Source organism: Alnus glutinosa, chromosome 1 (assembly GCF_958979055.1).
Source record: "Alnus glutinosa chromosome 1, dhAlnGlut1.1, whole genome shotgun sequence".
Lineage (NCBI taxonomy): Eukaryota > Viridiplantae > Streptophyta > Magnoliopsida > Fagales > Betulaceae > Alnus > Alnus glutinosa.
Genome location: NC_084886.1, coordinates 14,135,460 through 14,192,416, shown reverse-complemented (window position 1 = coordinate 14,192,416; position 56,957 = coordinate 14,135,460). Strand labels below are relative to the sequence as shown.

Genomic DNA, 56,957 nt, shown 5'->3' with positions numbered 1-56,957 from the left:
CCTACTAACATAATAAAACATAGACTTATCAACTCAAGGAGATATACTCAACGTGATGTTATTCAACCAAGCTAAGAGATAAATAAACAAACTAAGTCTCAAACACTTTGACTACTCGACTAAGAAAGATTACTAAAACATAAAACAACTCAAACACTTAAACCATTCAAACTAAACAAAAGAAAACAATATGATAAGAACTCAACAATAAAGCAACGTAGAAGACTCTAACAACTCGGGTGATGACTCGTGCTCCTCCATCTCATAACCTAAAAAAATGAGGTCGAAAAAACGCAAGGTCAAGAAGTATAAAAAGGTGAATTTTATAAAACGTAGTGTAAAATTGGTCATAGCTTTGTTCATATATAGATTTAAAAGTGTAAAATTTTGATAGGATGAAAATTGAAGGATAAAATTGGTCGTAGCTTTGTCCATAGATATAAAAGCTAAGTAGTTTTCAATGTTTTGAATCAATAGATTTCAATTTATACAAGTCGTATACAATGTCTACGTACCCATTGAAGTGAACAAAAAAAAAGGGTCAAAATACATGGTTTTGGAGCATTTTTAAAAATAAAAAATAAAAAATTCGAATGCTGCCAAAACTCTTCGGTTGACCAAGTGTCACACCCCAAATTTGGATAAATTAACAAGGCGCGAAACCATGCGTTTATAAGCATAATATTAAATTTCAAAGAAAAATTCCAAGTGCAATAAAATTACAGCTGTAAAATTAAAACTCTTTATTTAAACATCAAATTTAATACAATGATATCAAAGCTTCATTACTTTGTACATCCAAAATATTTTAAGAGTTGATCCTGACAAAACTATACTGCATGTAAGAAGGTCACGGCCATCCCAAACCTTTGACCAATTACACAAGTGATGCGGGGGGTCATTCTCAACAATATCCGTAAAATGCTTATAGATAAAACGGGTGGATTTTATAACTCAGTAAGTAAATACAAAGTATATACTAAAACATTTACATGCATAAAAATTCTTATTTACAAGTCATAATAAATCATTCAGATTACTTGTTTGGAACTTCTAATGATCGATAAGAAATGTAACATGGAAATATAAGTTCATAATTATCTTTAATCATTATGGCTCCTAGATAAATCAATTATTTCATTATGTTTTTCACAAACAAACCTCGTTCCATTTTTCATAATTAAACATCATATCACGTGTAACATGTTTATCCCTCGGGCCATTTTCGCATTTCTTAAACCCTCGGTAAGCAATGCAAGTTGGCTTGTCCTGAATGACTGTCGCGAGCTCAATCTTATGGCCACATGAGAGCTGTTAGAGTGAGAGTTTCTCTAGGTGAAGGCTACTTAGCAAATTGCTCACCTGAAATAAAGTGTGGTTGACATGCTATCCATACATCATAAACATTATTATAATAGTGAGCTCATAACATACTCGCTATTAGCCAAAACATCATCATAATGGTGTAGTGAAGAAACGTAGTCCACATGAATCTTTCATAAAAATAACATCATTGTGCATGCATGCTTTTTCATAAACCTCATATTGAGCTCATAATCCCCCACAAAGAGGTGGCATGAGTCATCCCTCTATTATTATTATTTTTGTAATTTTAAGTTTTAATTTTATTTGTTATTGTTTATTTTTAATGAGAATTGTATAATAGTCTTTTTGCTTCATTTTGTTATCTGTTTGAGGAAAAAATAGTTAGAGGCCTTAGATTTAAATTTTTTTGTTTATAAACTTAGGTATTAAATTGGCCAAATTAAAAAACTCAAAGTTTAAAACACAAAATTCAAAAAAGCATAAAGAGGTTTTGAAATATTTTCCAAGAATTAAGCCAATCTTTGCCCTCACAGGGAATTTTCCGAAAATTGTTCAACAACAAATTCAATACTTTCAGTATCTACAAAATAAGCTTTAACTATGCAAATATATTAATACAAAATATACTTTAAAACACCCAGGTTAAGAAATAAGAAACATATATAAAATTGGAGAAACCCATATTCAATGTTTGAAAATTGACTTTATTATGACAGCCTCACAGCTCATTTCAGAATTAATAAACATATGGATCTTCTAGTGATTCCTTTCTTCTTTGGCGCATAGTGGATTTCTCTTCTTTCTTTATACTGGTGAAACCTGAACCGCACATGGAATGCACATTATTCTATTGATGATCCGTACAAGTTTATTAGAGACATAATTATATAATATTAATACCCTCATTGCAGATGGCAGTCATGGGGGCGATGAAACAAGAGCTCAATCAGCTTAGCGAACGTGTAAATAAAGGAGTAATTAACGTGGTGGCAGTGCAACAAAATTTTAGGATATACCTCTTAGGATCTTAGGATATGCCTTCCTTATTATAAAATTCTCAGTTACTGTGAAAAACAAAAGAGTACAAGTCAGTTTTTACTTCTTGTTAAAAAGGACAAGTCAAAAATAGAAGAAAGAAGAAGAAAGACAGATGGTTAGACACCACATCACATCACATTATGTGAAAATAAATTGAGAAGAATGCTTTTTAGGTTGGAGGTAGAAAAAGGGTGAAAACAGGCCTCCATTGGCTTCCCTAAAGTCATATGCAGGACCCATTCGGCTACAGTGTCACGCTACATGCATCACGCCATGGATGAAGGTTTGCTTCACTTCCTTCGACAATGCAAATTCCAGTCAAATCTCAACACACATCACACTTAAAAGAAATATATATATTCACAAACGACAAATACCCTTTTCAGGTTAAGCATTTTTACGTAGATCTCATATTCGAACAAAATTGAAAACCCAACTGAGGAAAGAGTCCTTCTACACATCCTCCACTCATCCCCCTTTTATCACCCTTTTATAATAAAAAATTTGATTTTTATTAAAAAGTTGTCTCTGATGTCACATCAGAGACAACTTTTTAATAAAAATCAATTTTTTAAGAAAAAGAAGGTGATGAAGGGAGGATGAGTGGAGGATGTTTAGCATTTCCCCTGAGGAAAACCCACAACCTCCATATTACATCAGAGTCTGTGCAAATTTTTTAGATAACCCAATTGAACAAGACCCAGTGGGAGTGGGAGTGGAAAATTGGCATTGTTGTGGGCATTGAACTGTATATGATAATGATTATGTTTGGTTGATGGGAAAATGTGAGAGTTGAATTGCGTTATTTTTTGAAAAATCAGGACCCTCACAGTTGCTTTGATGATTATAAAAAAAGTTAAAAGTGATTATTTTAATAATATAGATATGAAGTTTAGATAAGTTAATGAAATTAGATATCCAAAAGTAAGTTTTGTTAGCTATTTTAAATACAAACTTAAATAAATAAAAACGTAAATAGATCATTGTGAGTGCTCTGATGGAGAGTAATTGAAAATTAGACTTGTTCCCCTCCTCTTCCTTTTATTGCTTAAAAAAAAGTTAAGAAGAAAAAGAAAAGAAAAGAAAGAAAAAAAGTGGGTATTGCCGTATTGGACCATTGAAAAGAAGAAAGAAACAAAATAAGCAAAATGAGAGCAAGAACACGAGGCTCTGCTTTTCATGACTTTTGAAGAAAGCATGGGTCATGACTCATGACTCATGACTCATGACTCATGACAAATCTTTTGGCTTTTTAGTAGGGAGAAACTACATGCTGCTACGGAATCCGGACAACCGGAGGTACAACATAAGTGGAAGGGGCCGAAGGGCAGCTGTAATTTAGCCTTTAGTGGAGAGGAATCCTTTCAAATCTAGGAGAAAGCAATGCGTTTGAAAAAGTACTACCGATCAGTACTCTCCAATAAGATAATTTTCGACTGTTAAAATTAAAGTAATTATTGAAAAACTATAAATATTTAGCTTAGTTATTTTAACAGTTAAAAACACTTTAACAATACTTTTTATTTATTTTTTTTTTTTTTTTTAAATATTATTTTTCAATTTTTTTTATTGTTTTATTTTCTTTTCTATCTCTTCCGTCCCCTTCCTCATCCCCAACAACCGGCCAACCCCATCAAACCCACAACCAAACCACCCTTGCCCACCCACACCCAAGACCCATAACCGGCCGAAGGTGGCTGGTGCAGTCAATGGTCCCTTGTCGGTGGTGCGGTTACGAGCCAGAAAGCGAGCTGGTGAGTCCCCTCCACGATCCCATTCGCGCTGATCGACTCGTCGACAATGCCAAGGAAGCTCGAAAACGATCAGAATGCCTTGCCAGCGGAGAAAGCGAGGCTGAGAGAGCTCGGAGGTGAGTCCGGGGCGATACTAGTGGTGGAGATGGCAGAGGTAAGGAATGGCCTACCCTGTCGCCACCATCGAAATCGCAACCTGAAAAACCAGAGGAACCGTCGAAATCCTTGCTGGTATGCGGCAAATTCTGCGAGAAGACCTCGTCGAAGCTATTGGCCTTTTTCTTGTCCATTGCTCGTTAGGGATGACGGAGAGAGACCGATGGAGAGGGACAGAGGAACGAAGATGGAGAGGGGGGAGAGAGAAAATATTAATAAAAAATTTTGACTTGTGTGAACAGTGAATAGGCAGAGTTGCCTATTCACTGTTCAATGTCAGATGAAAAATTTTACTTTAACTATTCTGCTGGAGAGGAAAAAAGAATAAAAATAGTCAAATTTAACCATTTCAACTAAAGTAGCAACTTTGCTAGAATGCTCTAAGAGAGACAAAAAAATAAAAAAATAAAAAAATCTAATGCAATCTATGCCTAGTGGTTTCTTGAGAGATATCCACTTAAACGACAACGTAAAATACGGACAAGATCGATTAGCATGCTCCCTAAACAATCTCAAATGGTTTCCGTGTCAGAAAACACATAGCATGCACGTCTCTTATCATAATGGGATGGCGTTAATTTCATGATTCTTAATATGTATTTACAGGCATACATATATCAACTTTATCATAATATTTCGACGTTCACTATTTCATGCACGAAAAAAGCTACTTCGGACTAGTGCTCAAATCCGCATCTTTTGACATGATCAAAATTTCACATGCAATAATTAGAGTTGACAAATCTTAATATATATGTTTTACTAAATAAATTAAATTAAAATTGATCTATATAATATTATATTTATAATTCAACACAGTTTGAACAATGTATATTAATACGGATAAACACCCTAATTCGAGCTCGATCTCTTCATTTCTGAAAATGCTCTAAGTAGAAAACTTTGTACTAGGGAATTGCTGAAACTTCTTCTAACGAGTAAGAAAAATAGAAAATGCTAGACATTCTAATTTTTTTTTTTTTTAAAAGTTAGTTCTCAGATAATATGTCACAATTTAATGTGATTTACCATTTTTAAAAATATCATTTGAAAACCAACATAAATAAAAAAAAAAATTAAAAAAAAAAGTGACCGAGGATCTACAGGAAATATTCTGTCATCTTCCTCACAGGTTGGTGCACAGTCCAAAGTTTTGAAAGGTAAAGGCCCCGTTTGAAATCCCCCTTCCCCTCCCCTTCCCTCCCCTTCACTTCTCCCAAAAAATATCAATTTTAAAATATTCTTACTTTTTTTTCACTTTTTATATCACATCAACACTTTTTTATTACTTTTTAAATAAAAAACTCACTACAATACAAATTTTTTTCACTTTTTCATATAAATTATTTCAACTTTATATCACATCAATCCTATTTTTTAATCATTAAAAAAAAAATTTCAAAAAAAAGGAAAAGAGAAAGAGGATTCCAACGAGGCCAAAGCTAGGCCAGTGGCAAACTATTGTCCTTGCTTCGTACCTCCCATTGTCCGGACTCCGTAACATTCGAAAGCAATACCTTTCTTGCATGCAAAGAAAAGAAAAGGCTGGGCCACCAATAAAGTCCTTAATTATTAGGTCTGCTTTCCTATCCTTTTTTTTAATCTTTTTCTTTTCTTCTTTTCGTTAAAGGGTATATATATGTTTTATATTCTTAAAAAAATACTCATAATTTCAATTCTGTGTGCATGTCAAACGTACTGATTCTTCCATTTTTCAAAAAACTTCATTTTATTCATTTACTTTTATAGTTCTTTTTCAAACGATGGAATTGGCTAAGATGATCGATAATTGTTTTATATTGTAATATAATTTCACGACCCAAAAAAACATATCAATGACAAGAAAGGTCAGCAATATATATATATATATATATATAACTCATCTCTTCTACATGCATGTGTTCTCGTTTAGATTTTTATTTTTTATTTTGGTCTTTTTTCTCTTGCACAATCTTGTAATTAACTAATGCATGTGACACTCCTTTGATGATATGAAAAAACTTTATATATATATAGAGAGAGAGAGACTATTTTAATATGGAAAATTTTCAAATAAACGAACTTGCAATTTGAGTTTTATTTTATTTTACTATTGATGAGTTGATGACATATATTTATCGCTTTTTCTTAATAGCCTTATCCCTTCAAAAGTATATTCCCAAATTATCTAGTCAATTCACACTATATAATCTTTGAGTAAGGTTATAATTTTTATCTCACAACAATCTCACAATGTTGACGTGACAGTTTCAACCAACTCAACCCTTACACCAATCTTTGTTAAAAAAAAAAATAAAATAAAAAATAAAAAATCAAGCATTTAATTGAAATTGCCAAGTCATAGCATTGTTAGATAGTTATGATATATAACATTGAGTAATGCTATAAACTACCTCCACATCTCATTATCATCCTTTTAAAGCCTATGTGGCCGGAGTGGTATTCATCCAAACCAAAATATTAATCTTTATGCACCAAATGCTACGAGGGACTATGCCACATAAGCTTCATGAGGATGTGGAAGGTAGTATATAGCATTACTCTTTATCTTATCTTTATTTGCAATTTTAATCCTTTATAAAAACATTCTAAAAGGGCATAAATAAAGATTTGAAATAATATATATATATATACACAAAATGACAATGAATTATGAATAAGCATACTTAAAATTAAAAAAAAATGGAGAGAAAGGTCAAAACTGAGGACATGTTGTGACATACCAAAAATTTAGTGTTAGTCATATTAGGTCCTATTAATATAGAAAAATGCTAGAGCTTCTTATAGTGTTATTCTGTGATCCTTTTATGTTGACATGGCAATCTGTTTTTTTTTTTTTTAATATAAACAGGAGAAAGATATCAAGTTGTAGTTTTTTTTTTTTTTTTTTTTTTTTTTTTTTTTTTTATTAAAAATAGGATGTTATGTCAACATAGGAGCTCTAACATTTCTCATTCATATATACTCTGGTGGAGTTAAGTCAAACTATGACTCAATTGGTTTTGAGGGAGTGCTTACGGTTCTTCGCTATCTAGACCCTTTTGAGCAATTTCCAGTTGATAGAAACTATTATGGTAATACCCAGATAGAATAGCCACAGTTAATCACTCACTTAAAAATAAAAATAAAAATAAAAATAAAACTATTTTCATTGCTCACCATGCACGCGGGGCATGGCGTGCGCACATTTGTATAGATTTCATTATATAAACAAATATTCCAAAATCACCATTATTTGCCAAACAAGCTTTTGCTTTGCAGGTTTCATATCGCATGGTGCGTGTGAGTCATACTCTATGACGGCCTCTGTGTGAGTCTGACTCAGCTTGTGTCGCATGGTGCACCTGCATAGTGTATCACTGCACATCGTACAATCTTATTAGATACCCTTGACTTTTTGCCTAGTATTCATTAAACTTACAATAATAATACAATCTTATTAGCCGCCTCCAATAAATGTGCTTAGGATTGAGATATTTTTTTTTATATATAATTTTAAATTCCATCAATACCCTTTAGTACAATTATTTCAACCTGTTAACTCAGATAATTAAGATACTACTGTCAAGATTTTTTTTATTTATTTTAAACGTACAGCAGAAACCAGAGACTAAAGAGTAATGGTAAAAATACAACCCCACTCCAACTCTTACATAACTCGAAGGCACAATAAGATGAGACATTGTGTAGGCTCGACTCCAATGTGCCTTGAAATTGTGCAATAATTAGGGTGGAGTTCTTTGTGAATCAAGGCCTAAGACTAAAACATTTAGGAACTAAAAAAAAAGAAGGAATTCCTTTTCCAAAACAGGATGGAAAGAAACCAAAGAAATAAAAAGGATTGGGAATGCAATTAGAGTAAAATTCAGTCGCGATCCAGTTTGTCACATGATATGTACAAAAATTTGCACTTCGGTTAACATGACTAGCAGACTAGCTAGTTGTTGATAGGATGGTCGAGAGAATCTAAGAGATAATAGAGGAGATTCTCCAGTATTACGTAATTGTAAATGATTATTGATAGCCAGAGTAACTAAAAGTGAATCTCCTTCCAAAATGAACGATTGAAGCTTCAAGGAGAAAGCTAAACGGATTGCCAATAGAGTTGCAGTAGTTCCACCATAAAAAACAGAATAATGAGAGCTGATAATAGTAGAATAATGGATAATAGTACCTGTGGAATCACGACAAACTGCTAATTGAGCTGAAAAAGAGTTCCAAATAACTATATTATAATTAATCTTATAGAATGGAGGTTTCAGTTTCTACCAAACAGCTTGCTTTGGATTCAATATTGTTTTCCAAGCCGAATGATGTTCCTTAACAATTCTGTTGATTGTAAAAGAAATATCCAAAGCATTAGGAACCAGATCCTCATAATAAGTTTTATTCCTGGCAAACCAAATTTGATCATAAGCCACTATTGCAAAGATCTGAAATAATGTGAATTTGATAGAGGAATCCCAATCTGCTCAGGATGTAAGATAATAGAAAACCAATCTATTAGAGAAGTAATATTCAAAACAAGAATATCCATTGGCCAAAAAGAGGTTCTCCGGATCACACGAGCTATAGGACAAGAAAAAAAAGATGTAAAAGTGAGTCTGTTGAAAAAGAACATGCATGAAGTATCCCGAGAAGAAGAAACTATTGAATGAGAGATGCGGGTCTTCGTAGGAATGATATTCCAGACCATTTTCCATTAAAAAAAAAAAAAAAAGAAAAGGACGAAGACGATGATTCAGGTTGAGTTTCCAAAGTTGTTTCCAACTAGACTTAGGTAAAGGGGACATGACAGGGGTGCGGGCAGATGTATGGAGATGATGAGTTGATTTAGCGGTAAAAGCCCCATAGCTGGTAGGTGTCCAAATAAGAGAATCCTTATCAGAACTGGGAATTATCTTAAGGATTTATGAAACAGTTGTAGAATGAAACAGAAAACAAATAAGATTAAAATTTCATGTATTTGTAATAGGACAGATAAGATCCTCAATAGCCAAAGGGTAAATATCAAGAAAATTTGGGAGGCGTGGTTGAGGTTTAAACTCTAAGAGGGTAGGGATCCAAGGAGAAGTCCAAGCAGGTAATTGACTGAACAAATGAGGAATAAAACAGGTTCCATAAACTAAAAGAGGAACAATAGATTTGATGCCGTTCCAAATGTAAGAGCCATAATTTAAAGGTACAGAAAGAAGATTACCATACTTTATATATATAGTCGGAAAAGAGAAACCCAAAGACTATTATTGTTAGAAATTAGCTTCCAACCCAATTTTGTAATGAGAGAAATATTAAAATCTTCCATAAGGCGAAAACCCAAACCACCTTGCTCCTTAGGTAAACATAGAGAACTCAAAGATTTACGGGACAAATTGCGAGATTTACCTTTGAGAAAACCCCACCAAATTTTTTTAAAAATTGTATCCAATCTGTGGCAAATATCATCAGACAATAAGTAAGTACTCATTGCATAAGAAGGGATCGCAGCAGCTACAACCTCAACCAGAATTGTTTTGCTTGCTTGTGAGAGTGTTTTAGATCTCCAGCCATCTATTTTCCCTTGAACCTTTTCCAAAATATCAATGAAGTAAGCATTTTTGGATTTACCAAAAACCATAGGAAGCCCTAAATGCTTTGTTGTTGCAGGGGTAGTGTCATATGAAAGAATATTATGAATAGCAGATATAGTTGAAGAAACCGTATTCTTACTGAAAAGAATATTAGACTTGGAGATATTAACAGTCTAACCAGACCACATATTATATTTATGCAAGAATCTTTGAATAATAGAAGCCTCACTTGAAGTAGCCTTAGTAAAGATTACCAAGTCATCAGCAAAAAGCAGATGATTTAAAGTGGCACATGAATGAGAGATCTTAAAACCAAAGAGATTTTGATGAAGCAGCCTTGATATAACCTCAGTTCCAATAATAAACACAAAGGGGGAGAGAGATGATCACCTTGCCTTAGACCTCGAGAGGGTTTGAAAAAACCAAAAGGGCTCCCATTAAGCAAAATCGAAAATGAGGAAGTAAATATACAGATCCTGATCCAATTAATCTATTTTTCATGAAAACCAAGCTTTTGTAGGATAGATAACAGAAACCTCCATTCCATTTTATCAAACGTTTTTTCCATATTAATATTTACAGCCATAAGACCACCCATTCCACGCTTTGATTTCAAAATGTGAAGCATTTCATGAGCCAAAATGGAATTATCCTGTATATATCAATCCGGAACAAATGATGTCTGGAAAGGAGAAATAATATTAGACAAAAGTGGCTTTAGTCTATTAGCAAGCAATTTGGGAATAATCTTGTAATTGATATTGCACAAACTAATAGGACGAAATTGATGAACCAAAGAGGCACCAAGTTTCTTAGGAATCAGAGTAATAAATGAATGATTCTGTTCCCTGATAAGCTAGTTGTATTCAAAGAAATTTCAGATAGCCTTTAAAACCCTAGATTGAATGTAAGTCCAGTATTTCAAAACAGAGCTGTGAAACCATCAGGCCCTGGAGCCTTAGACTGACCCAAACTAGCCAAAGAAGCATGGATCTCAGCTTTTGTGGGAGTAGCACAAAGGATAAGGTTGTCTTTGTCCGAAATTGTACATTCAAAAAGATCCATTAATTCAGCATTCAGAGAAGGATTTATAGTGGTAAAAAGCTCATTGAAATTGTTAACAAAACAATTCCCAATATCAACTCGCTCAATAAGCAAGCCAGAATGCGGAGAATGCAATGAATCAATGTTATTCCTTCGGCGACGAATAAGAGTGCTAGTATGGAAAAATCTTGTATTTAAATCAGCAATAATAAGCCAAAGTTCACGAGATTTAGATTTCCATAAACATTCCTCCTATTGAAGATATTCATCCAAAAGAGATTTTAAATGAAGTTCTAAAGCTAAATTTGAATCCGAAGGAGGGGCTTGTTGAGTAGCATCAAGAAGATGATGAGTGGATTGTACTTTATTTCTAATATCTCCAAAATAAAACTTGTTTCACTTACGGATAGCCCTTTTTGTGATCTTAAGATTCCTTGATAAGCAATAAGAAGAACTTACAATATGGGAATTCTAGGCTTCCTTTATCAAAATACCACAAGTGAGATCTCTAGTCCAGAAATCTTCAAGCCGGAAAGGATGAGGAAGGGAGGGAGAGGGAGGAGAGGTATTAAGAAGAAGAGGATTATGGTCAGAAGCATGTGCTGGTAAATGGTTAACCGAAAAAGAAGGAAAAGCATGAAACCATTGACTACAAGCAACATTCCTATCCAAACGTTCTTTTATCAAACCTAAACATTGTTTATGATTTGACCATGTATAGGAATTACCAAAGAAACCCAAATCAATCAGTTCAAATTGATTAATAAAATCAGTAAAAGGGTTAGTGGAGAAGTTGTTATAAGGTCTACCACTAAACTTATCATCAGGTGAAGTAATAGCATTGAAGTCACTAACACAGAGTCAAGGATTTGTTAAAGAGGTTCCATGACGAGCCAAAGAAGTCCAAAAATCCGAAGTGTTTTTCTTGTAAGGTGGACCATAAACAAACAAGATCAACCATTTAATATTAAGATCAACAGAAAAGCACCAAGCACATATAATATTTGATGAGATATAAAAACTAATAAGATTAATATCCTATTTCCAAAGCCATCAAAAGACCTCCACGAGAAGTAGGAGGAGGAGCTTGTACAAGCAAAAAGAAATCCAGCTGATGCAAAATGGAACTAGCTTTAGTAGGAGCAGTTTTAGTTTCAAACAAAAAAAAAAAAAAAGATACCAGGATTATGCTTCCTGATAATAGCCCTTAAACTAGGAACTGTAGAGGTCTGAGCCAATCCCCTACAGTTCAAAGATAAAATAATCATGGAATTGAAAGGGGCATGGCAGAGCCAGCCGTCTCATGTGTGGTGGTGGAAATAAATCCAGTCTGAGGAGAACGATCATCCACAAGTACCAATTGGGGGACACTCCTTATTTTCCTGGAAGTTGTATATATAAACCTTCCTAGCTGCTGTTGGTGTTACAATATCAGTAGGAGCTGTCACACCTGAAGACACTGAAATAACAGGATCATGAGCAGTCAGAGAACTTGAAATTCTCGGAACCACATTTTGAGCAAAAGGCCCAGATAAAACTTGAGTCAAAAAACCAAGTTGTTGAGATATACCTATAAGGTTCGGTTCTTGATGGGCTAGCTGCATAGGGCCAACTAGAGAGTAGTTTGGTGGAGGCCCAAAACCTGGAGGATGAAAAAGATCTTCTTCAGCGTACAATTATGCCTTTCCCTTATCCAACGTGTTCAACCCAGGAGAAACGGGGGACGTGGACAAACCCACACCAAGCGTCGTGCTATACGGTTGCTGTGGGAGCACGTACGGAGACAGACCAGAAGCTTCCTCCGCAAACTTTCTGTGGGTAGCTTCCCAAACACGCTTCAGCTGCAGGGGGGAATCCTACGACAACCGTTGCATGGGAGGATTAGCGGAAACAGGAGGATGTGCTCCCAAACTCAGGGGAGCCTGATTTGGTGTAAACGATGACCCCCGTAGAGATAAAGCCAAGCTTGGTAATGATAAAGCTTGGTATTCTCGTCGTCCATTTAAGTAAATTGAAAATGCCTACATCTGTATTAAAAAAGATGGCCGCATGTAACATGTTTGAAGCCCCTATTCTTAACTATCAGATTTCATGAGGAGAATAGAGGAGGATAAATAATTTGAGAATCATTTTATATATGTTAGAAATAGAATAATACATAGCGAAACGAATTAATCGATACCTTTTATGTATTGAAATAAATTTGATCTTACGTAGCCGTTCCACGTGATTCGTTCTTGAATTCGTCTCTTGGTGGTAGAGCATACTACTGGAGCAATACTCATATAATCCACAATCTAAATGCCTTTCACAAATTCAAAAAACGAGAAAGATATATAAACACATATACATGCTGCCACACATTTTTACCCATACATTTTTTTTGTCTCTTCTCTTCTCTCTACTTAAAATTTAAAACAACTCTGGCATTGTTTATATACAATATACGGTTACCTGCTGATTAACGTGAAAAGTTGTTGCCCATAGTGGGTGTTGTTTCGGCTTTATATATATATACATTACAAAAAACACGTTCAAGTAGTCATACAAAGAACATTAATTACACCAAACCGTACCGCTCCTCTTTCTCTGCTCAACATTACAATGAATGTCAAGGGCATTCCCCTCCAATTGCTCCTGCACAAATTTGATGTAAAATTTAAACACTGCATTAGAGGCCAAAGAAGAAAGAATACAAGGAAAAATCCTACAACGACAGATTCTTGAGACTGGAAATTCAACAGAAAAGAAATATACCCTTGCTATCCCACAAATTTGAAAAGAAGAAGAAAGATGAAAATTTGTGAAATGAATGAAAGATATTAATTAATCATTATAATTAATGAACCAGCTGAACAATAGGATCTCACCAACCCGTCCTTACGAGTCACAAGGAAATATTGAATCACAATTAAATCCAACTTGATCTCTTACCATTTCAGCAAACACTTTGATTGTATAAGCTTACCTACCATCAGAATACATTGTAACAAATTATCTATAAATTGTCAACCAAATGAATGATATGCACGGTGGAAAATACTTACAACAAACCGATTTTTAGATTCTATATAGTATCATCGCCCTAGGAACGACCACCGTCGTCATTTTTCCCTACCCGCCGCAACAGCTGCCACTTTAAAGCCTTTTGTTGAACAACTAAGCCCACCTGCTGATGCAGGAGAGCGTTCAGCAGTACTAAAGAAATTCATGGTGGGTTCAAATCCAAGAGGAAGTCTGAACAAACCACAAGAAAACTATTTATCATAATTTAATAGGGGAGAAAAGAAAATTAGGGGTTTTTAGAATAATTAATAAATATTCATGAATCTAGGCTCATTCATGAATATAAATTTGTTCTATTCCTATAAATTGTGTGTTGTATTGTTATTTATGCATATCATCTTATATAATATTTTATCAAGTTAATTTTCAATACTGAGTTGCGTTTGCGCTTTGTTTTTTCTCTTCTACTTTTAGAGTTTATCGCTACAATTGAGCTGGGTTGAAATTTTCTATCCCTTCTTGTCCTTCCATTGTATTGTCCTAGGTTATTATGATTGGCCTAATCTGCCCTGGCATCATTTGGAATCAGTGCATGGTTTTGTCTCGAGTGCCCCCAACAACACCGTTGGAAGTAGAGCACCATTGATCATGGTGATCTCCATGGTTAACAACAGGCGTGGTCATGGTGGGCGCGTAGCGGCTCCACATGGGAACCAACCCGACAATGTCGACAAGTTAAGAAGACAAGTCTAGCAGCTTTCAAAACGTCCAACACATTTCGAACCCATATTCCATGATAATGACATTCACTTCTCTAACAATGATGTCAATCCTTTTCACCACCATACCCTGCTAGGAGATCATCATGAAAGGGAGAATTATGAACGACCAGTTCATTTGCCATGAGCTCGTGATGTTGATTTAAGTTCATATACCTGAATTTGAAGGAAGAATTCAACCAGATGATTTCATTGATTGGCTCAATTCGGATGAACAAGTATTCGAGTATAATGAAGTGCCAGATGAGAGAAAAGTCAAAATTGTTGCTCTCAAGTTGAAGAAGTACGCATTATTGGGGTGGGAGCAGCTGAAAGTTTGTTGAGAACGAAAAAGAAATCCGAAGATCACATCATGAAGAAATTTGTGCCAGAAAATTATCTCAAAGTGTATTATATGCAACTGTACGATCTGAGGCAAGGACATCGAACAATGGATGAGTACACGGAGGAGTTTGACTTGCTGACCATGCGATGTGCTATGGTTGAACCTGATGAACAAACAATTGCCCACTACATTAGTGGTTTGTGAAAGGAGACTTGCAACGTGGTGGTCTTACGGCGATACTATAGTTACAATGATGTCTACAAGTTAGTTGTGACCGTCGAGAAACAATAGGAGAGTGGCTCAGCGAAAACAAATTTTAACAATAGTAGTTCCAACCATAATGACCATAGTGGCAGCAGTGATGGCCAAAAAGCTGACCATAGGAAGGCTACTTTTCGAGCTCCAAACCAGAATTTTAATGCACCAAGAAAGCCAAGATCTGGTGGTGCGATCAAATGCCTCAAATGTCATGGATTCGGCCATATAGCTGTTGAATGTCCAAACCTAAGGCCTATCAATTTGGTTGAAGAGCTTGTTGACATTCCTGAAGAAAAACCAGTGAATGGAGAACCAGTGTATAATATTAAAAAGACAATAAAGGTGATGAGATCACTTGGAGCAATCATGGACGTTTACTGGAAATTCGGCAAAACATAACGCTACCAAAATTGAAGAAAATTCTGAATGGTTATGGCTAACATATTCCACACAAGATATACCTCTCATGGAAAGATTTGCAATGTCATAATTGATAGCAGAAGTTGTAAGAACGTGGTAGCGCAAGACATGGAGGAAAAGCTGATCCTTAGGACCAAGAAAAAGCTTAAAACCTTACTGGGGCACTCATATTTATCGTTAGGACCAATTGCCGATCCATCCACTTATCGCAACCTTTTGGGGGCACTCATATTTATCTCTTACAAGACCAGACATTTCCTATTCTATCAACAAAGTCGCACAATCCATGCATAAACCCACTTTTCTCCAAATGCAAGCTATGAAATGCATTTTGAGGTATCTTAAGTCTACTATCTCCTATGGACTTCTGCTCCGCCACTCCCCATAACGAATTCTTCAAGCCTACTCTAATGCAGATTGGATTGGCTATCAGATGATCAGAAATCTTCCGGCGGTTTCTACATCTTTCTTGGGCCTAATCTTAGTTATTGGTCTTCTTGTAAACAACGAATCATGCCTGCTCTAGCACAAAATCTGAATATCGCACCCTTGACATCACTGATATTGAACTCTTCTGGCTCTAATCCATACTCAGTGACCTCAGCATTTCTCTTCTCACTCCAATTTTGTGGTGCGATAACAATGGTGCTACTTGTCTCATGGCCAATCCCGCCTTTCATGCACGAACCAAGCACGTAGAAATTGATTTTCATTTTTTCCAGGATAAAGTTACCTCAAAGACGTTAGATGTGCATTTTATTTGCAGCAAGGATAATTTTGTTGACATTTTCACTAAACCTGTTACATCACCTCGTTTCTCCTACATGTGGAACAAGCTCAACACCATGTGCCATATGTCTCGCTTACGGGGGTGTAATGAACCAGCTGGACAACAAGATCTCACCAACCCTTCCTCACAAGGAAATATCGAATCACCATTAAATCCAACCTGATCTCTTACCATTTCAGCAAACACATTGATTGTATAATCTTACCAACCATTGGAATACACTGTAACAAATTTTCTATAAAATGTCAATCAAATGAATGATATGCATGGTGGAAAATACTTACAACTAACTAATATTAAGATTATATAATAATATTTAATTAGTTCGACCCCCCCAAAAAATGAAGTTCTGACTCCATCACTGGAACTACTGCACATATTTTTCATTGCAAGGGGAAAACTCCACATCTAAATTCTCTATTAAGATGAAATCATTAACAGGAGAGTATATTAATATTGCAATCATAAAATACATGTATCATTGAACAAAATTCACACCATGGTTTTCATGAATTTCATTTTCTAAGCCTTCTTTTTCTTTTTAAGGATTAGAGACATTCTTGAAGGCAAGATTAGCCATTTGATTTCAGTTAAAGGGCCATGGTCCTTCCAAGAGTTAAGTACTCAATGAAAAATCCATGTCTTGTGCTTTAATTACGAGATTCCTTCAATAGAATGAACATAAATGGTTTTACAAAATTAAATCATCAGCCTCATTGATATCATCTTTAACATGATTACTATTTCTCTATGTTCATGTTCTATCTGTTTCAGACAATGCCTTCAAGGGACAATTAGATTAAATAAGAGGCTCTTCTGGCAAACGGTAACAGCAGTATAAAGTTTTGGCTAAATCTCCTTGTGTTCTGTATCCAAGCAGGCCACCTTGTGCAGAAGTAACTTATATCAAAAACTAAGGCACCTCTTAATGGAAACCTAAAACAGCTTAGACAGCCCCAACCAACACCTAGTCGGTTATTAATGTTTCCAGCAATAATTTGCTACTGGTAAGAGCGGAATAAATATCATTGCAGCAATTTAAAACAGGTAAGAGAGTGAAGTCTAGTACCTAAAGTCCATCTTATATCTATTTAAATAACCATAACCTCTGGTAAGGGCTCAAGCTTTCTCAATTTGATTATAAAGACTGGGCAAGAAACCAAAAGCAACAGCTCAACAGATTCAAATTTTTGCAGCTTTAAATAAAGGTGAGAATGAAAATTTAGATAGTTGAATGCAAAATAACGGATATTGCTTACCATCTTTGCTTGAAATCTGTTCCATGTCAGTCTGCTCTTGCCTTGGCTGCCTCAAGCCAGAAGATTCACAATCTGGAAAAGACATTTCTTCTGATGAAAAGCACACCTGAGGAACAGAAAAAGAATTTCTACTGGTGGTTTTCTTCTTTACCGATGAAGATTCAGCCGTAGAGCATACGTCTTCATCAGTTCTTGAGGTCCCACCTTCACCGTTAAGCTTATGCAGATTATTTAGGAGTGGCTTTTCCTCTTCCATACATTTAGATCTCTTCCTATTGGATGGATGATTCTTTGAATTTTGAATTGTGGGCACCCTCTGATCATTTGATGAAGTAGTAGGACAAGAACTCTTTACCTTTAAGAGAACCTTTGGAATGGCCAAATTTTCAGTACCATCAGAATTATCAACAACTTCTTCTTTCGTGCCATTTGAGTTTGCAGCTCTAGCAGCTGCTTCTATTTCCCACATTTTGAATATAGCTTCAGTCAAACGTTCTCTAGCCAAATCTAGCTCAATTATAGGTTTTGGATAGTTTAATCCCAACTCTACCCCTGAAGCTTTGAGCACACTAAAGGGTGCATCCCAAGGGTGATGAATCCATTCAGTTGGCATCCGTGCTAGTTCAGGCAGCCAATGCCTCACATATTCACCCTCTGGATCGAATTTGGAGCCCTGAATCTGGATCCAAAAAATAAGAAAATAGAGAGAAAAAGAATAAAAAAAAGTGAGGTGCAAAATGGCCAAAACTCAGGGAAATTATTATTTCAGTCAGCACAATCTCAATTTAAAGTTTACTGTCCACCAAACTAACTAAGTTCTGCTCAATAAGAGAAATCAGGGCACCAAAGGAGTTGTATGTGTTCGGTTTTCTCCAAAGAGTTCTTTTTAACTAGCCTATCCCAAAGCATGCAAAGGAGAATTCCAGAACTTTCAAGAACAAAGTTATATTCAGCAACTTCTATGCTTACTCCGGTACACGACCGATTGCTTGTGTTCTGATTTTATGGGGGCATTTTGACGATCTGTGGAGAGTGGAGAGTGGAGAGTAAAGCTAAAACATGACCAAGCCAAATCCTCATAGATTCTCTTCTTCCTCTTTTTTTATTTATTTTTTATTTATTTTTATAAAGATAACCATTATGGAATTTAAGAGGGACAATGTTTGAAAGTTTACAATTCACACTCTCACAGCAGAACTCAAGTGCAAGAGACTGTACGTTGCATTTTGCCACAAAATTACAAGTAGTCACATAGTGGAATTAACAAAATTAAAATCTTTTTTATTTAGTATTGAAACTCAATGCAATAGCTTGCTATAAATTCAATTGAAACTGATTTTATAAACAAAGGAAGCCCAACATACCTCTGGGCTGTCCAATCGCTCAAGGTCATGGCCATCCGGCAAGCTCCCTGAGATATACTGCCAACCAAGGATATCACTTTCTAAGTCTGCATCCAAAAGTGTGTCCCAGAAATACTTCATCCCCCATTTCCATGGAAGAAGTAAAACTTTCACCGCAAAACTTGAAACAATTACTCTTACTCGATTGTGTATCCACCCAGTTGCCCAAAGTTCTCTCATTCCTGCATCAACTAATGGGTAGCCAGTCCGACCCTGTCGCCAAGCCTTAAAATTGGCTAGGTCAGCATGCCAAGGGAAAGATTTCAAGTTGCTCAGTAATGATCTCTCATGCGTGAAGGGGAAGTTGAAACAAAGATAACGGGAGTATTCTCTAAGCCCAATGGCCCTGAGGAAAAGTGTCACACTCTCTTCTCCCAAGGAGTCTCCTTCTTTTATACACAAAATCTGTTTCATTCTCACATACTGGAAAACTTTCCGCACACTTAGTTCTCCATAATGAAGATATGGGGACAAAAATGATGTGGAGTTCCCCCCAACCTTTAGCCTATTCTTAGAATAGTCAAGCAGATGCCGCTCAACAAATTCAGTTAGAGTCTTATCAGCATTGCTCCAACCTGGAAACCACGCTCTTCCTAATAAGGCATTGCTAGATTTTTCTGATTCGTCTTCAAGACCCAATTCCTCAATTGAACACTTTTTGACAGTTCCTGTCATTGACACAAAAGAAGCACTTCTCAGATATTCACTCTCACTGTTCTTTCTTTCTTTCTTTTTATACACACTGACACATATGTAATATGCTTAGAGGTTAAAATCTGAGCTGAACATCAGGACCATTCTGTTCGTAGTAGAAAGATGTTAAAATGGCAGTACCACTACCTTCTTAGTCTTTACATCACCAAGAAAATATCATACGTGTTGACCTCTAATGTAGACAGTTAGAAGTGCCATCATGGAGGAACCAACCTAAAAAAAGTTATGTTTAACTGTACCTGCAGCTGGCACCAATTTCCTTGGAGGAAGAACTGAAACAGTTTCAATTTGCAAGTGCAAGCTCTTGTTCCAATATGCCTCAAAGGTAGTAAAAGCATGTCCACTTTCATCATATGCTTCCCATGGCTCATACAACAGATCTCCATTATAGCTTTGCACAGAAATGCCTAGCTCCCTCAGTTTTTCTTTGATGCTGTGATCTCGAACAAGTGAAACAGGATCTGGAATTAAGAAAAAAAAAAGAAAAGAAGAAAATTAAAGCTCTTCAGATGTGCCAGAGGCCACTAGAGTTTATAAGTTCTTTCCTCCTAACTCAGACTTGTTTTATCCAATTTGACGACCAAATTTTGTATACTACATGTTAGAATTTCAATATAGGTAGCAGCATCATGTGCAAGAGCTATAAACATAAAACCATTAGCTGTAATTATCTGAAGGATCTATACAAGGATTTGTTTGCCATTGAATAAAGATCACTCAGGTACACTGCTTATGTATTCATGAAAATATCATATAAAGATCATAGTTAATATTCTCCACTAAATTTGTGAAGCAAATCAATTGTATATCAGTGAAGTCAAGCTACTTTGAAGAAAGGAACCAGAACCCACCGTAAAGATGGTTGAATACCACTTTTGTTGCCCCAACAGCATTGATGCATTCCACAAGAGTATCGAGAATATTGTCAGTCTTGATCAGCATTAGTTCAGCCCCAAGGGACTTCAGGGACTGTTCCAAGTGGGCTAGAGATTGCTTCAGCCACCACCTTGAAACTCGACCTGGACAAAACTGTCCTTCCTCTTTAGGGCTCCAAATATAGACAGGAAACACAGAACCATCCCTAGCAGCACCAGCTAAGGCAGGATTGTCCTCAATTCTGAGGTCCCTCCTAAACCAAACAATGGTCTTAATGCTACCCATATTGGATGATTCTAATCCTTCAGGGCCAAACAAAAGTACCCTGACTTCACTTTTTTTTTTTTTTTTGGATTAGTCAGTGCTCTGTCTTCACCTTCAATCCAGAACTAGGAAAGCCAGTAAAATTCTCATCGGTCACCAATTCTATCAAACAACTTGGCAGTGTTCAACTTAAGAACCCCACAAGCAACTCAAGACAAAGACTGAATCATTTGCAGCAAAGTATTGGACCGTTGATTTTGCCAAAAATTTGAAATATCTATAAGAGCACTAGAAAGCATATAATAGTAAATCTTCAAGTAAACATACGGTTGTAAAAGTTACTTGGAACGAATACCCAACAGCCAGCCGATAAGGCTGTTCAACCCGATTTGCATCTAAAGCTCCCCCAACTAAGGCTTCCCAACCAGACCTCTAACCATGGATAAAATTCAAGCGCTACCCAGAATACTCCAATTCTAGAACCCTTTTGTAGACCACAAAAACCGAAATACATACAAGCTGCAACGTTTTATTTAAAATAAAAAGGTAAAAACTGCAACAAAGAAAAAGGCAGCCCAAGCTGAGACACACTTTGCTGCAAACCTGATCATGCCCGTGCACCTATGTTCCACCATCCACCTGTGCTCTTCGACTAGAGCTCTCTATCCGAAAGAATAGATTACATGTGAGTGAAGAACATAGATCTGAGACAGGCCAAAAAAAAAAATCTTCAATAATACACATTAATAAGGAGCATCATCCAGAAGCAATTACTAGGACTGGAATATACTATAAAAAGCAATAAGAAGCAGCAGAGACATGGGAGCAATTATACCAAATACTGCCAACACAAAACCGACTGTAGCCCAAATTATGCAATAATTTTGTCAGGTTATGATATAATCACAAACCTAGCAGTGTACAGTGGGCGTCTTTGGTTGAACAATGGTGAATCGGGAAAATGTCTTTTTGTGAGGCTCTTTATGGATACCAGTGATGCAAAATCACGTGGGGGGATGGGACTCGTCACTTGGGAGACGCTTGTTCTGGAACCTACTATCACACGGATAAGTCTTCCCCGCCTAATACGCCTCCTAAATCAATCTGTACAAAAAGCTTAAACTTCAGCCTCTCAAAACCAACCATGCTCCTCTATAACCAGTAATTGAAGGCCAACTGTTACTACGACTCCCGCGAGTTAACGGTGCCCTTTTTTTTTTTTTTTTTTGAGCTAACAGTAACGGTTTTTGTCGGTAAAATAGATAGCTTTTTAAACACTAATAATTACTTTTCAAACAATAATTATCTAAACAAGATTTGAGATGTGACATTTATGACTAACACTCTTTCTAAAACAAAATATAAAATATTTTCAAAAAATTAAACACAAAATACTTTTTAGAAAACTTCTTCCATCTTCGTATAAAATTGTTTTCAGAATTAATGCTTAATTTTTAAAAAACGAGGTGAAAACACGGTTGAGATTGTCCAGACACTTCAAACCATTCCTTAATTCCCCCTATATAGGAGTTCTTCTTCTTCTCTTTCCCTTGCCCATCCCACTCCCTGACTCCCTTCACTAGTCAACGAAGTGCATCAACGGATGCAGGCACGTTCTTGCTTGATCAGTTGCTCTCACTACACCACCCGGCCTAAAGTACGATACTAGTTCGCCATAGGTCCGAAGTGCTGTCTCTTGTGTGTGATGCTTGGGCATAACAAACAGAAAAAAAAAAAAAAAAAAAAAAAAAAAAGAAACAAGAAGAAAAAGTTAAGAGTTAGAGAAAGTAGAGAAATCGAGAAAGGCTGTAAATTTAAGAGCTTAGGGGTGAAGGAGCAGTACAAAAGCTGCTCTAAATGGGAGAAAAAAAAATTAAGTTTGGAAGACAAAAGCTGGAAGAAGTCAGATATATAGGAAATATTTTAACACTTAGTGTCGTTTATTGTTTAATTATTATTTTTTTTAACGTCGTCTACTATTCAAACGACTTTATTTGATATCGTATGGTACAAATGACACACTAACTAAACAACATTTTTTCGTTCCACCCTCATGCCTCTAGAGGGTGATAGTTGTTATTCGTGTAGGGTTAGCTTCCAGCAGGCCCTCATTTTTGTTTTTTTTTTTTTTTTGTCATTTTTTTTTTTCTATTATGTTTTAAAAAATTATTTTTAGAATTAAATCAAAACACTATACAGTTTTTTCTTTTTTTTCAAAAACATTTTTCAATTAACCAAACAAATTTTTAGATATGCCCCTATAAGCAACACTTTTTCAAATGTAATCCTCACTAGCAACACTTTTCAATTTTCACTTTATTAAAATTACTTTTTAAGACAAAAACGAAAAAGAACCTTCCTAAAACGTTGCAACATGTATTATTTTTATAACGTCTTTAATTCTTATTGTATTAAGATAGTAATATGTGAATTATGATTAAAATTTTAAAAAATTCTTGGTATATCTTAGGAAATCTCAAGTATCTTCATATCTAGCAGGTTATTTTAAATCCATATATTTTGAGTATATTTAAAAGAATACTTGATCCACCAAATCAAAGCAAATCATCCATTATGGGTTGGTTAATATGTGCACGCAAGAAATAAGATCATGTCCATTTCAAATAAAATAAAGAGTATCTATTTAATGGTCAAGATTTAAAGTTTATACCAACATAATTTCATATTATTTAACCATGAACATTTGAAACCACCTAACCTAATTAACAAGCAAGATTTGCTGATTTTTCAGGCAACAGCGTTTACAAAAGAATCAACAAAATATTACTTTAAACTTTCTTCGTTCAATAATTTTCAGAAAGCTGAGATCAGAAACCAATCCAATTGTAATTGACCCAAAATGTTATGATCTCAGAATTCACACAAAAACTCAATCACAGTCTCGATGACAGTTTTAGATAAAACAAAGAACAATCCCGGCGTCAATACGTTTTGTATAAAAACTACATCGGAATTCATTTTAATGCATTGGATCTGGAACAAGCTGCCACCACTTGCTCCTTGATCTTCGTTCCATGATAGTAACCAGACAAACAACATTCATTCACATAGGTAACTACACAACAATGGGACCATCAAAAAGGTAAACAATACAGACTGAAGTTCGTATCAAGATGCACAATCAAGCTAGACAACATGGGACATTTTGTAACTGCTTTATACTAAACCAGACATTCTATAGGAGCTTGATTACTGTAAAAAGACATCTCCAAATACAATCCATTGATCAAAGTGAGTCACAATTTGTAAGCCCTGCTTGATTGAAAGTTCTGCATTGGACAAAAACCAAAAAAAAAAAGGCAGCAAACAGATTCAAATTCCAACCCAAAAACTCCAATATCACATACGACACTAGAATTAGCCTATTTTGGAAAATCAATAAGTTAGTAAGTTAACAGGTCTGGTCCAATTAGTCTGCTCAGAAAACCATAGCATGTCATGATAAGTGATAAAATGAGCTCAAGAGAGATAGACCACTGATACAATATCCATATTAGTAGAATAGCAGTCAAATTATCAATGCACAGAATACCACCTGAGAAGCATCATGGCAATAAGGAAGCCCAAATTCCCCTGTAGTGGGTATCATAGTCAAGAGCCCCTAATCAGCCTTCCCAGGTGCCAATTATTTAATAGTTAAGCTATATGTAATTTGTGTCAGGAGCAGACAATGCACATAATCAGCAGGAAATTGCATTTCATTAGGTCACCAAAGAAAAACCCTAAAAGATAGGGAAATCCTGTGAAGTGAGTACTCAATGTGCACGGTCTCTTATGACTTCAAGATCCATCTCAGTTGGGTCAGTTGCCTGGATCTCATAATGGATGCCCTGCAGCTCCCTTCTGAACCTGTCCTTTGATGTTGCATACAGCATCTTGGCACGGATCCTTGACACAGAAGGAGACCTGGATTTATTGAAAAAGACAAACATTAGGGTGTTTTATATATATATATAAGATCAATCTCTTTCTCTTTTCTTCGTGAAAAGGAAAAAGATTAGTATCACAGATATTTGACAAAAAAAAAATTACATCTAAAGACATTCCCCACACGAAAATGCCCCAGATGATTCCAATGCCATATTTCTCATCCTCCCACAAGAAAATGAAAGTCATAGCTGACATTTATTCAAACACTAAAAACTACATCTAAAGACATTCCCCACGGGCACATTAAAAATAAAAAGAGAACAAAACAGGCAGATAGCAAGTTAAGAGTATGCGGTTGCAAATACTACCCACCCGCCATCTAATATTATATTATTATACATTATATATATATATATATATATACATTTATATCTGCTATATATACAAATATAATCAGTTAAAAAGTTACAAAATTTTATTTTTCTCAATCCCTCGTTAACTCACTCCTTCACCTTTGAGGAGGTGGCACTTCACCAAGAGCACCGCCCCATACCCTTCCTCTTCCCTTCCCCTCCTTCTCTTTCTCCCTTTTCCTCCCCTTCCTCCTCCCTCCGTCCTGCAGCCACCCCCCACCCCCCCTTGATCTACCCTCTCTTTCCCCATAGGCCCACGGGTTAAACAGGCTGGACCTAAAAAGAATCCCTGTCCATTGGGGCAAATACGGCCGGTTTCCACCCCCAGTTGAGGGGCGGATATGGGAGCCAGAGTAGGGCTGAAATCCACCTGTAGGGGGCAGTGCTCAGCCCTAAGGAGATCAAATACCAACTCTTAAAGAAGAGTTTTATACCAAAAATGACAGCAATAATGAATTTGGATTGCAAATATGGCACTGGATTTTTAACCAATAAAAAAATTCCAGGAATATATTGGTATAAGTATGAATGGTGTGAACACAGCATCAGCCTAAATTTAAAATCAGGGGAAAATTAGGCATATTTGATGATTGCAGTTGCAGCCCATTCTCCAACTGTGTGGTACAAAATTGAGCATTCGCAAAAGAGACTAACCATGCAATAAAAAATATCTTGCTCTTCTGGCAGTTCTCAGAAGTCACAAAGTCATAGTCATAAATTGCGTATCGGCAATCACTCTCAGGCAAAGAAGCAGTGAAGTCATCATAGCTCTCAGCTGGGCCTCCAGTTTTTTCAACCACAACCTCTTTTTTCTTCTCATCGATCTTGAAAATCACATAGCGGTGCACTTTCTTCCTCTGCAGCTCGAGGTATGTGGTCTTGCTGTGCTCAGCAACACCCATGCCAGAAGAAGCATTCGACTGGGAAAAAAAAAAAGTTAAAGCACTTGAACTGATGAAAAAATTAAAAAGTTACATATAATGAGAATGATGATTACCATGACTATAATAATAATGACAACAACAATGATAACATACCAAAGAAAATTCCATATTATTTGAGATTTTGGTAAAATGCTGCAAATGTCCTTCAAGTCTAAGTTCCTATGATCAAGTCTTTATGGCCCCGCTGAACAACTCTTCTTTGGGAGGGTTTTTTTTGGATAAATAATTGAAATATCATTAAAAGTGAAAGCGAAAGCGCAACCTATGTACACATGAAGTATACAAGAGAAGCACTTAGCTTGAAGGAGAAAAAATAACAAGAAAACCAAAAAAAAACTAATCTCCAAAGGTGCTACAAACGCAGCTATCCAAATATAAAGAGAACAAAAGTAAAAAATTAACTGCCAAATATTAAGAGTTTTAGGTCCCCAACCTCCCAAAACTCTTAATATTTGGCAAACTCTTCTTTGGGATGTTGGGGACTCGAAACTCTTAATATTTGGCAGTTAAGGATGAGCGAAATGACCTTCTGGAGCTTTTTTAATAGGCAAGTAAAACAAAAGTTTTGCCTGAGTCCCATGGCTATGGGGCACAAGAGAGTATTCCTTCTTTCTTTGTTTTCTCTATCTCTTCTTTTTTGGCCCAAGTCAGTGGCTTCAAATGCCACTTCTCGTCTCCAACCATGCAAAACACTTTTTAGAGTCTAAAGTTGTGACTGCTTCCTAAAAATAATCATCGAGGAAGCACAAATTCTTATGCATTTAAATGGAAATGCACAATGGCTCAAACTTTCCCCGGCTTCAACAATGCCTAACGACACGAGGACGCAAACATTCAACAAGGCTGCAATTGATCACACAATATAGAATTCAATTCATATTTCAATTCAGTAGATTCCAAATACAGAAAATTCCAATTTTGCTGTGTCTGACTTTCATTGATTTTTTTGGGTCTGCTTTTGCTTTAGAGGGTAAATTCAGTTCCAATGCCATCCCTAGCTGAAGCAACCAAAAAATAAGGGAAAAACATAAGAAGGAATTAACATCCTCAGTTCCCAGTTCCAACACCAGTCCACCCCATGTGCATGCAACTAAACACAGCATAATGCTAAGTAATTCAGACCCAACAAGCATCGCCGGCCAAGGAAATGCCATTCATCTAGCCAGTCCATTTACATTGTCCATAATAACACACTAATTCCAATTTTTATTTTTTTAAAAAAAGTGTAGAAATAAACACTGCTACGGTGCTACCTAAAAAACTTAGCCTCCAAATCAGTGAAACAAAACCAAAACTACTGGGTATTCAAATCCAACCACACCTATTTCAATAAACAACATTCGAAAATATTAAACAAGAAACTTTCTCTCAGAAAAAAGAAAGGAAAATTAGCCATGCAAAGATATCTTCAAATCAAAGTCGAGAGAACTAAAAAAAAAAAAAACAGAGATTTACTCTCAACTATAAGAAATAAGGATCTCCCTTCAGATATGGCCATAGAAATACATGCACACCAAATAAAATAAAATAAAATAAAAAAGCACTCAACATTGGATCTAGCTAGGACGATAAAAAGCTGAGACTTTGTAGTAGTGAGAGCTCAAGCTTAAGCTTACCCCTCTGAAAGCCATAACTGCTCTGGTCGCAATGAGAGAGAGGAGAGAGAGATTTTCAAAGAGAGTGTATGGAGAGGAGAGACGGAGAAAAAACAGCCACCGAGGAAATTGAAAACCAGAAAAACAAAGAAAATAAATGATATTCTGAAAAGAAAATTTTCAAAAAAGGAAAAAATATTCGCTCTTTGTGGTTTGGGAGAGAAAGCAAACCAGGATTCCTGTTTTGTGGGTAAAGTAAAGTAAAATTCTTTACGTTCAAAAAAAAAAAAAAAAAAAAAAAAAAAGTAAAATTCTTTTCTGACAAGGACCGCCATTATCCCGTGGCTTGAGGGGAAGCTACTAGCTAGCCTCACGGGCACAGACAAAAAATAGTTATGGTATGCAAAAACTACTTTATCAAGAAAATGAATATATATATATTTTTTAATAGAATATAGAAATTTGAGGAGATCCTCGTCGACAAACATAAAAAAGTTGTACCGACAAAGAGTACATGAATTATGAATATGGATGAGGATTCCTCAAAATTTATTTTATTTTCAAATGGGTAAATCATATCCATACTTTGTATCTAACCATCCAGAACGTGCATGTCAACTGTACGTCCCACAAAATAAATGCTAAAGCTAATAAAAATTTAATACTCTAAAGAGAATAAATGGTAGCCCTCTTCATTATCTTTGGCATGAACACCACCACTAAGCTTGTATAAGCTGTTACAATAACTGGGGATCATTGACTTTAACCTCTATCTGCGCTTGCATAAAACTGTTATAAAATTTTAACAACTACAACCGTTCCGCTTAGTCAATTAGCGGTTAATAACACTTTTTACATACTGACCAATTTTTAAGCTTAATTTAAATTTTTAAAGACTAAATTAAGCAACAACGATTTATGAACTTGTGAAAATATATATAAAACAATTGAAACAAGTGAAAAATATACCGGGAAGAAAAAATAAGAGAACTTTTTCATGAACGAATCTGTCATCGAGGAATAACCATAAAACAAAGACTATCTTTTGATTACAAGTAGGCGTTTGGTCCATGCAGTGAAGTATAATTTCTCTAAGAAATCATACTGAAGATTGGCAAGGAATCGTATCTTTAAGAAATTTGATTACAAGTAGGTGTATGATTCCCTTACACAACAAGATTTATACAATTTTTACACAACATACTTATATGGGGTGAATTCCACATCGATCATTCTCTTGGATAAAAATTGTGTAAATATAATTTCTCTAAGAAATCATACTGAAGTTTGGGAAGACACAAATGTTGACTTCGCGTATACCCATTTCGTGATGTACAACCTCCTAACCGATGTGATATTTTTTTTATTCCTTTTTATGACGTATAAAGTGTTCTCTTTTTCTTTTTATTTATTATTTAAGTTTTTATTTTGATGAACTATATTATATTAAATATATAATATAAATATTTATATTATTTATATATAAGGGTAGCGATCGGAGTGAGACCATCTTAAATTTCCTGCCTTTTGATTGATTAATTCTAAAACTTATTATAATTTTGCTATTAATGCGGTGCCTTTTGTTTTCTTACCCAAATAATTATTTATAACAAACTTAAATAGCATGACTTTTGGCTTGATTTATTAATTTCAATCATATTAATATATAAGATGGTGTACGTACGTTGGTGCTTATGTAGAAGGTATTCTTACATCGTACATGTTGTTATGATATTTGTGACCAAAAATAGACTCTTTTCATTATCTTCAGTTACCTCACCTACAATATGTACTAATTTCACATTATATTTTGATGAAACTTCTGTAAGATTATACAGAATTATCTTGTGGTTGGTGCTAGCTAGAAACTGTGTTAGCTAGAGTACTGGATGCCCCCATTGTTTTGTGCACCTTTAACCTCACAAATTTCTTTGTGAATTGACCCTTAATTAGAAATGGAGTGGCCGGGCTTGCACTCAAGGCATGCATATATATAGCTGATATTGGTTGATGATAGATGGAAGATAAAATTTTGATCTTGATTCACCTTAAAAGCAATGCTATTAGCTAGGATCCAGTAATGATAATGGTTAATTTTGTCTAGGTCTATGGTAGGAGTAAACTAGTTATGGTTATGATTCCTTTGTGTTGGGTTAGATTGAAGGTGATTTGAAGGCTATGAGGTTGATTGGGGTAGCATATAACTTTGTCGCTGTTGACATATAAGATGTACCTTAAAAGGATGTTTTTACGTACAAAATAAGACTTGAAAGGCATATATTGAAAGTAAAATCATTCTCCTGGTTCAGATCGAATATATATAAGGGAACAAAGAAAAACAGAAAAGGGTTTGGAGGTGTCCAATAATCAGAATATTGCATCATGGAAACAAATACATTCAAATAGAGTCAGAGATATGATTGAAGAAATAGATTCAAAGTGAAAATTCTGATTTAGGCACCATGTTGTTAATGTTGTTAAGCACAAGATTATCAAACCAATTATTAAGCCAATTACCACAGTTATCAAAACCAAAATCCACGAAAACATAAAATCAAACACAAAGATTTTGGTAATGAAGTGAAAAACTTGTGAAGAACTCTTCACCTTCCACCCCAATGACTTTAGAATTTCTGACGTTCTTTTACACAGATCGATCACTTTTACGAACAAATCTTGTCCGCTACAACTTAAAACTTTGGCATGGGTAGACACCCGTTAGAGAACAGCTATCACTCTTTCATTATACAAGTATTCAATCAACAAATACCTTAACGTACACAACACTCACATGCATTAACCAAAGTTTTGAAACTACATAAAAATTGGCAAAAACAAGCATCAACATCTGTCTAAATAAATAAATTAAAAAAAAAATGGTACGGTTCAGATTAATTTTCAATGCATACATCTATAAAATTTCAACAATAATTAAAGTTGAAAATAACTCATAAGCTTAGAAGTCCCGTGAAAAGAACCAAGGGAGTATGAACGCTAGAAGCAGACAAAGCAATGTAGGAAGTCGCAAAAACGGTGTCTTCTCTGACGTGAGAATTCGACAGCTATTATCCTCATCCCGTTCAACCCCACCATAACTCCGGCGACGATTTTTGTAGTCTCACCACAAATTTCACAAATTCTGGATGGAAGAATAGCATAGAAGAAGCTTGATAAGAAAACATAAGAGTGCATACTGTAAAAGTCTATGGACCTTACTCACTCTCAAAAGACGCCTTAAGAGAAGAGGTGTATCCATAATTTATAAAGTAACCAGGTTATGTATCTCTTGGCGATATGAGACACTTTAACATGCCCCTTCACGTGTGGCAACTTTTGGCCAAACACGTGTTTAACATCGGGAAGGAAAAGCTCATCATCGTCCAAGGAACCCGCTCTAATACCATGTAAAAGTCCATGCGCCTTACTCACTCTCAAAAGACATCTCGAGAGAGGAGGCACTACCAAAAAAAGGAATTATCGACATAAAAAAAAAAATTTGTGGACGTTTTTTGGTTAAACCGTCGAGAAAAAAAAAATACGGACGGTTTAGTAACACCGTCCTTAGAAACACGGACGGTTTTATTAAAACCGTTCGTAATTATAAAATTACAGACGGTTTAAAAAAAACCGTCAAAACCCTAGATCTAAAATTAGAAAAAACCAATTAACCCGCGTGATATCATCTTGCTAGGGCAGTACGCGCGTATTCTCTCCAGAAAATTCAGCTAATCTGGCACTCTCTCTCTCTCTCTCTCTCTCTCTCTCTCTCTCTCTCTCTCTCTCTCTCTCTCTCTCTCTCTCTCTCTCACACTCTCTCAGAGTCTCTCACACCCGGCCGCCGGCCCTCTTCCTCCCCCCTTCTCTGGTGCTATCTGTGACTCAGTTCGGCGCTCTCTCCGTCCGCCGGCTCTCTCTCGTTGTCTCTCGAGCTCGCTCGCTAGCTCGGCTAGCTTGTAGTCGATCCATCCGGCCCCTCTCTCTGGAAGTCGATCTCGGCCAGCCTAGCTTCCTCATTTTCTCCGGCGACGCCCCCAAATGTCTCAGCTAGCCCGGGAGCCAAACCTATCCACCAGCCCTCTTCTGCCTGGTTTAAAGGTATTTTTTTAATTTTTTGCTCAGTTTTTGCAATTTTTATTTTTAAACTTTTAAATTTGTAATTCGGTTCACGATTAACACCAGTTTTTGATCCTTTAAATTTTATTTTATTTTTTAAATTTAAATTTTTATGTTCTTCATCTTCTCGTCATTGTTTTGTCTTTGCTTTTCACTTGATATCCGAGGATAAAACTATTTAGATTTGGGCTGTTTATGGTAGCTTTATATGGACCCAAACGATTATGTTTCTGTTTGTATAATAAGTAAACCAAGAGACCAAACATCAAAAATATGAGTAAAACATGAAAAATAGCTAAATGAGATATGCTATGCATTGATCGTATTTAAAAAGAAATGTCACATTGTGTAAATAATTAAAATATAATTGTGAATTCTACCCTTAATTAAATGTTCACTGTGAACATTCCAACATATGAACATTTGTTGACTTTCTTAGAGCTGGAATGTGCCCTATAACTATGTATAATAATGGCTTCAAAAGTCGGTTGCCCTTTTAATTAACTCTATAAAGTTATATATATATATAAAGATCAACTTTTACAGTAGCCCATGATCCAACATCCACCCTGATAAGACTTCACTATCAATGCTTTTCAACTTTTACAGTAACCCATGATCCAACATCCACCCTGATAAGACTTCACTATCAATGCTTTTCTCCTCAATCAAAATTATATGGAAATTCAATCCTAACTTCCACATCCCATAACCATTGAAAAATATAACCCATAACAAATGTTGGTTTGCTAAGTTCGAGATCCGGATCATCCATAGGCATAAGAAAAATTCATGAAGTGATTCAGTAGTTTTTCCAAGTATAAGTTTAAATGAGTTTTGGGAAACAAATTAAGTGCATAAGAAACATTGAGAATAACTGCTACACAACTTAAGTTTTTTGTGCCCTCCAATAAGAGAAGAGTCGTTCTACACAGGGGACGGTCATCCGTCCCCCATCAGCCATTTATAATAAAAAAACCATTTTTTATTATAAATGGCTGACAGGGGACGGATGAGTGTCCCCCATCAAGCATTTCCCATAAGAGAATGACATATCAACGTTAAACACTTAACATGATAAACTGAAAAATATCAGATTTCTCTCTATTATCTTGAACTCATCATCAAAATGGAATTATTAGTTTACTAAATTATTGTCCTATTTGTTAAAATGAATATTCACAATAAACAACCATTGGAAATATTTCATGTGTATAGCCATACACTCACAATTTACTATAATACATTTATTTAAATGAAAGGTGAATTTGAAAGGTATTTGTGAAAAGACCTAAACTTTATTTTTTTTGCCATCTTTTTCTGGTGATATGATTTTCTTGTGATTTTATTACTGTTCGAATTTTCTGTTCAGATATCTCTATTTCAGATTAGGTTTAATAGGTGGTGTTTGAATATAATGTTTGTCTTATTTAATTTGCTACATAGTTTGCTGATTTTAATGATGGCCTTTTATCTCTTAAAAGTTGGTTGATTAGATATTTGTGTTCATGGGTTTTACTTGCTTTTGCAAATTGTGGGATTGACAGTACGAGCAAGCAGCATAAGCTGTGTTTCAAGCTTAATTATGTTGTGGGATGTCTCAAAGATGGTAAATGTTTATACGAGTAAGATGATTTTGATAGTTAAAACAGTCAAGCTTATATATGTTGTGTTTTATTAAAACAATAGAGTTCTTTGCATGTAGGACAAGTTAAGAGGTAAGAACATTGAGAAGCACATCCCCTATAAGGCCAAATACTTAGGTACAAATCATTATAAGTTTGACCCGTCTACTCCCCTATACTACTACTAGTCTTTCTTTCCCACCAATTCTTTGGCTTTTAGAGATTAATTCTCTTTCTCAATCTGTCTTAGGGGTTAATTAGTACTCTTGAGTTATCTTAACTTGAAATATTTGGATTATTTTGTGATGTAGTTAGAAAGATGGACAAGAGTTGGATGAAGTTGCCGCGAAGTTCGCGAGAGTATATTCGTGGGGTTTTAGTGTTTGTGAAATTTGCATGTGAACATTTGAATAGAAAAGGGGTCATTGTGTGTCCCTGTAAGAAGTGTCTGTTGGGCAAATCATGGTCCAGTGAAGTTGTATTTGCCCATTTAACGTCAGGCGCCGGGATTATTGAGGGTTACACTGAGTGGATAATGCATGGAGAATCACTTGTCCCTTACGTTGATAACGAGACAACATATGAAGTTCCCAGGACGGTTCAAGTGGATAGCATTCCACTACATGGGGGGTCCAGTGGGATGCAAGACATGCTTAATGACGTTTTTGCGATGCACGATGTTTGTGTAGAAGTCGGTGGGTCTCAAGTGGAAGCCGAAGTCGAAGCCAAAACCGAATCTGTGGATGCTGAAATTGAAGACTCTAACAAGGGAGCATATAAGTTTGAAGAATTGCTAAAGGATGCCCATACACCACTCCATGAAAATACCAAACATAGCAAATTGGGAGTTATTGTGCATTTATATAGCATTAAGTGTATGGGCGGTTGGAGCAATACATCATTCTCCATGTTGCTCGAATTCATCAATGAGCTGATGCATCCAGATGCAAGTTTGCCTAAAGACACATACGAGGCGAAAAAGTACTTGAAGGATTTGGGCCTTGAGTATGAGAAGATATCGACTTGTCGCAAAGGTTGTATGTTGTTTTGGAGGGAAAATGAAAAGTTGGACAAATGTACATTCTGCAATGAGTCCAGGTGGAAGGATGACTTAACTAATGAAGATGGGTCGACAAAAAGTTTGAAAAAAAAGCCGGTCAAAGTGTTGCGTTGGTTTCCTCTAATACCAAGGCTGCAGAGGTTGTTTATGTCACATCATACATCGCCACATATGAAGTGGCACGCTCAAGGCCGTACAAAAGACGGTGTGTTGAGGCATCCGGCCAATGGAGAAGCATGGAAGGCATTCGATTCATGTTACCCAGTATTCGCATTAGACCCGTGAAATGTGAGGCTAGGTTTAGCGTCAGATGGCTTCAATCCTTTTGGGAACATGTCCTCTAGTCACAGTACTTGGCCGATAATGTTAGTACCCTACAATTTACCTCCTTGGATGTGCATGAAGCAACCGTATTTTATGTTAAGCTTGATTATTCCTGGTCCGAGTGCACCAGGACAGAATATAGATGTGTATCTAGCGCCCCTTGTAAGTGAGTTGAAAAAACTATGGGAAGTAGGGGTAGAAACTTTTGATGTAACATCGAAAAAATATTTCACAATGTGTTCGGCCTTGATGTGGACGATAAATGATTTTCTGGCATACGGTGATTTGTCAGGTTGGAGTACACATGGCCGGAAACCATGTCCTTGTTGTAGGCATGAAACGCAATCAACGTGGCTAACTTATGGTAAACAATTCTGCTTTATGGGACATAGGCGATGGTTGCCTCCGGATCATCCATGGAGAAGAAACAAGAGACGATTCAACGGTGCGTAGGAACTGGGTGGTCCCCCCGAAGTGCCAGATGGCGATGAGATCATGAGATAATTAGACGGTGTTGTGAATCGGGCAAAGACCGGACAAAAGTTGCCCCATGGGGAAGTTGATTGGAAGAGGAGAAGTGTATTATACGATTTGCCTTATTGGAAAGATCAATTACTACGCCATAACATTGATGTGATGCACACAGAAAAAAATGTCATTGATAACATACTTGGCACGCTATTGGACATGAATGGTAAAACCTGTACTACTAGGGGTTTGAAAAGTCATGACAATCACATAATCATGCAACAACTCATGCCTATTGCATTTCGAGGAACCTTATCAGATGATGTTATGAGGCCTTTAATCGAGCTATGTGGTTTCTTTAGGGACATTTGTTCAAAAACACTACGGGTGGAAGATCTGGATCGTCTAGAGAATCAGATACCCATAATCTTGTGCAAATTGGAACGAATATTCCCTCCGGGTTTTTTTACATCCATGGTGCACGTAATCATACATTTAGTACGTGAATGCAAACTAGGCGGACTGGTACACTACAGGTGGATGTATCCCGTTGAGAGGTAATGTTAAAATTATGTTCACTTATTATATATTCAATCGAATGACCTATTACTATATATCAAATCTATGTTACGGTCTCACGATTTAGCTTTAATGTAGGTGCCTTGGTAGATATAAACGTACCGTTCGTAATAAGGCTGGACCAGAAGGATCTATTGCAGAGGGTTACTTTCCGGACGAATTGTTGACGTTTTGCTCCCGCTATTTAGTAAATGTGCCAACGGTCCACAATAAGGCTCCAAGACACCAAGATAAATCGAGAGGGGCGAGCAGTTGGATAAAACTTGATAAGATCACGTTTGAGCAAGCACACCGATATATTTTATTCAACTTTGACGATTTCCTCCGATTTCGCACGTGAGTTACATTTTTAAATAAGTATTGTACGCATCTAAATACATTCAAAAGTAACCGAATACACGTTCTATTTACGTATAGGATGCACATGGAGTCGCTAATGGAATCAAATAATAGGGAACATACATCGCATCAACAATTGGTGAAGCAACACAGGGACCAATTCTGTAGCTAGTACAAGTCACACGTAAGAAAAATATTGGTTTGAATTTTTATTTGCCTATAAAAGACACGGAATTATTTTTTACAATAAGGTGTCCAAATCACAGGTTGATAAGTTGGACAAAGCGGATAGAATGGAATTGGGAGAGAAACTTGTAAGTCATGCCAAAAGCCCAATGTTCGATGTTATAGAATATAAGCGGTATGTGGTTAATGGCGTTTTATAACGCACCTTGGATGTTGACGAAGAAAAAAAAAAGTCAAAACAGTGGAGTGTGTGTCACCACTGAAGATGGTCTCACCTACTACAGTAAGCTAACTCGAATAATCGAGGTTACATACTACGACTTGACGCGGTATGTGCTTTTCAAGTGCGATTGGGCCGACATTCAACTGAATAAGGGATACAAAAAGGACGAATATGGATTCGATCTTGTAAATTTCAAGAACCTAATACACACGAGTGCGCGAATCACCGATGATCCATTCGTACTACCAAATCAAGTATCGCAGGTGTATTATGTCAAGGATCCCAACAATCCAAATTGGGTTGTTGCCGTAAGGACAAAACTAAGAAATGTGTACGATGTTAGCAGTGGTGAAAGTGAGGATTATGCCGACGCTGACAGTTATCGTGAGCACGAGCCTTTCAACATCAACGTGACGGGAGACGTCGGTTTTGATAACATTGATTGTGCACGTACTAATGTTCCAGCCACCATAGCAACATAATAATTGTATGCAGAAACATGGTTAAATTATTAAAGAGTATCCAAATATATGGTGTTTAGAATGATTTACTTATAGTCGTCCCACTTTTTATTTTTTTAAAATGTCATTTTCTGTAAATGCCTCTAGTATATTTAATTTACAATTAATTCTAACCAATTTCAATGTGTTTGCAGTTTCACATGGCCCCTAAACGAAAGACCCCGCAACTAGTAAATGATTTTTGGACGCCTGTAGACCGCACAGCAGTTGAGTGACCGGTTGTAGGGTCAGACGATACGACACAGGACCCTAACGAGACACAATGGGGTGTAGATTCTCAGCATGTACTACATGAGCCACCGGTTGTAGGGTCAGATGATACGACACAGGACCCTAATGAGACACAAAGGAGCGTAGATCCTCAGCATGTACTACATGAGCCACCGGTTGTAGGGTCAGATGATACGACACAAGACCTTAACGAGACACAAGATGGTGTAGATCCTCAGCAATGTGTAGGCCCTGATATGGATTTTGGATCATTAGCACAATCAGGGCCTGAGACTTCACATCATAGCAGTACTTCTCGGGTGCCGCGTATGTTATGGGGTGGAAAAGTTCTCACAATAGGTATGGATTATTTTATGTTTGATGATAGTCAGTTACTTTGCTAATCTTCTACTAACTTAGTAACAATCAAGTGTAACATAATCCATTCTATGAGATGCAGATGAGCAGGGTAGAAGGAATGTTAGGACTGCTGGTAGTCCTAAGGAAATATGGCACATACCTGATGGGGAAAGGATAGTGATCCAATTCAATGCCTCATACCAACCAACCGGCCCGGGTAGCGAGAAATTTAGAAGAATCTGTGGGATGATCATAAGAAATGGTTTTTATCCAGTTGCATGGTAACCGGAGGAAGTTACCACCAGAAGGGAAGGAAGAGATGTGGCTCGCCCTAACGGTATGAAAAAATTCTATATGGAACTCTAACCTATGCATACCAAAGCAATATTTATGTCATCATCAACTATATTTATTACAATTCAAAATTAGAAAATGTATTTATAGTTTTGTAGTCTTACATTTCCAATTAAGTTATACCCTCTCATTTGTGTTTAGAAAAAATTCTATATGGAGTCTGTTCACGACATTGCGAACATAAAAAGGCTAACGTTGATGGACCTTGCAACAAAAAGAAGGCAGTTCAGGCACAAGGTCAAGAAAAGTATGAATTTGCAAGAAACAGATACCGTAGAATCTGTGGTCAGTAGGGCGGTTGATGAGTGCCGAATATTGTGTATTTGGACGCCTTGATTTGCACTAGTTAGACCTTTAGCCTTGTTGTTTTCTGATGTTTTGGTTAGTTTTTGTGTTTTTCTGTTTCTGTAGGTCAATAAGAGAGGAATGACAAATTTTATAAGGAAATGACTGAAAATTCGGAGGTCCTGAAAAGTAGATCGATCAAAACTTTGCCCGAAGTCGATCGATCGAAATTTCCCAGAACCTGCTTTTGCAGAGCGCGCCAGAACGCCCAATCAGAAGCTCCTCCATGACAAAAAGCAGCTCTCCCTCTGATTTTCGCAGCAGAACACGCTGGTTTCGTGTTCTTGGTTGTCTCTAGCAAGAGAGGAACCCTAGAGGAGGGTAGAGGAGTCATTCTACAAGGGTTTCTAACCCTAGTTTTCTTCTATAAAAGCCATAGTCATGCCTCCTTGTAGGAAGGAGGAGAGAACAGTAGATAGGTTTAATTTCGTACATTTTGTAGTGTATTTCAGTAGCTTTTGTTCTCGGACACTTCCTCTTTGTAAAGCTTTTCTTTTATTTCCATGGTTGTTCTTCATTTTCTTGTGGTGTTCTTAGTCATGGAAGGCTAGTAACCTCAACTAAGGTTGAGGATGAAACCTTTCCACTGATGACACTCACACTCTTGTTGTACCACTTGCATATTTAATGATATATCATATTTGTTGTTCAAGTTCCATTCATTTAATGCTTTATCTTTTGCAATGAATATGGTTAGTGGTGGAAATAGGACATTTGATGTGTTTCAACCGATGGATACTTGTGATTGAATGATACATTGGATGATTTGATTTCAAATTGGTACTCTTTGTGATTTGTCTTTGTGTTGGATTCATTTAATGGTTCTAGGGTTTATGGTTGAGAAACTTGAATGACACCCTAAGTTTAATGTTCTTTGGTTGTTCAAGTGGAAACCAAGAGTGTGAGTTGTTGGATTTGGTTGGGTGGATTCTTTAGCCTTAGTTCCTTTTAATTTGCATATTTCATTCCATCTATTTTATTTAGTCTTTTGTTCTTGAATCAATCCTCAAACCTTTGGAACTAGGTTAAAATGAAGTTGATTAAACAAGACACTAATATTTGACCATTTTCCTGTGGGATCGACCTCGTACTTGCATAACACTATATTGCAAAACGAATCGTGCACTTGCGAGTAACATATTAAAATTTGCACATCAGCGGTGACAGCGCAAATTTTTGATTCAGAAGACTTTAAAATGCAAGTTGATAGGTGGTTGTCCTCGGCTAATAAGGTATTTTTATATATTGCCTTATTTATTTTGTTAAGAATCCACATATTAACATTACAATTTTTATAGGCGAATTCATTGAAGGCCAAGATGAGCCGTAGCTGCAATGCATTTCTTCACACTCTGGGATCAAAGAGCGTCGCACAGGTTGCACGAGAAATGGTAAAAACAAATTTAAAATGCTCACGGCTTGTAAACACTATAGTAAGATAATAAGGTTATAATTGAGTATGTTAATGATATTGCAGGAGGAATACACAGGTGAAACCCCGAACCGAGACGATATGTTCATTGTCTCGCATTCCAAGAAAGATGGGAACCCTGTGAATGCAACGGCTGTGAAAGCTATGGTAAGTACGTGATAAATACGTATACATTATTCTCCGGTTGAAAGTTTTTTCTTTATATATATATATATATATTTTTAACCTTTTGTCCACTTGAGAAAAGATTGAAAATGTTTTTATTTATATGTTTTGTGCAGGCGAAGATAAGGACAATTATCAAACATCAGTCGCCTTCAGAACGCTCAAGTTCACAGGGGTCGGTATATTGGTCGCACAATGATGCGTGCGCACAAGTGCTAGGACGGGAACATGCCGGACGTGTATGCGGGTTGGGGCTAGGGCCGACTCCCGGTAAATCCACCTCTTATTCCTTTGAACAAGGATCAATATCTAGTGCGCCTACTCCCAGGGAAATAGAGATGGCTGCTGAGGTGGAACGCTTGAAGAATTTGTGCGAAGAGCAAAACACCAAATATGCAGCGCAACAGGAAGAGTTGGAAAGTGTCAAACGTATGGTAGCCATGATTATGGCGGGAAAAGTACCATCAACGGAAAACAACCAAGAAGGTGATGTCTAATTGTCATTGCCAGATTTTAGGTATCAAATTTTTTGGGTTTTAATTAGGTATTTGGACTTGAATTTTGTTGTCGTTGTAATTGAATTTAATTTATGATATGTAAGTAAACTATTGTGAAAATTTGAATTTGGATTTGCACGATTTGTTGTTGGTACCATTTAATTTGGATTTGGATGTTGGATTGGATATGGATGATGTTGGATTTTGGTTTTGGATGATGTTGGATGTTAGATTTAGATTTGGAAATGAATTTGGATTTAGATGTTTCAGGATTTTGTATTAAGGAATTTTCTATTAAAATTTTATTTTATTTTTTTCAGATAATTTCCAGACGGTTTGGGCCCAAACCGTCTACAATAAATTACAGACGGTTTAACTAAACCGTCTAGAAACGGTTCTCGACGGTTTGGACAAAACTGTCTGCAATTCCGGACGGTTTTTGCCCAAACCGTCCCTAACCATAATTAGCGATGCATTTTTGTGGACGGTTTTAAACCGTCCAGAAAAAACCGTCTGGAATTGATTCCAGACGATTTTTCTGCATTTCTGGACGGTTTTAAACCATCTAGAATTTGCATTTTTTTTGTAGTGAGGGGTGTCCATAATTTATAAAGTAACCAGATTATGTATTTCTTGGCGACGTAAGACACTTTAACACACATAGATATATACCACCAATCGCACATACCCCATACAAGTAATAGAACAAAAACACAACATATATAGTGGCATCAATCTCTTTTTCCATCACATTGTGACAATCAGTCATTTAACTAATTTTCTGGTGCAATTATAAAAAAGTATTTGGCTATTGGCAGAAGCACGCAAAGTTGTCAATTTATGCTGAAGTGCTCAAGCTTCGAATCAGTCCCGTATGAATTTTTAATTAATTGTAGGAAAAGCTTTTGTGAATTTCAGAGACATATGAGAATATAGCCAAGTTTTACTTCACAGTAATCAAAATCTTAGAGTTTGAGAGATCAATAAGCCTTATCTCATAGATTAGTGTAGACGTCCCACATCGCCTGTATATGAGAATGAAAATGTGCTTATATGTATATTCGCACCCTTCTTGGCAACACGTTTTAAAGCCGTGATAGCTATAAACCTATCAGAATTCCACAGTTAAGTGTGCTTCTGTGAGAGTGATACCAAGATGAGTGACCTTTTGAGAAGTCTGGTTCAGAGGAGATAAAAACGAACAATATTGTGTCGTTTGGAGTGAGTCGTTACAATTAGAACCAATATGCAAATGAGTTTTCCAAATCTAATTTCTGCAAATGAGGGATCAACAATCGTACCATATCCATAATTTATGCATGAATAATTGAAATACAATAAAATTGGAGAAAGCAAGAAAAACTTACTCCCCAAATGTAACTCAATGAGAAATGATAGAGGGAGACTTTTAACCGGCCCACCTCTCCCTCTTTTCAATAAAAAAATACAATTTTATTCACTAAAATATACCTTTTGATTGTTTTGTTTTTCTTTTTTGAATAAAATTGTATTTTTTATTGAAAAGAGGGGGAAGAGGGCCGGTTAAAGGTCCCCCCTCTATCACTTCTCGTAACTCAATACTAGAAATGCCTTTTGGAACTCAGGTTCTTTAGAGGGAAAAAGGAAAAGAAGGGAACAACTTTAGCATTGGCATTAGAGCATCCTCAATGGACTATTCACTTCAAAAATTTCACCAAATTTTGATGAAAGTTCTCAAAAAACCTAATGCATCAAACTCTTCAAAATTTCTCTAACATGGTGAATGTCATAAACCCTCTCTATAATATTTGACCCCCAAAATCCTTTCTCTATTTATTTTTTAATCATTTTCTTTCATTTTCCCGCCTCTTCCATCTCTTCCTTGCGCCCCTTTTCCTTTCCTTTTCTTTTTTCATTTTCCTCTCCAGACGCTTGCCTCCATCTTCAATGGCGTCATTAAGACGAACTACATCTGCAAATAGGGAAGATGTTTGGGTGATGCGTGGGTGATGAAGGGGTTAAGTGATTGGTGCGTGGGTGATGCAAGGGAATCGATCTCAAAACCAATAAAAAACAATATCTAGTTAAAATAAAGAAAAGTTTAGAGAGTTTGATGTAAGAAACTTTTTAAAAGTGATAGTTAAACTCAAACGAGTAGATTCTTGAGCTAAAATTTAGAGAAAATTTAAAGAGCCCATTCAAGATGCTCTAAGTGGGGCTAGCTAACAGATAAATAGAAATAAAAATATAATAACAGTAACTTCCCCTCTAGAAGAAGCAAGTAAACCCATATAGAGGAAAATACAGATGCTTGGCAGAGAGATAGAAGCAATATGAAGAGCTAATGAATGAATCGTTTCCTTCGCAAATTGCCTTCATTGAGAAAAATGCAAAGCCTCACTGGCTTGCAAAACATTCCCCACATAAATAAACCCATCCAACACTATGTCCATCAGCTGCAGAAATCCTATTTCAACTGTTTCAATCACATTTGCGCATGACAATTACTCTAATACAAATGGGAAACAAGAGAACAAAGAACACATTGGAGAATTTTTATAAGAATTGAACATTTGATATCAAAAGAAAGAAGAATAAACAGCATGTGAATTCACATGTCCCTGATCTCCACTGTATAAGTTAAGTACGTGCTACAAGATTACGCTATGTATGGGATAAATAAGAACTGCTGATATTTGAAAAAAAAATTGGCAGTTCATTTGGAAGGGGGCTTTGGTGTTATTGATCTGACAAGCTACGTACGAATAAGTTTTTCAATTTTTTTTTTTTTTTTTTTCAAATTTTACACAACATCATTGATGACAAAATCGTTGTCGCTGATGTTTCACTTTTAGAGACGACCATGGTCGCCGCTAAAAGTAATATGTTATCGTTATAAACTTCCCACAATCCTGTGCACATATTTATGATGACATAATTGTCATCATAATTGTTGATGCAGTTTTTAGCATGGTGACGTGTTGGATGATAATTCGCCTGAAGATTCGTCATGTTCTTTATGATCTGTAAAATAATAAACACTGCGTCGGGGGTGCCGACGATCCCCCTCCAATGCCTAAGTCAGAGAATATTAATTGTGATTTTCAAAGAGACAATGTACTAGAGATCATTGAGTCCATTTTGTACCTGGGGTAGCCTATTTATAGGCATATAGTTCTCAACCGCATTGTTCCACCTTCATGTCATGGTTGAGTGGGACCCTTAGTGGGATAAGATAGATGTTAAGTGGGAGAGTAAGGCACTTACTCTTCATAGGATATTAGAATCATGTATCTTATCCTACGTGCTCAAAATGTAGTCTTCAAGGTGTTATAGGATTCTGTATAACCCTAGTGACTTAGCGGGTCAAGTTGGGCCAGCGAGATCAACTGGGCCTGGTTCGAGTATAAGCCCATTTGCTTAGGGAATGATAATTTCCCTAACAATAACTATTACCAATTTTTAGCTTATCAATTATGAGCAACGGCATTTCAGTCGTCGCTATTAAAGCGGTCACAAAATTAAAGACCAAAATTGTAGTAGTGATGGGGAGATTTTGTAAGTGCAAAATGGTGCCCACACTGCAACCTATAGGTATCATAGGATGATCCTTTTCAAGCTAATTGTGGTTTACGATGTTGAAAACAATTTCTCATGCATGGTGACAGGGCTTTGTTTATTTTCTTCCACCTCTATCTGCTAATGATTTTTACCATGGCTACTTTCTTTGCTTCCCTTTTTCCTTCTCTAAATAAATTTGTGTCCCTTAGCTTCTTCTCCTATGTCACGTTTGTGCAACCCTGTTCTTCTGTTTAAGAATTAATTTTCTACCAGAAACTAATTAAGAATTAATGCGAAATGGTCATAATGAGGCTAGCTGCATCTCACATGGTAATTGAGATATATTCAACTTTTAGAGGATTGATTTCTTCACTTGTACTTGTTTATGTTCATGCTTCTTTTTTATCTGTTTGAAAATTTCTTCTTCTTTGATTGCGCATGCATCATGGTTCTTGGTTGGATCGATCAGTTGAAAATTTCAGAGTTTAGATGGGCAACACCTAACTGCGGAAGGTGTTAACAAAAGAAACCCCTACTCCTGAAATGTGTTATTTGTTTTGTATCATTTTTTTTTTCCCTTTTTCATCGGTTTGACATACTCCGGAAACTTGAAAATTAAAGTTGGCAGGTAATTAACGTGTTCATGTTGAGAAGGCTAGGTCTGTTTCTGACGTGAAAAACAAGGGAACATCTTCAAGAAAGAATCACTTCTGATGGCCGCTATGTACCTTGAATAAAACTCATTTCTTTCAACCTTCTTCAAGAATCACTTCTAACATAACTCTTTTATTCTCATTATTTTTTATATTGCTTATAAAGATATTCACAATATCTTTTATTATAAGAGTTCAACCACATAATTAAGGTACCAAGAAACAGTTTTCTTCTTTACGTTGGGTTGACCCTCTGAGCTTCTTTAGGGAAAAAAAAAAAAAAAAAAATCTTTTACATCAGTTGTAAGATTCTTTTGTTGAAATTAATCATTGGCTCTGACCAGTTAAAAAAAAGGAAAAAAAAAAAGCAAGACAATTACGTACAGTACTATCTGCATGCGGCCATGGATGGGACTGGGACTTTGTGTTGGATCATTTCAAGCTTAGAACAGGCCCCAACCATATTAGTTAATCAAATTTTATCGTTATAAACTTGTAAGATCGACTTCATGGGCTCGCCTCTTTCTAAAGTTGAAGTGATCTTAACTTCTTAAGTCTACTAATTCAAAATAATATTTGCTTTCCTTGTGTCAGTTTACTTCACCTGGTCAAGCTAGCCTTCGGTCATTATCTTAAGGGTATGTTTGGCATACGAAATTGAGTGCTATTAATTAATTAATTCGAAGTTGGAGTACAAGAAGTTAGATTGAAATGTATATTTATATTCTCAGTTTGGTGACAACATGTGATTCTCTCACAGAACTAATCAAAGTTTCTAAAATAATAAAAAAAAAATTAAATAAATAATAAAATAATAAAAAAATTCAATCCTTTTTTGAAACATAATATGACTGGCTAGCCACCCAGTCAAAACACTAGGGGTGGACAGTATCATCCCTGATGAGCGGTTGCAGCCACTCCCAATGACATCAGGAATGATGCAATCATCCCCTGCATTCTTTTAAGGTGGTTGCCCACCCATATAATGTTTCAAGTTTTTTGAGTTTTATTTTTTATTTAAAAAAAAAAAAATAAGTTTGCATAAAAAATAAGAAATTTTTGGAAACCCCCATTTTGTTCGTCCAAGAATATATATTCCTCAATTTAAGTAATAGTAATTTTCATGGGAATTAATGACTATTTCGAGGCATAATGTGCAACAAAACGAAAAATAAAAAAAAAAAAAAAAAAAAAAAAAAAAAAAAAAATTGGCTATTCCTATCAATTTTAGGGTCTATTTCTCATGAAATATATTTCATGTCATTCTCTTGCATATCTCTTTTGCAAATTCATCATTAATTGTATTTGTGAAACCCACATGTAATCCCATAAATTCAATGATCAATTTGCACATCTCTTATTCGAAGATGAATAAAACATGCACAGGAGAATGAAACTAAACATTTTTCATTTTTCATACCAAATGCTCCTTAATTTGTTTATGATGAAATTCCTTGCAAACCACGTAACTAGAAAAACTTGTAGGTATTGCCTTAAGAGAATTGGTGTGACATTTCGCCTATACCTAAACAGAATATTATATTATTGTATTTATATTAGTACAATCGATGATGTACACGAACGTTTGTTTTGTAACTTACAATTCAAAAGTTACATGATATATTATTAAGAGTAATGTTAATTTCTTGTATACTTTGTACACAAAGTGTGCAAAACAGATTTTTTCTTTTTTTAAATAAAAAAATAAAATAAAAAAAAAATTGAAAACTAACACACTTTACAAAGCGTGCAAGAAACATTATGTTATTACTAATCTGTACAGTTACAAATAATTTAAATTCAATCCCATGATTTTAGTGACAACACGATTGTATGTATTAGAATAAAATTCTATTAAATAAGGATTAGATCTATTTAAATGATATAAATTTTGAGTAGAACTTATTGAAAATCGACTTGTAAGGGGATAATGCCAAAGAACTTATATACACATGGTTAATTAAGATTGTACTTAAGTCATGTGAGACACTTAGAATCGTTATATACTACTATGCTCTGTAGCTGATGTCCATGACAGCTCACTATATCGATATTGACCCGATGATAGTTATTTTACTTAATTTCAACGGTTCTACTTGTCTATTAGTATTCAATGACATTTTAATCCAGCCAACCTATAGGTAACCCTGATAACGTGAATATTAATTTCTTAAACATGTAATAGGATAAATTGAGTAATTTTAGACATCATACTCATGTCCATCTAATAATGATGTAACTTTTAAAATCATCATTTGATCAAAATTTAAGAATGATCAATTACAAGTCCAATGATGATTTTAAAAGTCATTATTATGACCTTATTAGAGGGACACAAGAGAGACATGTGTAGGACGTATTGAGTTACTCTTTTTAGAACATCTCTAGTGAGCTCTTTAAATTTTCTCTAAATTTTAGCTAAAAAATCTACTTTTGTTATTTAAACTACTACTTTTAACAAACTTCCAATATCAAACTCTCCAAATATTTTTCTATTTCAACTATATATTAATTTTTGGAGTAATTACCTTTTCCCCCTATGAACTACCAAAAAATATTCGATGCCCTCATGAACTACCAACTCGACCAAAAAAAAGCATTAAACTACCACAATTACATGTTTTACCCCTTTCTGTCAGCATAACTCATGAAAATACTTAAATACCTTCACTCAATTTCAAAAATGACTTAAATGCCCTCAACTTAAAAAAAAAAAAAAGATAAAAAAAAAAAAGGGAAGGAAAAGGGATGTTGCCGAAGTGGGTGGCTGCTACCCCCTTAGGTGGAGGGGGTGGTGTGCAAGCCACCCCGCAACTTCGGGGGCCGCGCGGCCACCCTAGGTTTTTTTGGGGTGGCCTGTGAGCCACCCGAGAGGTGGCCGGGCCCACCTCTGGGGCTGGCTCGCACACCACCCCCTCCAACAGCCACCCCGTTTTCTTTTTCTTGTTTTTTGCTTTTTTATTATTATTATTATTATTATTATTATTATTATTAAATAGATTAGTTTTAATATTTTTTTATTAATAAATTTAAACCAAATTAATAAACCAATTTTTTTTTTTAATCAATGGAGGGCATTGTTGTCTTTTAATCAAAATTAACATCCAAAACCGGCATATTCCATCTATGTTAACGGGTCTGACTGACGGAATGAGGCAAAATGTGTAAAGTTGGTAGTTGGATGCTCTTGTTTGGTCGAGTTTGTAGTTTATGGGGGCATCGCGCATTTTTTGATAATTCATAGGGGGAAAATGTAATTACTCTTTAATTTTTTTTATTGGTTTTAAGCAACCACTCTTAACAAATGAGGACAGAGGAAAAGTGAAGTAAAATGAGAGAGAAATGATTAAATATTCAATAGCTCATAAAATTTGTGAGCTAAATTTAGAGTGAAATTTTGACAAGAGTCAAAATAGATAAATTATAGAGAGTTTATTGAAGTAGATTTTTTTTGAGTTTTTCACCAAATTTTGGAGAAAAATTTGAAATGTAGAGCTTGCTAGGAATGCTCTAATTAACATTAAACTGTCTTTATATAATTAAACTTACAAACTGATGAGATAAGTAATATTCAAACTAATGATAAATTTAATCCTAAAATACTGATAATAAAACTAATCTAAATTAATCTTAAGAGAAGATCTAACCCTTATTTAGTAGATTGGATGAGTTTGCTTAACACCGTTGATTGGATGAGTTTGCGTCATTTGGGTTTGAATTAATGGCATACGACTTTATCTTCCTCAATTGGTTTTGAATTGCAGGCCCCTCGATCTATCACTGTCCGAAGGTTGTCATCTCACTAATTACAAATTTACAATATCCAGTTCTGGGGTAACGAAGAATTATTACAGTTGTTTATAATTATTTGTTCGAATTTAAAATAATTTAGATAAATAATTATTAGAAACAATTTATAAAATTTACCGAATTAAATAAAAATCAAACTGCCATTCACCCGGTCAAATAAGACTTATAAATAGCCCCTCTCATTTATAAGAAAATTCAGCCAAATTAATTATAAACCAGGAATAGTCAAAAGAAGGTTTGAACTCAGTGGAGTCGGTGCTAACCACTGAATCCTACGGAACTGACAGTACAGGCCATTGGAGGCGAGCACCACCCTTTGGTGGTGATCCTGCGTTTACACTGCAGTTGACAAAGAGAACACCATTGATGATTGATTGGACATGTACGTTTGTCAGCGAACTGGCAAACTGTGTGCTGGTGACTAAATCAACCGATCCATGGAAAAATTCTCACTTTAATTAGAGTAATGTTTTTTATATAATTTTAATAATTTTTTTTAAAATTAATTATTAAATATTTGAGGTCTACATATAAAAAAGAAATAAATTTAATAATTGATCATAAAAAGAACATAGTTAAAATTGTACAAAAAAATTATATAAAAGTTGTAAAATTAAAAGACATTATTCACTTAATTAATATACCTTTTTTACATTGCGTGTGCTAAAAGAAGGTAAAATCCGTCATAAACATGACCTAATAAACATAGCTATAAATTTGGGATTCAAGTTTGGTTGGCTCTAGGAATCATTAAAATTAATTTTAGTAATTTTGACGTAGCTAGGGATCTCATGTTATCTCATTACTCCTCGTTATACTGTCAAACTCTATTCTGATTTGGTCAGAAAAAAAATAAAATAATAAAACAATTATCCTAAGAAAGGGTGGCGATCGAAATTAGCTAATTTTTAGATTTAATAGTTGCAGCTGGAAAATATAAACTAATTAATAAGGAGAGAAATCGCAAAGGATGTACTTAGAATAATTAAGTTGGGTCTTGGAAGAACCTCTTATAGAATATATATAAAATCCGAAGTAAATCAAAAGATATTCCTAGAAAAAGCAAGGGGTGCTTGCCCCGAGAGGATCAATTTAACAGTAATTTTTGAAACAGATAATCTTCCTTAATTAATCAAGAAGATATTAATTACTAGTACTTGTCACTCCATGAACACATCAATATGATATGCTTTAAGATTAGCGACCAATTATATATAAGATTAGAGGAAATTGCATGCTGAACAGATATTAACAAATAAGATATAAAGTTGGTAAGCTAAACAAAAAAAAAAAAAAAAGAAGAAGAAAGAAAGAAAGATATAAAGTTGGTGGAGCTAGAATCGGATAATCAATTTAAAGGAAAGTGGGATGAGTACTGAAGGGAGAAGCAACTTATAGCAGAACATTGACTAATCATACATAAACTAGTCAATGACGATGAAATCAAAACGAACCCTGATTAATTTAATATACACACACTTATATATCGCGATCAATTACCGGACAATTAATCAAATGAATGGGTACGTACAACCCAGAAAGAGTTCGCTCAGAAAGCAACATAACCCAGTCAGAGCGATACTCTTTCCTATAGTCAATACTCTAAATATTAATATTATTTTCATTCGGTAAATCCCAATCGCCAGGCATTTATTAAATTCGGACTATTGTAAAGATTTTTTCAACTGCCCTAGCCTATCATATATATGGTGGACTAATTATTATCTTCTTCCCCCTCAAAAAAAAAAAACCTAGCTAGAACAATGACACGGGAGCATATGCCAGAGAAAAGTTCTAACAGGAAGCGACAACAAACATAAGTTTAACAACATTAATTGTATGGTTGCAAAGCTTGTCTAGAATATGACAGATAGAATCAATCATCTATATATTGGTATTTTTGTTTTTTTTTCGTGGCCGGTCTTTGATTGTTTAGATGCATGCATCACCGATTCGATGGATTGGAATGAGAGATTCGATCAATTTTTGCAAAAGCATTTGCACATTTCTTTTATATATTAATAACTCTTAATTAAAATCAAGTGATGATTTGACGCATGCAGTAATAACAATATGCATGCATGTACGCAGCAGAAAAATGCTACACGAAGCATAAGGTAGGCTTTTTTCAGGAATCTAAAAATAAATGGATATTTTGTTTTTTTTTGGTCCTTGTTTTCGTCGATCTTCTGTCTGCTGTTGGTAACTCTTTGCCAATTAAGGGATTGAAAAAGGCATAAAAAAAAAAAAAAGGAACGAATATTGGAGTTTATAATAATATATATATATAATAGTAGAAACTCTCCATTTTTTTTTTTTTTTAAAGGTTAAATAAGGTATTGGTTCCTGTGGTTTAATTAAAGTCTATATTTTTTTACCTCATGTGCTTCAATTCGTATTGTATATAGATAGTACTTGAGTTTTGGGAAAAGACGGAGATGGTACCTTCGTCAATTTTTTTGTCCAGAAACAAACAATACTGATAGGTATTGACACATGTCTGCTCTCAGGTATTGATATGTGTCATATATATGCATTTAAAAAACATTAAAATATTTAAAATAATAAAAATTAAAAAACAAAAGTAGATACCATCTTCGTCTTTTTCCAAAACCTAGGTACCATTTGTGGTACGAATTGAAGTACCACATGTGAGGGGGCGTGAGAAGAGTCTCACATTATCTAAGGCCCTAATTAAAGCCTTATTTCATGATAAAGTTCATTAAGCCTTATTCTTCCACAAAAGGCATCTCAAAAAAAGATGTTTGTTTAAGGTTTATATAACCCACAACTCAAGTACATGAAAGTAAAAAATAAAAACTTTAAACCACGCGTAACAAAAAGGTCTTTAACTCTTTATTTTTTTTTTCTTTTTCTTTTTTGTAATTTAATTAGTTTCTTTATGTAAAAGTCTAAAAGAACCACTAACTCGAATATCGCTGTACGTATATATATATATATATAAGTAACGTAGACATCCACATTTAATCATTTTGATCGTATTCGTAGCCCACAAAAATTGACTTTGACCAGTTTGCAATACTCAAGTGTGAAATGTTCCATTGGTGATTAGCCTACAAGTTTAGTAACCATTCACTGCATTGACAATTTGACTTGACCCAACAGCTCACGTGCATCCATTGGTGAGATCGATCACTGACGTTCGATTGTAACAAGCACATGCACCAACTTTTCTTATTTCTTTTTTCTTAATTTGTTTGGGACAGGCGCGATTATTTTTTATGATAAATAAAATTAAAAAAAAAAAAAAAAAAAAAAAAAAAAAAAAAAAGATTAGCGGGCTTTAATTAGGCAATGACAAGACGCAACAGTTGTTTAATTAGAAGTAGCTGAATAGAACCATGTAACAACACTTCCTGCAGATCCCTTTCAAAGGAGACTTTTTCATGATTTTTTTTTTTTTAATTTTTTTTTTAAAAAAATAATTGAAATAGAACAGCGACACCAGAACTACAGGAAACCAAACAGATTCAGAGCAACAACGTACTGGAATAATAGAAAATGAAAAACAGAACAAGGGAGAAATTAAGCCAGAAAATATAATGAAGAGAGAGATACATAGGAGGGTCTTTTCTACTTTCGATCAAGGAGGAGACCCAATTGCTTTTGCTTTTGAATATGTCTTTCTATTTTCCTACATGAATAGATGAAGTAACAATTCATAATAATATTGTGTTGGCTATAGGTACTATTAGGATTAAAGATGCTGCAGAAGATTAACTCCTTTTGAGAATATAATCCGAAACTATAATATAATATATTAAGACACTATATCCTACACTACTTATGAGTTTGAACGGAATTGTATTATATATATTAACTACTTAAACGGGACTTTAGATTTGTTTTTTTGTTGCCCTTACACGTATATACTCAATAACTACGTGTAGGTTTATTGTCATGCCAACTGCAAACTCGTTAAGTCTATAGTGAAATATGAACTCAAGTCACTCGGTCTAAATTAATTTTTCATATATATACTCTGAACGTACTTTTAGGATTGTAGTTTAATGTATAGGAGCCCTGATTAGTGACTTAATTTTTGTGTTAACAAATTACCATAATAATGCTCTGTTTATTTTATAAATCTTTTGCCCCAAATGCTGTAAGCAGTCATTACACCAATTGGCAATATACCAGTAGGTGTGAACGAAAGTGGATTTTTGTGAATTTTGGTCTATAAACCACGCGACCTTTAGACCTTAGACCAAAATGTTTTGGTCGTGCCAATCCATCTTTTGTACACCACGAATGCATTTATACATCGAAACATATATAAATTAAATCATAATCGAAATTCTTCGATTCCGACTGGTTTACTTCTCGACCGGAAAAATATTACTAACTTTCTTTTTTTCTTTTTTTTTTTCCATAATACTTTTTTTTCTCTTTTTTTTTTTTTTCTTTATATATATATATATATTAACAAATAATCTAAAACATAAAACACTCAAAACTATTTTCACATTTATATCATATCAAAACATTTTTTCAAACAAAAAATAAATGACACCTTATAAAAAGCATTAACAAATGAATATAGTAAGTAATTCTAATTATTTTTTTGTAAGAAATAATTACTTAGAGCACTAACCACACAAACATTCCCTTAAATTTTTCATCAATTTAAGAAATAAACTACCAACGTGTTGTGGCGCCGGTGGCTACATTCGAAAAAGAAAAATGATATTTTGCCACCCAAAGATATAATTATTGACTTTTTTTTATTTCTTTTTTTTTTAATTGGTTTTGAATTATTTTTAATAAAAAATACAAAATCAGACCTTAACCTATTTTACATGATTTTGTATTTTTTGTTTACTAAAAAAAAAAAAATTATGTCATGGGCTGTGTTAACATATCATTATTATCATCTCTCTTTCAAAATATATGGGTAAATACTCAATTATTTGTGACACTACATTATATATTTTTCTCAAGTAAAGGCAGAAAATTTCTGATAAAGGGCTTCAATTTTTTCCTTTTGCGTCAGATTTAGGAGACCAACCATAGTGCCACGTCAAAATTCACCGGCTGTGCCAGTGAGATAACGACAGGTCATGTTCATCGGTAGTCTACCACGTGCTTAGTGCAATTAATGAGGTGGACTTGGCAACCAATTAGTAGAGCATTAAGATAACAATAATCAAAGCCCCTAAAGTTTGACTACGGATTATCTTCCTAAAGTTTTACAAATTACAGGCTAAAGCATTCACATTGAGCTAGTCAAAAAAAGGTTATTTTAATTAATCTTGTAATAAAAATTAGCAAAATTAAAAGAATTTCATTTGGCTAACCACTTTGACGAAGGAAATAGCGACCTGTCTAACTTAATTAACAATGCATAAAAATAAAAACTAATAGAAAAATGAATTTGATTCTCTCTAATACTATTGTCGGACAAAAAATTAAATAAAATATTGAAAATAGATAGATAAAATGCTAAGCCGAATGTAGCCATAGAAAAAATCAATTATTTAGTTAAATATATGTTAAATTAAATGTGAATGCTAACAATTAATGACCAGACAAATGGTTGTGTGAAGTTTGAAAATATCTCACTTATTAGGAGATAATGTGTTTTTTTTTCTTTTAATTTTTTTTTATATAATTAATTTGTTGACTTTTATTTATTGTCTTTTGTAGTTTGTTGTGTCTTTTTTTTTTTGGTGCGGCCGTTTGTTGTGGGTGTTGAGGCCATAGAGAGTTAGCCATCTTTGTTGCATTCTTTTGCAGTTTTTATTATTATTATTATTATTATTTTTATAAATTGGCACACGTACACCTGTTTAAATATTGCCCCTCCTCGATCTTGCTTGATCAAGTCAAAATTAAGAACTGTTCTTTGTTTTTTATTTATATATTTTCTTTCCTTTTCGCTATGATATACAATATACGAAAATTAAGTGGAAATCTAATCCCTCGATCTGTACCCTTTGAATCACCCAAACCAATTTCCATTGGTTAAATGTGCACCTCCCTAATTCCCCAACGAACTCTTACATAGTACGTGCTATCAACTCTTATATGGTCCAATCATAAAATGCATGATTCGAAAGGCCAAGGAAGAATTTTAATTAGGTCCTTTGACATCTCTATGGGAATGGAACTATCCCTTGTTCAAACTACTAGCTAGAGTATAAAAATGAAGACTAATTGCAACTATTTTCCATTAGCTATATGTTGTTTTGGCATGGTATGAAATGGTTTTTGAAAATTATGATATGTTTCTTAATGTATTTTAGATGGTACATTTTATTTTTTGTTTGAAAAAAAAATGTTCTAATTTGACATAAAATGTAAAAATATATTGTTCTTAGAAGAGTTTTTTGTTGGGGTTTACAACGGAGATAATGTTTTATTTTTGTAGAGTAGTACACTTGCTTATTTTGAGAAACCGAAACAGATGTAAAGCTCTATTATTAAAAAAATAAAATTAACAATTAAAAAGAGGAAAAAAAAAATTTCAACCCAGGTGGCCGCCCGACCAACCTTCCTCCGGTTAGGGTGGCCGTAATTTTTTTTAAAAGAATTTAGTTTTTAAATAATAATTTAGCTCTTAACTCTCAAAATTTAAGCACTTGTTTTCTAAAAATATTCCTACAAAAAGAGAATAATACAATCTTACAAAAAATGTTTAACATTTTGAGGAGCTATATATATATATATATATATATATGCATGTTTTGTGTTTTAAATCGTTTGTTAATGTATTTGTCATGAGAATAGAAAACAAAGTCATTAACAAACATCACCTTAGTTTGGGGGGACGAGGGACGAAATTAATTTTTGAGGGTCTAGCTACCTCGTAAAACATATATTTTTCAGGAAATGTTTAAATTTTTTTGGGACAAAACTAAAAATAAAATAAAATTGGGGGATAAATTTGAAGGCCTACCTTATAAAAAATATATTTTTCAGCAGATGTTCTAGCTTTTATTATTATTATATTTGCCTCAAAATATATGAAACATCCTGAAATTAGAAGTTCATATTATCTTCATTTAAAAAAAAAATATTACGAGTCTTACAAACATATATAAATAAAAAAATAAAAAAAATGGAATTGTCAAAAGAGGGGACGGACTTTAAAAGGTATTTTTTCTAACCACCAATATAAAAGAGACACAAAGATGTTACATCAAAAAGGGTGTCTTTTCTAACCTTTCATGCGCTATACGGAGATATTATATTCACAAATGATATTTTGCTGGCTTAAAGCACAATTATTGAATTTTTTATTTTTAAATAAAAATACAAAATCAAACTCTCCCTCATTTACATGATTTTGTGATTTTTTTGTTTAATAAAAGAATTTAAAAAGTTAATAATTGTGTAATGAGATGACAACATATCATATTTCATTCCTATTACTATATATATATATATATGCTTGAAGAAAAATGTTAGAGTTTATGCTAGCGTCCTTTTGGATGACATGAATTTAATAAAAAAAAAAAAATTATCTCAAAAAGTAACTTACAAAATTTAATATTTTAAGAAAAAAAAAAATTAAATATACATCATCCAAAAAGACATAGAAAAGAACAATAAAAAGGGTTCTAACATTTCATGCTATAATGGGTTTTATCCGGCTCACCTCCTCGCCCTTGCGCTTTGACTGGTCAGTATACTATATGAGAACGGACACAGGCTCCGAGTCACAGTCAATTGCTTACTCTGAAATAATTTTTCGTTTTTTTATTCTACGGGATTCACCTTCCAGGAAATTGCTAACACTTCCATAATATGGATGCGCTGTTCTTGTCTTTGACTATTCAGAAACTGTTGCTTTGTTGAATATCTTGCGTATAAATAGCCAACCAAGGCCCCAAAAGATTTTGAGCTCAAGGATATATATTATCTCATTCGAAAGAGAAAGGAAGCTGGTCGAAGCTTTTGAGAAAATTGCTGTAATTAAGATTAGTTAAGATGGTGCGAGCCCCTTGCTGTGAGAAGATGGGATTAAAGAGGGGGCCATGGACTTCTGAAGAAGATAAGGTTTTAGTCTCCCATATCGAAAAGAATGGCCATGGGAATTGGCGTGCGCTTCCAAAGCAAGCCGGTAATTACTCACAAAATCCTATCTGTGCTTAATTATTCTCCACATAGATGAGGCCTAGGGTACGTGGCTAAATATATGCTTAATTATTTCTGTCGTTAGTCTTAACATTTTTGCTCTTTTTTACTCTGTTGTGTAGGTCTACTAAGATGTGGGAAGAGTTGCCGGCTCCGGTGGACAAACTACTTGCGGCCAGATATCAAGAGAGGAAACTTCAGCAGAGAAGAAGAGGAAACTATCATTAA

General features: G+C 35.0%; 4 protein-coding genes across 8 annotated transcripts in view; 2 read left to right on the top strand and 2 right to left on the bottom strand.

The window, feature by feature from the left end:
- Positions 1-13,118: 13,118 nt before the first annotated feature.
- LOC133873864 (cryptochrome-1) lies at positions 13,119-22,181 on the bottom strand. 5 transcript variants are annotated; one of them, XR_009901177.1, is made up of 7 exons: positions 21,818-22,181; positions 20,694-21,686; positions 20,082-20,303; positions 19,090-19,796; positions 17,726-18,404; positions 13,936-14,060; positions 13,119-13,525 (listed from the first exon to the last, which is right to left on the bottom strand). XR_009901177.1 is itself a non-coding variant. In XM_062311663.1 (6 exons), the coding sequence occupies exons 2-6, from the start codon at positions 21,001-21,003 to the stop codon at positions 13,500-13,502; spliced, it is 1,944 nt and encodes a 647-aa protein (XP_062167647.1). In that variant the 5' UTR covers positions 21,004-21,686; positions 21,894-22,168; the 3' UTR covers positions 13,119-13,499. The 5 variants fall into 5 exon arrangements, 1 of the variants encoding a protein (XP_062167647.1); XR_009901175.1 differs by having other exon boundaries at positions 21,894-22,181; XR_009901178.1 differs by having other exon boundaries at positions 13,936-14,057; positions 21,894-22,178.
- A 2,299-nt stretch (positions 22,182-24,480) lies between these two features.
- On the bottom strand, positions 24,481-28,062 carry LOC133873854 (actin-depolymerizing factor). The gene is made up of 3 exons (XM_062311639.1): positions 27,847-28,062; positions 25,941-26,206; positions 24,481-24,909 (listed from the first exon to the last, which is right to left on the bottom strand). Exons 1-3 carry the CDS (start codon positions 27,859-27,861, stop codon positions 24,759-24,761), a joined length of 432 nt encoding a protein of 143 aa, XP_062167623.1. The 5' UTR covers positions 27,862-28,062; the 3' UTR covers positions 24,481-24,758.
- Positions 28,063-33,882: 5,820 nt separating this feature from the next.
- LOC133874074 (uncharacterized) lies at positions 33,883-34,908 on the top strand. The gene has a single exon (XM_062311936.1). It carries the CDS (start codon positions 33,883-33,885, stop codon positions 34,906-34,908), a length of 1,026 nt encoding a protein of 341 aa, XP_062167920.1.
- Positions 34,909-56,489: 21,581 nt separating this feature from the next.
- LOC133873846 (transcription factor MYB30-like) overlaps positions 56,490-56,957 on the top strand; it is a 2,077-nt gene continuing 1,609 nt past the window's right edge. The window contains exons 1-2 of the mRNA XM_062311630.1: positions 56,490-56,715; positions 56,852-56,957. The exon at positions 56,852-56,957 is cut by the window's right edge and continues 24 nt beyond it. Coding sequence (XP_062167614.1) covers positions 56,583-56,715; positions 56,852-56,957 — 239 coding nt within the window. The 5' untranslated portion in view covers positions 56,490-56,582. The remainder of the gene's footprint in view (positions 56,716-56,851) is intronic.

What these genes read in the sequence shown, in the direction of transcription:
- LOC133873864 (XM_062311663.1), bottom strand. Translation starts at nt 21,003, where the DNA reads ATGGGTAGCATTAAGACCATTGTTTGGTTTAGGAGGGACCTCAGAATT. An exon ending in GGTATTCAACCATCTTTACG is followed by an intron (nt 20,304 to 20,693) that starts GTGGGTTCTGGT and finishes TCTTAATTCCAG; the next exon opens with ATCCTGTTTCACTTGTTCGA. An exon ending in GAAATTGGTGCCAGCTGCAG is followed by an intron (nt 19,797 to 20,081) that starts GTACAGTTAAAC and finishes TGTCAATGACAG; the next exon opens with GAACTGTCAAAAAGTGTTCA.
- LOC133873854 (XM_062311639.1), bottom strand. An exon ending in AAGATATTTTTTATTGCATG is followed by an intron (nt 24,910 to 25,940) that starts GTTAGTCTCTTT and finishes CAATAAATCCAG; the next exon opens with GTCTCCTTCTGTGTCAAGGA.
- LOC133874074 (XM_062311936.1), top strand. Translation starts at nt 33,883, where the DNA reads ATGGACAAGAGTTGGATGAAGTTGCCGCGAAGTTCGCGAGAGTATATT.